Here is a 71906-nt window from a genome sequence, read left to right on the forward strand (position 1 = left end):
AAGTTGCATTATGGTGTACTCAACATCGTGTTAAGATTGATAAGCGAATGTTTGCACACCACATGTACTGACTGAGAGAGGCGTTGGGGAAAGAACAGTTTCCAGCAGTGTTTGTAAAAGGAAGGTTTATAGGTGGAGCTGCTGAACTAATGAAGTTGGAAGAAGAGGGTAAACTAGAAATTTTCGTCGATGGGATTCAAAAGTTACATAATTGAAGAACTCAACATTTCCAGTGTAAAGCTAGTTGAACATCTCTTTAGTACTGGAGTCGAAGGTTTGTGTCTCACAACTAGTATTTATCCCATATGTTATGTATGGACGATGCTGATATGAAATATGAAATCTGAGTGACCGAGTGAATCTGATACTTTATTTTGAAAAAGATAAGGAATGAGGTAATGCACTCAGCACTATCAATAACTTGGACTAAAATAAATTTGAACCTATAAAATGCATACAGGGGAGTGCCCATAGCCCATAGCACAAGCGAGCTTGGTCATTGAATTGCCAAGTAAGTTAACAAGGCAACCGACCCTAACAACATGCATTGAGATGATAGGATGGAGCGTTATATATAGTAGTTAATAAGGGCAGTTTGGAATTCTTGTCAAACTTAAGTTTTAAGCATTCTCAAGAGTTTAAGCATTCAAGTGGTACTTTTAGCATTCATGAAACAAGAAAGTCCCTTCTGATGGACTTTTATGGCTTCAAAATAAAAATTTGATGTTGGGCCACGGGTTTTTTTTTTTTTTTTGGGTGAATGATATCCATGTTAAAAATAGAATTAATCATATATTCTGCAAAATATGAAAATAAACCGTTAAAAATTTCATAAATTTATTTATCATTTATTTTTTTCGATAATCCATCTCTTCTCCTCAAATATAATATATATTTTGTTTAACAAGAAATCACATGAGAAAATTGTCGTGATTTATATTCAAATTTGAGAAAAGAAAACAAACATGTTTTTAGAATTCAACAATCAACATTTAGCATTCAGAGAATGAATGATTCCAAGATTCCTTCAAAGATTCATAGGCTAAAAACAAACGACTGAGTCTCTTCACTACCCAAAACTTGAAGACACAAAAATGAATTATATATTATAAAGAAACCAAAAATGAAAATGCCCCATAGCTTTTTGGTACACATACTGCTGTTAACATTTCTTTATTTTTTGTAATCTAATGTATTTACTACAAACATTTCAACCACTTTATACTTTATCCGTTACATACTTGATAAATTTAAATAATAGTCGAGCGCTGTCGGCTACTTAATACTCATATTGCTTTGTGCCTTTGTGTTGCTTCTATGAACTATCTTGTCCAGGCTACTTCAATTTTGGTTTCAAAAAAGTCCCTCTCTGAACTGTTGACCTGTTGTTGACGAGTGAATTGCATATTTGTTCAGCGCTTCAGCTAGGAAGAAGGCTTCTTATACCTATTATCAACCAGTTACTTAAGCCAATGCATGGTTTTGCTTGGTCCACATATTGAATTCCATCTGAATTGCAAATTTCACATACTAGACATTGAAATTTGGATAGAGCAGCCATTTTCTGATACATCAAACTCGGCTTCCAAACTGAAACATTGTACTTATTCCTTGTAGGTATAAGCACCATCTTTTCAAATTCTAAGAAGCTATTGGTGTTTGTAATACCAGAAAAATTAAGCCATGAAACTTAGAAGCTATTATTCTAGAAATCATGCAAATCATTGAAACAAAGCTCCATGTAGATAGAGCACAGGATACAGAACAAATATTTTTTCCAGCTTTACCAAAAAACACTTACAATCACTAGACTAATCACACTAGACTAATCCCTACCTCCAACTCCAAAAAATTTACAAGATGTTAACTGAATTGACCCCACAATCTACAGCTGACAAAAATTTGCACATCCATACAAAGGACTACAGTTAGAAGATGACTAGGGATGATGCCCCTGTCCGGCTGCAGCACCTCCAGTCCTTGTTTAAGCCTGCTGTGAAGATCCATGGGAATTAATGTTCTTGGAAATTAGTATTTGGAGTTGCTGAGAAACACTAAAAGGCGGCGCTATATGTGGTGGTGGTTAGGGCAGGGGAATCGGGTCGGGTTTGACCCAAATCCGATCCGACCCGAATAGTTCGAGTTTGAGTCGATTTTTATATCCGTTTATTTATTCGGGTCGGGTCTGTTGGATTCGGATTCGAATATATTTTTTGGGCTTTTTTTGAATTTTTAGTGTTATCCAATCGGGTTAGTCGGATATAATCGGGTTCGGGTCGGATTCGGATATTAAATTTCGGATATAATAGGGTTCGGGTTCGAATATAGCCATATGCGACCCGAACCCGACCCGATCTATAACGCCCCGTGTTTTATTTCGTTTATTTTCCTAATAGTAATAATAATAGATAATAGATAAAATGGATAGATGATAACTATCAGTTAAGGATAAAAGCCTGTAAGTAAATGGACAAGTGTTGTCCTTGTTTTTCGGGGAGTTTTCTCACGTAGAGTTTTTGGGAAAAAAACACAGCGAGGGTTTTAGAAAAAAAAATGGGAGTTTTACTGAAGGAAGGAAAGGAAGGTTTTTCCTGGTAGCTGGTTGATAATCGGAGAGCGCTACAGGTGAGTAGAGTTTATCTCTCACCACTACTAAAACTATGATTTTCATCCGCTTAATATTTACGATTTTACCGCCGAAAGTGTTTCCGACCGGTTTTTTATAATTTTTTAGTTAAATCGATATGTTTAGATTTTGGTTGAATCTAGCCGAAGCTCGAAAGAGCCGCTAATGGCGGCGAAAGCCACAACAATCGCTTGTTCAAGATAATGGTTGGAACCGTTTGTAGTTTTTAACACCGCTGATATATTAAAACCGGTTTGGGGTTGTTGGTTGATGTCGAAATCGCCGGGCTTCGGAGGCACTAATGGCGTTGCCGAATGAACAAAATCCTTTTGGATTGTTTGAATTTTCTTTCTTGTGGGCGAGGTTGGTAGGTTGATGGGTAGCTAGTGTATGGGTGGTTGAACTGCTGAATGAGTATCGCCGGCTCGAGAGAAACGTTAATGGTGTTAATTGTCATACCGTGGGTTGAACTGCTATGGTTTTGTTGTGATGAACCGCTTTGTTGGTGTCGGGGTTGGTTGTTTGAGGAATGGGGGTAGTGAGGAGGCTTGAGTGAGATGGAAAAGCTTGGAAACAAGTCATTAATGGTGGCGAAATTTGTAGATCTAGTTTTGAGGATGGGTTATCGAAGTTAGTGAATGGGGGTTTTGCTTTTGTTAATGTTGTTTGGTTGGTGATGAGGAGGAAACCGTGGCATCAAAATGGGTGGTCGAGTGGAGATGGTGGCGGTCGTTTTGGGTGGTGGAGGAAGGCGGAGGAAGGAGATGACCGAATTGGGCTTGGGCTTCGGCCAAAGCCTTTGGCTTTTTTTTGGGCGGTCTAATTTGTTTTGTGTTGGGCCCGGTTTTGTTTTAGTGGTCAAAATTTTAATGTTTGGTTGGGCCGGGATTGTTTTTAGTTTGGGCGGTTTAAATTAAACTTTGGGCCTTTAGACCGGCTTTGGGTTAAAAAAGTTTGGGACCGGTTGATCAGATTTGACTTGGTTTAGGTTGACAAATTTGTTGACCCTTGGTAGGTTGACTTTGACTATTGACCAGAGTTGACTTTGACAAGAGTTGACTTTGAACAGGGTTGACTTTTGACCAGTTGACCTAATTTGACATTTTAACTCGGATTATGATTTTGGGCTATTCGGATAGGTCTAGGGCTATTAGCATGCTTGGCTTTAGGCTAAGACCTTTCTATATATACGTGTGTATTAACTACTATGTGTTTTTGCAGTATTTTATGATATGTAACGTTATGACACTTAGACATCCATGAAATTAATAACGCATAAACCAAATACATGAATCAAGATACTCCTTCGTTCTCTAAAATAATATATGAAATAAATTTCAATAATGCGTAAACAATTTACCGCACTCTTTTAGAACTCTCCACGCCTCAAGTTTTGGAATTTGAGTTTTATGACTGTTGATGTCATATGTTAGGTGGGCATTTATTGAATGTGCCATAAATGGCCCGTTAGCATTATATATGGGTATTCATTGAATGTGCCATGAATGACCAGATTCTTTGGACTGCCCTAGAGAGGAACTAAGGTATTCGCCTTGCGGGTTAGTTGTATTCTTTGATTATGCGAGTGTTTGGGTTACTTTTGAATACCTAATATAATATCTACCTATGTTATATAGAAGTTCTAACTTTCTTTTGCAGGAGGGTAGGACTTAATAACATTTTGTGCAAGGACGCGGTCCTACCCTTATACAGCAGTGGATATCGGTAAGTTTTAATTCAATGATTTAGATATTAAAACGAGGGGGTATTTAGCTTTTGGGCCACATTATAAATGGGTAATATGCAGTTGGTCACCAATTGTTCGTTTATTAGCTATTGGGCCAAAATTAACGGTGATCCATCCATATTTTCTAAAATGGCACATTTACCCTTCCACGGTATTGCACTTGATTGAAATAAACGGCTAAGATCAAAGTTATTTTCAAATCAACGTACCACCATAACGTTTATCCTAACCGCTTATTTGTGACACGCCGCCCTAATCTCTCACTATTAGCTGGAAAAACACTAATTAACCGCCCAAAAACACTCACTTCTTTCAGACAAACACTCACTTCTTTCACTTACATCATTCTTTCGCATAACCCGTTTGTGTGCGCGTAGGTAGCAAACCTATTTCGCATAACCTGCTTTCAAACACTAAAACCAACTTAACACATTTTCAAACGCTTAGGAATAAATGTGGTAGCTTTGGAGAAGATAGACTGGACTTGTAGATCTTATCCGGTGCATTCAAGCTTGAGGAAGTTAGTTTGTAAGTAAAAACCCCTAAAAACTAAACCTTTTTCAGTTTAGTTACGCTTTGTTCAATTGTTTATACTATTTTGCATGGTTTGAATGTTTGTTTGTTTAAAGAAGTATCGGGGTGTTTTTTTTGACCAAACCCTAATTATCAATTAAAAATTGACCTAAACCCTAATTGTTTATTATGTTGTGGTCCCAAGCCCTAATTCTTAAATACAAGATGGAAAACCCAAACCCTAATTTTTAATACAAAAATTAGGGCTTTTAAGTAACTGAATACTATAGTTATATTTTTTAATATATTTTATATTGATAAATTAGAGGTATATAGTAGTTTGTTGCCACATTATTTTACTTTTAAAAAATGTAGCACCTTTTGGGCAATGTTTAAAAAATGTAACACAATGTTCACTTGTTGATTGTTGTCTAAATGCACCTATCAAATGGGAAAAAGTAAGGGCAAGGGTATAAAGGGCAAGGGCAAGGCAAGTCCAAAACAAAGGAGAGGGCGAGGAGTATCCGCACCATTTAATGTCCGTTTGTAGATTTGGGTATAACAATTGGGCAGAGGATGAGGTTAGGGCTGCTAGAGCTTATGTTGATGAGCATGGTGATGATGTAACTCGTGAAGAAGTCCATGATCACATATTTGAATATAGGGACAAGAAAGAAGCATACAGGGTTGTTGTAGGACTACCTCCATTTGATTCTGATGATGATCAGGATCTATCTGAGCATGACTTGGAGTATTTGGATTGGCTTGATGCAATAAGTAATCCAAATGCTGCCGGGGAGGCCGAGGGTGAGGATGAGGCTCGTGCTAAGGTTAAGGGTGAGGGAAGTTCAAGTCAAGCACAAACCGGCCGAGGGGAAGTCGCACAACCTAGAGTGGTCAGGCAGGGGTTTGATGTGTCCCCGAGTATAAAAGCTATGCAGACGCGACCGAAGAATAAAGAATAAGAGGAAGTAATGTTATTCTTGTTTCAATGTGATGGTGTTATGTTTGGTATAATGGCTGTCATGCTTTTGCTTATTATGTTTAGTCTCTTTATGGTCATTTGCTTTTGCTTGTTATGTTTAGGGTCTTTATGTTTGTGTTTTAGCCCTATGTTTTATTATGGATTGTAATGTAGTTTATTATGGATTATAAATGTTATGAAGTTTATAAATGTTATGAAGTTTATTCCATTGTTGATTTATATAGTTTATTTTCATTTTATGTTCCAATAGTGTGGTTGTATCCGCATGGGAACTCGAGAGGTGATAGGTATTTGTGTTGCACTATGATGGTTTTGGATGCCTTTTGCACCTGGAAGGTTAATTACTCTATGTATAGAGGTGTGGAGAGGTGTGACTATGAGGTAAATGGTGAAGAGATGTGTTATCTTGATTTGCTCAAGGAGATACATAAGCAGTTTGGGGATGACAAACCAAAGGTCATGTGTCAAATTCATTGCTAGGGGACATCCGACTTTACTTCAATAATGATAAGGATATGTTGAAAATGTGGGATTTGATTAAACCTGAAAAGGATAAGAGGTATCATTTGTTTGTAACCCCATCAAGTTTTGAAGATAGCCTACAACCAAGTCAAGCCCAAACCAAAGGTCAATAAGCCCTTGAAGCCCTTTGAAGCCCCCAACATCCAACAAAAACAACCCAAAATCCTATCAACACCAAAAGCAACAAACCAAATCAACCATGAAGTGAGAAAATCACCTAGGCTTAACCTTAACCCAACAGTCCCAACAGTCCCAACAACACCAAAACAAAAAAAACAAGGGTGGTTGGTCAAGTCGAAAATCACCTAGGCTTAACCATGTTCCTTCCACAACTCCAACAACACCAAAAAGCTCCAAATCAGACCATTACTCAGCTAAGAAAGTCACCAAGACTTCATCCTACACCTACAAAGACCAATGAAAGCCAAAAACTCTATTTTGAAGTCAAGGTAGGGTGGAACCTCAACTCACCTAAGATGTTCTAAAGGACTGGACAACCGTGGATTGATAGTGGTGTGGCATTTGAGGACTTGGTTGATAATGAAGTGGAAGATTGTGAGGGTGGAGTCAGTGAGGATGATGAGGTTGATATGTTTATACAAGTGGGAGATGAGTATGGTCCTAGTATTAAGCTAAGCAATCGCTTATGTTAGTGAAGCTTCTTCCGATGAGGAAGATGTTGATTTTGTGCCTAACCCTATGAGATGGATGCTGAAGGTGAAGAACCTGATTTGGTGGATGAGCAACCCGATTTGGATGGGGATAATAATGATGAGGATGATGACATCAATGCTTTTGTGAAGTTACCAAAGAATTTGTATGCAGATGAAGAAATCAATAGAAGGAAATGGAACCACGTATGAGATTGCAACCTGCTTCCTAAAATGGAATGGAGAACATTTAAAGAGTGTAGAGAGTTTATGAAGAACCTTGCAATATATCAGAAGTTTAGTTATGTTCAAGTTAGAAATAACAAGACCAATCCACTTGAAGTGTAAGGACCCGCATCGTGGATGGAGGGTGTATTATGAGTGACAAACACACTTTCAAGTTGAGGAACTATGTGGAGACTCACAGTTGGAGGTCGATGGAAAAAATAAGAATGCACAAGCAACATGTGGATGGGTAGCTGATAAGTTGGAAGGGTTTCTAAGATCTCATCCACGATGAAACCCAAAAAGACCTAATTTTGGAAGTGTTGGATCAGGTTTGGGGTTGGCATTTCTTATTATAACGCTTGGAAGGCTAAAGTTAGAGTACTTGAGAGGATCAATGGTAACTATGAAGCTAGTTACCACAAGATAGCGTAACTGAAAACACAAATACTTAAGAGGAATGAAGGATCATTGGTAAAGTGGTATAGGGATCAAGATGGTGAGTTTATTGGTTTTTTCCTGGCCTATAAGGCATCACTTGATGGATTTGTTCAGGGATGTAGACCAGTAATTGGTCTAGATGGATGCTTTCTGAAAGGTAAGTATGAGGGTTGTGTATTGAGTGCCATTGGATTAGATGCTATGAATGGGCTGTTTCCTCTTGGTATATATATATGCAGAGGTGAAGATAAGTGTACATGGAATGATTTCTTGAAGAATTTGAAACCTCATTTGAACAAACACCCGAGAAACTTACATTCATATCAGATAGGCAGAAAGGGCTTATAGATGCTGTTGATTTCAACTTTCCTTTTGCAAATCACAGGTACAACCAAACTTACATTCATATTATAGTTGTTATCCTATTACAAATTGCATGTATAAGAATAGGTTGTTTCCTTTATTGTTCACAGATTTTGTTTTAGACATATGTATAAGAATTTCAAGTCAATTCAAGGGTGATTACTTGCAAAGTCTAAGTTGTTAAAAAAGAAAGGCATACAAAGTACCCGAGCATGTAACATTTATGGATCACCGAGGAGGAGGAGCCGATGCAAAGAAGTGGTTAGAAAGAGAATCCTTAAACTGTTGGGCTAGATCACACTTTGATTTGACATCAAAATGTGATGCTATAACAAATAATTTCAAATGAGTCATTTAACAAATGGATCCTAAAAATTAGGGACGCACCCTTTACTTCATTTGTGGACAAATACAGCTTGGGCTGTTATGGGCTTGTTGCATCGAGAAGAGAGCTTGCATGTGAGATGGCAGATAATGAGTTGATACCAAATTGTTAGAGATGTGATTGAAAGACTTGAGAAGAAGCACACCGTATAAGGTTTCGTGAGTCTCACAAACCGCATACTGCGCCATCAACATAAAAAGTGAAAAAAAAATTTGTTGTGGATTTGGTTAAACAAGAGTGTGCTTGTATAGTTTGGCAAATGACCGATTCCATGTGTGCATGCTATAGCCGCGGATCGACCATCGCCAAAAAAAAGAAAGTCAAGCAAGGTATATTTTAGTTGCTATTTAGTAAGACCATTCAAATGCTATTTAGTTGCTATTTAGTAAGATATTCAAATGTTAACGTGTATTGCAGTCCATTTTATCATGTGAATGCATTCAGAGCAACTTATGGTGGTTATATATTTCCATTTGACAATGAAGAGGATTGGGGCAAGGTACTTTTGATTTGTCTTATCAATCATATTTCCAATTCTCCATTGATTCTTATGTATTGTTATATGACAAGTTAAACCGTTGTTGTACAACCTCCACCACTCGAGAGACATCCGTGGACCTAAAAACAGAGGATAAGAGGTGATGATGAAGAGAAGGCAACAAGTAAGAGAAAGTGTAAGAAATGTCTTGAACCAGGGCACAATAAGAGGACATGTACACTAGGGAAAGATCAACCATCAAAGAAATCAAGAAAAGCGGATGAAGCCAATGAAGTCAAGGCATTGAACCCGGTTGGGAAATCACGGGAGAACAATGAAAGTGAACGGGCGTAAGAGGTGGTGGCGTAAGGTGGTCATGATAGCCCTACAAGAACTAGAGGTGGTAGAAGAAGAGGTGGTGGTAGAAGAAGAGGTGGGGATAATAATGTGAATGTGCAAATAGTGATTGATGTCCCCGGGCCGGGTTCAGAATCTGCAAAATGATGTCCCTAGAGCAAGGAGAGGTAGAAGAGCCGATAGAGTTTGGTAGAGTCGGTGGTAGGAGAGGTGCAGGCCAACATGTGAATTTGCAGCCAATGATTGATGTCCTTGAATCTGAGCCTGAGCCCGGCCGAAATCTGCAAGTCCCCGGGCAAGGAGAGGTGGAAGAATTGGTAGAGCCGGGTGGTAGGAGAGAGATGCAGCCAACATGTGAATTTGCAGCCCATTGATTGATGTCCCCGGTTTAACCCCGGTTGAGAATCTGCAAGTCCCCTGCAAGGAAGGAGAGGTGGAAGAACCGGTAGAGTCGCCGCAAATGTTAGGAGATATGGAACAAGAAGTGCTAATTTGGGTGGTGGTTGGGTGAAGATTCACAACCACCCTCGACACCGGACAATCTACACCTTGCATTGTGTTAAGTGAGTCTCTTACTCAATCCCAACCTTAGTAGTGCAGCCAACATGTTGGTTAGTTGAAACACTCTATTTGTTTGAGATACTCACCCGGCAATGTTGCTTTCGTGGGTCTGTTTATGGGCATCACATATTTTTGTTATTTTGTATACTTTATGGAAGTTCACTTTTGCGTAATGATCAATTATGAAAGTTATGGAAGTTCACTTTGCGCACTAAATTATGGAAGTTCACCTATGCAGACTAAATTATGGAAGTTCAAATGAACATTATCAATAAGGTTTAACTAGCTTTATTTTTTTGTTAGAAAAGCATGTTTATTCATGTTGCACCGAAAGTACACACTCACTCCCCCTCACTCACTCCCTCACAAGTACTAGTAGGTAAATGACATTGTGGGCACAAGTGACAACTCTTGCAGAGAGGAAATTCTTCTTTGCATAATTGGCAACTTGGAAGCACCTCTTTGTTGGAGTAGATCTCTTGCACAATACTGCAAGCCTCGAATGAGCACTTAAGCAACTTGGTTTCTAGGGTACCAAACCCTCATTATACTTTAAAATCACACGCATAAACCCACAACACCAAGCTTTAGGGGCAAACAACACATATGTAAGTACATGTTGAGGCATAATGCCCTTCTTCCTTGCAAAATTGGCGTAGACTGAAAAACACATATTAGGGATTAGTGCCAACAATAATCTACCACATTAGGGATTAGTCCTAATTAAAATTGTTTATTTTATGCTTGGTCCAACCGAATCGCCATTAAAGAGAAAGGTCGAACAGTCACAAGGTGAGAAACTTACCTTTGAGGAGAGAGAACCACCATTTCACTTCCACCCATTTTTTTAAGTATATGTTTGAAAGGATTTTAAGTGTATTTTTTGAAGTGTATGTTTGAAGGTAGGTAGGCTCCCATGGTCGAAATATATATAGGAGTGGAAGAAGATAAATTTTCTAAGTTCTAACGGCTATATTGATTGGGGCCATTGGATCAACCCCATCTTAATTTTACCGCTTTTTGTTTGATTTCAAATTTCACATCATAGACACGTCTGGAGGGTGTTTTTAGGCATTACAAAAAATCAGTTTTTCAGACTAACAGTTCAGTCACGGTCAACGCAAAGTCAACGCAGTCAACCGTTAATTTTGGCCCAATAGCTAATAAACGAACAATTGGTGACCAACTGCATATTACCCATTTATAATGTGGCCCAAAAGCTAAATACCCCTAAAACGAAGTTATGATAATGAGTTATTAGAATGGAAGTCTTGCTTGGGAAGAAAATATGCCGGTTGAAATGACCGAACTACCACTCGCCTTCCAAGCCGAATGATTAAGTTATGGAAAAATATAACGGATTGTTTGGATAATTAAAGTATGATAAGGTGTATATGTGGTTAGTCTACTCATACCAAAAATTCCATTTTGTCCCATGTTTGCTTTGTTTTGGCAACGTGGGTGTGTTCTTGGGAACATAGGTGGAAGGCGATGGAACTGCGGCGGCGTGATTGGGATTCATGCCCGAGCAAATTCGTTAGTTCTTTATTAGGTCTGATTCTTATTAAAAAGATGTAATAACGTAGTTTACATTTTTAGCATGACATGAGAATAAGATATTTAAGAATGTTATTCAGAGAGTTTATTTGATGTTTTATTGGGACGGAAGATAGCCTTTTTATAAAGTAATAAAGAGAATTTTGGAGATGATTTTTGTTGTTAAGATTCTTTATGATGTGGGTTTTAGGTTTTGACATGTGTTGTACCCACCCCGTCATAGCCTAGGTTTTTAGACAATTGAACCGAGTGATGTTTGAGATATTTATATTTCAAATATTCATTTTTTTTAATTGTTTAGAAATTCAGGCTGTGACACGATCCCTGCCCTAGTAGTGGTGATGCAGCTTGAAACGATTGAGTTGGCTGAACCATATACTTGCTAAGAGCAGCAGAATAAGCCTGACCAGATAGAGCTCCTCTCATTCACCCGGCCGAGGCCTCCAGGTTATGACCGATGGCAATTCGTTCAAGGCATTAGATCTTGCAACATGTGTTGTATTTACCCCCCTATGCCCGTCGACAATCATTAGAAAAGATGATCCAGGTGCTTGGAGTTGAACAGGTACGGTGGGTGGTGATCTTGCAACCTGGGCAGAACAGTTAGCCGCGGCTCTAAGACGATTATGCAAGTTACTTGCACCTCCCACTTCCCGACCACCAAAGACCTAGTGGTCCTCCTTGCTGAACTTGCGGGGGATGATAATGAGAAGATGTATGTATCGCTGCTGGTGGCGGAAGCCTAGAAGAACCTCTGAGGAACTTGGAACTTGACTTGTTGCTGGAAGGCTAACAACCTGTTGCAATAGACTTGGAATGTACGGGCGGCCTTGATGATCCCAATTCTGCCAACAAAACCCAAGTATTCTATAAATTGTAGTAGAACACATCTCAATGCATATATCAAACAGAGAAAATAATTAACATCTTTCGAAAGTAGCGGATAATTTACAACATCCTTCATCAAGAATTGATATAAAACAAGATCAAGTCATTCAAATCTGCTAAATATAAATGTGTATTGATATATGACAAGTCGGGTAACAATGTGACTACCAGTACATGTTTTTTTGACTCATACGTTTGAACTTAGCACTACGAAATGTATTCATTCTATTATTAGGCCAAATGTTATGAAGAGCTTCTATAGATCTCCTCAACACGAGAAGTTGTCACATAAACTGCATTTCGCAGCGAGCTGTGGGTTCTTCCATAAAATAGATAGATAAATATTCCAATAATCATCCAGATGGAAACACTAATCCATGTGTCAGCTTTGAGTTTAGGAGAAATGTTTTAGAAGTTTACATGAGATTAGACCTTACTGAATGGTAGGGTACAACACGGTACTAAATCCAAAACATTCACGGAAAATGAAGGACGCTTGCTACACGTCTACAGGAAGAGAAAAAAATAAATTAAAACAACACACGACCAGAGAATAGAAAGTACTCACCCAAGATTTATCATTAAATACAAGAATGCACGCAATAGGGAGGAGTGGAACAAATGGGCAAAGGAAACCTGCCGAAAATCCAGTCAATTATATGATCAATTCTATATTATAAGCACTTTCATGCCTGAGTTTTTAACATACATTATTCTCTTAGAACTTCAAAGTAATGCAATGCAAGATTGAATATAAAAGATACCTCCAACATGTCCAAAGCTATGTCTTGCATCATCTTGGTCAACCCAGTAGAGTATAAATAGACCGCACAACAGGAGCATACCTCCAACTGCGCACACTGATACGTGTGCAAAGCTTATATAAACAAATACGCATGGCATTCAAAACATTATTAATTCAGAACTAAGGTTCAACTTCTTGATTTTGATACACAAGTTGCCCTAAGTTTGATTCAATTTCTCAAAGAATAATAAATAACATTGATATGATACTTCCAAGTCCCTATAATGGATAAAAACTTTCTTAGTTTCACCTCAATATCTCTTGGTGTTGTTCAACCCTCCTATTAAGTATTAACAAACTTGCCGTCTTCAGTGTCTAGCAACAAGGTCAGTTATGGTGATTCTTAAAGATTATGAGCATCCAACTTAAAATCAAAAGGTTATAAGTGGAGAGGCCCAGGAACATTATACTATACCGCAAGGTTTCACACATCCGTTGGGGGACTATAACAAACATCTCAACAGTGATAATACATTGGGTGAACATAATCTTTTTCCATGGTACAAGTTGTTAAAAAATATGAAGGCAAAGCAGAGAAACCTGCACCTTGTAACCTCCAAAAACTGAATAAAAGAGTAGATCGATGCAAGAGAACCATGAAGGGCTACTTACTTGAAAAATTGAAAAGTGGGGAGAATTGACGCAAACCATAAACCAATAATGTTTAGCAGTGAACCTTACCTAGGAAGGTATGTAGCTGATGACGAAGAGGTGAGGAGAAGCACGCCCATTCATGCAGATGTTATGCCCCAAGCTGCAACTCTTCTCCTCTTTTGCTCATCGGATTCATCTGCAACATTTGATTCTTTAAGATTGATATAGACCATTGGTAGAAATAAGTACGAATAATGTTGCAATTTACACGGATAACCAAGGTACAAGTTACCTCAATCCAAACTAATGAGGACACCACTTTCCCCAGTAAGTGTCCTCATTAATTTATACCATCTAGTACATCACTTGCATATAAGCTTTTATAGGAAAATGTAATTTCAAAAGAATAATGAAAGAAAATAATTGACTCTCTTTTGTCTCTTGCTAATGAAACCCACTGTAAAACTGGAAAGGTAGAAGTTTTGAAAAGAAAGTCATCGACTACTTTATATTTGAAAGAATCTTATTCCTCAGGCTTAAAAGCCTTATTCCCTCCCTTGAATATAAATGGACGTCTTTTCTTTTTTAGTGGTGGCATCTTTTTCATTTGAAACAGTTGATTCATATGCTTTTGTCTCGATACACATACATTGATTTTGATAAAATAAAGCAATGAAAATTCATTTACTTGAATCAAATATATTAAATCTGTGATGCTGAATTAGGAAAACGAATGTGATGAAAGAAAGAGAAAATCAATTTAAAGAATTTCAGTAAGGACAAAACTTGTGTTGTGCTTCTTTTTTTTTGTTTAGGACTTGCTATAAGATGAAAGTCCTAAAGAGATGGGAGAGAGAATAAAAGAGAGAAAGATCGAGGGAGAGATTTTTGGTTATGAAGGACCGTGAATTTTATTTCGCAAAATTTTAATATTTAGTTAAAGTCCATTTAAGTACATCCGCTTAAGATCGGGCCTGATATTGATGGAGCCACAGGCACTATAGCCACATTATAGGCACAACCAAATCCAGCCCTTCCTTCATGTATTCCAATCCAACGGCTCCAGCAATCTTCAGTTTTAAGTGAGGAAATAAGAGAGGGTATTTTCGTAATAAAACTGAAACAAAAAAACATCTGCTCTCCAAAAAATCATTGTATTTGCAAAAGAATTGATGGTTTAAAACCAAAATGAAAGAATGTAAGAAATGGGTGTGTCATCGTAACTTCTAATTTGTCAAAATCGTCACTTGAAGTTGCATCGTTGGCTCGATCGATTTTCAGTTTTTCGAATTCACCCAAAACCCAATAAAAAAGAACAATGAGAATGGATTTGAAGTATTGGGCAAAAAATATGAGTTTCTTTTATCTGATTTGAGCAAGTTTCAAATGAGAAGCAAAAGGGGAAGATGAAGAAGGCAATGAAAGGACAAGACAAGATACCCACTCCTCCTTGCTCGCCCCTGAAGATTAAAAGAGTGCAGCACCTCCAAGTCATCAGCAGTATTATACATGTACCCTGTGGCTATCTTACCCAAGGCTTTGGTACCTTTAGTAACTTCGTTCTTTATGTGGGCATTGTTTAGCCTTGTTTCCTCGAAGTAAATTCTATTCCTCGTTTCCTCGAAGTAAATTCTATTCCTCGTCTTCCAGATTTGGGCCAAAAGGTGGACAGCAGCTGCATTCCAGAGTTCTTGTCTGATAGGACTGAGCATCTTGGGGGCAGCCATGGCACCTTGAAGACTAAAGCTTAGGCGTATCTTGTGCACTCCATGGAGCCATGACCATAGCTATTTCGTGACTTCGCATTCCCAAAGCAAATGGCCAACCGATTCTTCTTCCTTTTTGCAGAGCCTGCATTGGGAAACCATGTGAACTCCTCGTTTCCTTACCCGGTCATCAGTTGGCACCGCATTATGAATAAGCTTCCAGGCCAAACAAGCTGTTCTAGGGTGCACATACTTATTCCAAACCCATCTATGCCAGCCCACCACTTGCCTTTTTTTCCTAATGGAGTCAAAGGCAGTTTTGACCGTGAAATGGCCATCTGTAGCAGTTTTCCAGATTCTAACGTCCTTGGCATCTCCAGTAGGCGGTGGCAACGTGTTAAGATCTATTCCCGCTTGAGCGAAGACTTGGAGTACTTGATTTGGAATGTTCCACTGCCCCTCGGTAATAATGTCAGAGACCTTAGCTTTGAGGGCCCTCCAGTGAACCCCCTGGACTTTATCCGCTAAAACAACGCCATCCCAGTCATCTTGCCACAGTCTAAGCTCTTTGCCTTGGCCCACTAACCAGCCCAGGTTAGGAGCCAACTCTTCCAGAGCCCATCTGATGGCTGGCCAGATAGAGGATTTTTTGTAGTAGGTAATCAGTTCACCTGAGGCCGTGGTGAACTTTGCTCGCATATACAAGCTCCATTCAGTAGATCTTGCAAGGAAAGGCCAAGCAAGCTTCATGAGTAGGGCCAAGTTCATCTCTCTGAAGAAGCCCCCCTTCCTCCAGAGGCTTACACACCTTATCCCATTTAAGGGTAATACCCTTCCACACCGTAGGATTCCCTGACCACACAAAGTTTCTTATGGCAGCTTCACAGTCCTTGATACACTTTGACGGCCACTTGTACACAGACATATTATACACTGGCAAACTGTTAAGAATTGATTGGGCAATGACCACCCTTTCTTGAAAAGAGAGCATTTTACCTGTCCAGCCACTCGCTCTTCTCTTCACTTTATCCACCAAAAGTTGAATACTTGCTCGTGTAACTCTTCCTTTAAAAAGCAGGGTGCCCAGGTATTTCTCAGGGAGAGACCCTTCAGAGATACCAAAAAGATCTATCACTTTGGCTTTCTTATCACTATCCATTGCACCAAGGAACAACTTGCTTTTAGACGAGTTGAATATCTGACCCGCAGACTGCTCGAAGACTTGTAGCAGAAGTTTAAGTAGCCTAAGACCCCGTATACCTCCATTTGCAAAGATGAAGACATCATCCGCAAACAAATTGTGAGTGGGGCTAGGGCACTTTCCCATTGCCGTCATATGCTTTATCTTGCCCGAGAGAAATAGCCAATTCAGTCCTCTGCTAAGGACATCTTTCGCTATGTCGAACAGAATGGGGGATAGAGGATCGCCCTACCTGAACCCTCTGCCAGCCCCGAACAATCCACATGGACCACCATTGATCATAACAGAGATGCTTGCACTTTTGAGAATAGTAGAAATCCAGGAGCACCATTGGTTGCAGAAGCCAAATCGTCTAAGCACTTCAAGCAAAAACTCCCAACTAATGGTATCAAAAGCTTGAGTGATGTCAAGTTTGATGCCCACATTCCCACCTCTAGTCTTCTTATCTAATTCATTTACCATTTCTGATGCCAGAGCAATGCCCACTGTGCTTGATCTGCCTTGAATAAAAGCCAGCTGCTCTCCGCTAATGATCTTGCTCACAATTGCTTTAATTCTCAAAGAAAGAATCTTGGTGATAATCTTGAACAAGAAATTACTAAGGCATATCGGTCTAAAATGGTTCACCTCTACCGCATTTGTATTTTTTGGCACAAGGACGAGAAAACTAGAGTTCATGCCTCTGGGAAGGACATTATCCCTAAAGAAGGATATAACCGCCGAGCTAAGATCCTATCCAATAATACTCCAAAGGTGTTATAGAAAATGCCTTGGAAGCCGTCGAGCCCCGGGGCACTATTTGCATCCATAGAGAACACCGCCTCTCTGACCTCATCTCTGGTTGGCATAGCTGATAGCCTAGCATTATCCTCCATAGTAACCAGGTTCGGGATCAGATTCATCATAGTTGCATCCATCTCCACTGGCTGCTTCTTGTATTTCTCCTGATATTCCTCAACAATAAAACCCTTTATTTGATCCTGTTGCTTGAGCAAGACACCTTCTCTGTTCTTTATCTCAATGATTTGTGCTCTTAACTGCCACATTCTGATAGTAGCATGGAAGTAGGCGGAGTTTCTTTCACCATGTAGAGCATCTGATACTCTGGACTTTTCCTTGGCCATGGTAGTCATTACATTTGTGACCTCGTCGATCTCAGCTGCCTTATCAAATTCCATTTGTTGTAAGGTGGAATCTGACGGGTCAGCCTCTTGGTCCAGTAGAATCTGATCCATCTCTTCTTCCAGGCGCTTGAGATAATGTGCTTGATTGCCAAAAACTTCAAAACTCCAACTTTTCAGCTTTTGCTTGAGCCTTTTAAGTTTTTTGACTACTTTCCTGATAGGGACATCAAAAAATGGCTCCTCCCAACTTGTAGCCACTACCTCCCTAAGAGTGTCGTTAGAAATCCAGGCCTTTCTGAATTGGAAAGGGATGTTATGGGGCTTGGGTATGTGTGTGTTCCAGCCCACTATTGGGCTATGGTCCTAGGACTTATGTTTAAGAATTTTGCTCCTCCATCCCGCATTACCTTGCATCCAAGCCTGGTTAACCAACATTCTATCTATCTTTTGAAGCATCCGTTTGCTACCCCATCTCTTATTACACTAAGAGAATCTAAACCCCGAGGTGGTGGAATCAATGAGAGCATTCGAGTGGATAAAAAAGTTGAAGTCATCCATTGTCGAGATACACGGAGTGCCACCCCCTTTCCTTTCCGCAAAAGATGTCACTATATTGAAGTCCCCTATAACTGCCCAAGCTTGTCCACTTTGACCCAACATGGTTAGTTCTTGCCATAACTGACGAAGAACACCATAAGAACAACTTGCATGCACAAAACTCATCAGATAGTTCTCTACTTGAACTGTAATCTGCTGCTCCGATAAACTAACAAGGGTGGGGGACATGTCCTCCCTCCAAAATAACCAAATGTTGCCAACCCTGTTCGGGGTGTTATTATGTAGAAAAATCGCACTGAAGCCATGTTTACTCAACACTGGCGGGAGCACGTTCGGCGGCTTGATAAGAGGTTCCGCTATACAAAGAATCCAGGGTTATGAGTTAGGACAAGCTCCTCAACATGAATCCAAGGTTCCTGTCGCTTGACTCCCCTCGTATTCCAGAATAGTGTATTCATTTATGATTGGCGGTAGAGGCCTTCACCCTGGTACTCGGTGCAGGCAGGTTCTGCACCTTCGACCTAGGCTTATATCCCTTCTTGGAACTGGCTTGGGCCTCATCTTGCTCCACCTGATCTACCCAATTGCCTTGTAGCAATGTCCCAGCCTCCTCAAGGACCCTGACCCTATTTGGAGAGGCCGAAGCATAAGCTTCTTTACCTGGAGTCAATCTGTCATGTGAAGCCAGAGCAGTAGTCGCCTTGGCCTTTGCTCGTTCTAGGTTTGCCAACACCAAAGGAGCTGACCCACCCACTGTCTCTGCCCATGTTTCTCCAACCAAGAGAGGCTCATCTCGAGCCTGTGATTGAAGCTCTTTCGTCCCTTTCCCTATCTTCATTTCCTTCTTGTGCCGGTCTGTACCTTCACTGGCCATGAAGGAGGTCTGAGCATCATGCATGTCGTTCCACCACAACCTCGGCGGGCTCTATCACCGGTTCCACAACAGCCTCAACGAGGCTCTACCACATCACAGCCCACAACAACCACAGGAAGCGCACTTGCAACCACTCCCGCCTAGATAACATGTTGCGCATCTTGTCTTCCTTGGTACCCATGGTTCTCTTTGCTCCCTGAGTTCAGCTTAGACATTGGGTCTATGACTGCCGGTACCTCAGTACCATTCGTTTCTATTGACTGCTCTCGGTTAGTGCTTGTGTATCCCTCAGTTTCCACACTGAGAGTTGTAGTTGGTTGCTCTAGCGATGGACTCACCATGTGGGTATCGTCCACCTCCAACCCTTCAAACCTGTTCTGAACCGACACAGTTTTTTCTTATTCTGTGTTCTTCTTCTGCCAGATATTCGCTCCTTGCAAACTGGTCTAGCCAGCTTGTTTTTTCCTCCCCCGCCTTCGAGCAGTTTTCGCACCCATAGCTTCAGAGGGGGTTGTGGTATCCATTACAACTTCCTTATCCTTGTTACCTTGCCCAGAGTTATGTTGCATATCGCTACGGAGCTTTCGACATTCCGTAACCAAGTGTCCTACAATTTTACAGTGGTTACACATTTTAGCTAGCTTCCCTACCTCCACCGTCTGCCAGAATTGAACATGCTTAGTCCTTACATATATTTGATCAAGGATTGGTTCCGAAAGGTCTACATCCACCAAAATCTTTGCGTAATAGCCATATTCCATGTTCAAAGTCTTCTCATCGATCTCCATAGGGTAGCCCACTCCTCGAGCAATGGACCGAAGAGATTCTAGTTCCCAATACTCCTGCCCCAGGCCGGGCAATCTAATCCATACTAGCGCGTGTGACTGGCGCTGGCTATCCGGATTGAAGTTTGGCGACCACTGAGTGATTCTCATAGGAATTTTATCAAACTCCCATGCTCCTTTCGCCCAGACCCTATTCAAGTCCTCAGATGTCCCAAATCGCAGGAATAGATAGCCCTTCCCTATCGGGGTAATAAGACATTCACTGGTTGTCTGCCATAGTTGCTTGGCAAGTATGCGCACCCGGTCCAGAGACACCTTTTGCAGGTCAATCCTTCCTACCAGGCAATGCTTGCAATACAGGAGCCCTTTCTCATAGACAGATTCAGATATAGTAATGGCTCGGTACTCACCCATTCTCTCTGGAGTGGGGAGTTCCGGCATCTCCAATTGTTGTCTCACATGTTGTGAAACTACCTAAGCATATGAGAGCCTGGTAGGTTCCCGCAAAGGAACCACTGGATTTCGCTCAGGTAAAGAAACTTGTGGCGCTATCTGGGCATTTCCAACAGCCACTTGCAAAGGCCTACTGTGCTTTTCGAGCTCATACAGGTTACTCTTTCACGAACACTCACTCTCAAGAGTGAGGGATTTTACTGTTCAGGGGGACAAGGAACTTAGCTACCTTATGCGAACTCACTCTGTTGGGCAGAGGAGGATTTTACCAGCAAAGGACGCTAACAAGGTGGGAACTTTCCCGAACTCTCACGCTGATGCAGTGGAGGATTTCACGAGGTTAAGTTCAAGAGAAGCACAAACTAAGAAAGAATTACTTGGAATCCTTGGCAATCTCAGGCAGCTCGCAATGGAATATTGCCAGAAAAGGAAGGAAACCAAGTTGTCTTAGGATAAGAGCAGTTTACCTACTAAAAGTTTCTAAAGGCGGTAAACATTTGGAGCACAGGATCCCCAAATTAGATTAAGTTATCTCACTCCCATTTCCCCCTAAATTGGTCCCCATTGTTAAGTTAAAAATTCTTCTAGTTCTTATGAATCTGTTGAATCTGTTATCTGTTGAATTTTTTTGGTTATCTGTTAAGAATCTGTTATGAATCTGTTGAATTTTTTCGGTTATCTATTATGAATCTGTTGAGTGTGTGTTGAATGTGTGTTATGAAACTCGACGTGGATTTGAAGTGTCTTAGAGAGAAAGTTTGTAGTAGACTTGAGAATCTCGCATCGTCGTCGTCAACGTTTTCATCCGAGGTTGGCTTGAAAAGTGTTGTTGATCTTGTTGCTGAAAAAAGTAGTACTATGAAAGAGGGAACAGAAGAAGAAGCATGTAGGTCTTTGATTATCCTGGTTCTATTTCCTATTTCGTTTATTATTTTCTGAAGTTTTTTATTTGATTTTTCAAAACGGGCTGCCTGCAAAATGTAAGATTCCTATCCAACTTTCTTACTGAAGCTGGAATTATCATCAAAAGGAGCCAGGTGAATGTCATGTTTTTGGTGTACATATATCAAGTATTTTTTTGTTTCAAATATTGGCATCAGTAAAAGCTTCAAACGTTGTAAAACATGAACGCATATTCACTTAAACAGTTAAACCTCTTTACATATATTGTATAATCTCTGGAATAGTATGGCAAGGGTAAGTTAGCTTATCAATTATCATGCACATCGACAATTAGTTGCCATTAGAGATTGAAAAATTCCTTTGAAGAGCCAAGTTTTGGGGTATACAATTATTAGATGGTGGTGGGTGGTGAAGGTTTTTAAAATAATTCCAATGGAAATATCTAGTTTTTCTTTCATGAGTTATCTTCTCCTAAACTGCTTCTTATTCTCTGTTGTGCGGACTCGTATCTCTGCGAAATCCCAGAGAAAGGTTGCGAGGGAGATCAAGACTGCCCGAGCTTTTGGCCTGATGCCTTTCACCACAATAGGAGAATACCCATTTCGTTTTGATCATTCTAGGGGGCACACTGATTCTGATGGGGAGCATGATGTGGTGATTATATCGGTGTGATGTTCTTTTTGTTCTTTTATTTTAGGCCCAATAAAGTGTGACAATGACTTGGGTTTAATTAAGATTTAGGGTTAAGTTAGGAGTTTCTAGCTGGGTGGTTCTTGAATAGCAAGATAGCCAGCTCTATAAAGAGTCATTTGTAATAAAGAAACCAGTTTAGTTGATTTTATGTTGGTAAGTGACTTGGTTAGACCTTCTTCCATCATTATACTTTTATCGTAGCCAAACATTTATGCATCTACTTCTTAAGGCTGATGGAGTCAAGCCATTTTCTATTCCCGCGCTCTCATTCATTAAAATATGCAAGCTCAACCAGAAAAGAGCAAAGAAAAGAAACAAGGTTAGAGCCTCAAAGGCCTTCGAAGTTCGAACTCGACCATACTTCAATTAAAGACCCTGTGAGGAGTCGCAGACTCCATGTGTCTGTAACTTGCTGTACAAAGTACTGATGTCTGTCCATCCATAAAAAAAGATGAAAAGATTTGCAGACTGAAACTCTGGGAAACGTCCATATTTTCGACTTCTGACATTTTGTCGCTTGTTTCTCTGCTTGAATGTCATTTTGCAAACACTTTAAAGATGAAAAATGACTGACAGATTAGAATCTGGTATGCCATATAGCTGCATCACCCTCCCCACAGCGCTGGTGAACCTCCTCCATTCTCTCCACTAACTTGCAAATGCCACTGCAACTCCAATCAAATGATGCAGCACAGGGGTTCCCTGCCTGAGCCTTCAGCTCACAATCTGTCAGAAACAACAACATACGCAAAATGGGTGACAGTTCTCTGAAGAAACTTTGATACTGATAAGACTCAAAGACCATCCATTTAGACGTACTGAAGGAATTAGTTATTTTTACTTCAATTCATGAATAAGTGACTCCCAAAAAATTTCTTCTTCCAATATATCCATCCTAAAATTTGTTACTATGCATTTTCAATATCCATTCAAAATGGTTGGTTCATAACTCACAAGTTACGTTTTAACCCATGGAAGGTGTTTGGTTGCACGCTTCTATAGTCCACACCTAAAACATTGTCTCTAACTAACTTCAGTCACACTATGGAAAATACAACACATGGCATTCACATTTGAGGGAACATCATTATGTCTAGTTAGATCTCCTGCAAGCCAACAGAACGTACCTTTTTTGCTTCAACTTCCATAGTTATGAAGATTTAAAGCCACTATAGACCTTACACTGCAAACATTGTCAGATCACTTAAAGACAAATTAATACAGTGAAGTATCAAAATTCAAAATTGCATATTAAAAACAGCATAGTTCACCACGCCCGGAATTTAAATAACCATCAAGGAAAATAAAAAATGCATAAACAAAATATGTCCAAAAAATATCCCGTTATGGATATTTATACAACAAAATGGAAAAAAACATGCCATACTTCTAAGATTACATCAAGAAAGTCATACAATAGTGGAAAGTATTGACAATACAAAAAATACTTACATTTCACAGATTACTTGTTATTTTTCTCTGGACAATTTCTCGAGTCATGCTTAACAATCTTTTCACAGGATTTACACATTCTTCCTGGATTGTTTAGGGCTATCTCCCTGGGAGATTGAAATCTCTCCTCGTTCTTCTTCCCCCTCTCTTTTGTTTGAGAAATGTTGGGATTCAAAATCAATATCTAAAATAAAGATTTGAAAATCAAAATAAAAAAAAACTATTTATATCAAATTAAACATTAAAATCAAATAACCTGTGAGGTATTAACCGAAGGAATTGAAGGCTTTGCAACTGGAGGAATTGAAGGCTCTAAACTGGAGGCTCTTCATTATATGCATCTCCTTCGCAATAAGTTTCATTAAACTTTGAAACTCCAATAGTCATTTCTCCAATATTTTCTATAAAATATGAATAACCCTCAACAGTATGCGATGCAATGTAAGCCAGTTTAGAAGCAACCTTGATACAATGAGCCACTCTCAAAGGTTCATGGTTTTCATGGCCGGCCACTAATCCAGTATCAAACTCTGCTCTATACGTGTTTGCCTTTTGCATCCACCGCTTCAAAAGAAAATGGCTTGGAATCTCTTCAATCTCGTAACGCATAAAAACCTTTGACATATGACCACAAAGCAACCCCATAAACTAAAAGTACTTGCATTCGCAGTCTCCCTATAAGGTTCCTCTATCGAAACTCACTCTCCAAACAGACTTCTTCTTGGTGGTCCGTCCATTTCACCATGTAGCTTCGGTTCCATACATCAACTGTTCCCCATCAATTTTGTACTCCATCTTTGCCTTACGGTATTGCTCCTTAAATTTATTGAATACTCTAATCGATAGACCTTTCGCGGCGTGCATAAGGAGGAAAGCATCTTCACCACAATTAAGTGAACTATGCTCGGTCGCGGTAATCGAAATCTCTTTCATTCCTAGCAATCGAAGCGAGACTTCTCATTACCATGTACAAACTGCATCGGTGTAGTTCTCGAATTGACAAATTGGTCATAATGAGAATTCATCGATTCACTTCTCCCAGTCGTATGCATACCAAAGAAAAAAGGTGTCACTTTGTGATAACAAGGAACCCATTTCTCCGCGTATTATATATTTACGTCAACCAACGATTTTCGGACAACTCGTTCTTCTCTATGATTGTACACCATCTTCTTTCAAAATCAACAATCATATCGAAAGAAATAGTGTTCTTCGTCGATTACTAATGTTTCAATTTTAGTAAAGGGCGACTTCTCTTGGAATTTTGCATAACATGCCAAAGACGATGAACGATGACGAAGTATCGGGAAACACTTTAGCAATGGCTGCGATCATCGCTCTATCTTGGTCGATTGATAATTGCGGTTGGCGCCGACGACCACCCATGGTTGCAAGCCAAGCCTTTAAACACCATATGAATGTATGTTACGTCTCATCAAGCAACGGTAGCAAGAACCAAAGCTGAACCGACTGCAAATGATGGTTGACTCCAGTAAAGGGGGCAAAAGGCATAGAGTATGTATTGGTACGATATGGTATCAAAAGAGACAACATCCCCAAAGTATTCATACTAGACTCGAGACCTCCCATCAACCCAGAAAAAGTTTAGTGCAGTCCCATTTTGATCTAGATCAATGGCATAGTAGAATTGGGGATCCTCCGCACTCCTCTGCACAAAATAGTTTAGCACGACTGTTGAATCACCTTCTTTAGGCATCTTTCTAGACAAACCATAATGATGGTTCCAACAATCCTTCTTTGTAAACCCAACTTCCTCCCCATGAAAAACAGATGCCACTTTCCCAACAGGTAAACTATTATCACTAAAAATCTCAGTCAAACTCTTTGCTGCTTCAGGCATAGTTTTGTTAATTTTCATGCAAATTCTCTTCGCTGGAGTCACACAACTGTGGCTATGTTCATTATGAGCAATGCTGACATCGTATATCTCTTCATGTAGTCTTTTCTTAACACGTATTTTAGCTTCGCAACCGCACCGGATAGTCAATGTATTTCTTAATCTCACTGAATCTCTCTTGTTAGGGGCACCTTCACGTGTGCAAACAAATAAACAATTAGTAACCACATTCAGATCAATTCCCTTCTTCTCCGTCGTCCGAACACGAGTCTCAAATCCCTCTTGTTGACCATACTCTCTTTAGTAAGTCTTTGCCTTGTCAACACTTCTAAAAGTCATACCTACATACGGAGCAACTAATATCGGCGTGCTTTGAACAAGAGATTTAGTAAACGAAGAACCAACTACATCTTCTTCGATTTCTATCAGATTCATATCGGCGTCGCAATGAACACCGGCCATTATATCAAGACTATATAATACATGCATGGCAAATTCAAAACCAGACTAGCATGACAAGGGAGACTACACAGATTGACTAAAAGTAATAAAATTTATTTCGATAAATTTGCCAAGACAAATTTGCTTCCAGAATCAATATGCCTTAAAATTTCATAAATATATAGCATTTGGAGTTAAATAATTTGGTACATAAGCGCGCAATATAATAACTTCACTTAAAGTTTTATTTCATGATTAGCGTGAAAATTGATCAAATATTATTCTAGCAAGCATTTAGAAAACTCAATCATCAAAATTTTTACCCGATTGAAAGCTGCTTCATATTTCCACTACACATAACCAATATAAATGGTGGAATATATTTTCCGTTGAAAATAAACAATTTGCTCGAGCATATTCTTTTTATCAAGACTATACATCTCCTCACATACAACACAAACACTACAATTTCCCTAAACATCCCAGTAAAACAGTAAGGCAGACATAGCTGATTGTACCAAAACAAGGGAAGTAACTAACCTGTCCTTCAAGCTTGCGATGAAGTGGGATGCCGGAGTGGGTTTTTCAATTTGGAGTTTGGAGTTTGGTTTCGGACACTGTTTGACAAAGGTTTTGTTAACAAATTTCTGTTTTGTGTTTTGTTGAGTTCGTGGGCTGGGCTTTAAGGACGCTAACAGTAGTATGTCGCCGTAGGATGTCACGATAAGAATGTCACCCTAGCCAAACCGATATATATATATATATATATATATATATATATATATATATATATATATATATATATATATATATATATATATATATATATATATATATATATATAGCCCCGCTCTTAGACGGACTCCGTTTACCGACTTTACTTAAAAACCGAAATTTCAAATATAATATCGCGAACGGTTTTCTCAAAACTCTCTCACTCGCTCCCTTTCTCCTATTCTCTCTCCAAAGATAGAGTGACATGTCTCCCCATTGTACTCTCTCCCTTTCACGGGGTTCCTCTTTTCTCTATTTCTCATCCTAAAATTCCGATTAAAATCAAGGTTGCAAATTCGTGTGTGAAGAATGGTGGATATTTAAGATAAATTTAGAGTAAAGCATATTTAAGATAAATGAGGTACAACCACCGCTCGATATTAGAGAAGCGTTTGCCAAGTTTACAGATGGAGGAACATTGATGACAGCTGAACAACTTTTGGATTTCTTGATTCATTTTCAAGGTGAAACTTCTTCTAAAGCTTCTGATGTTGTTGAGATTATGTCCCGGCGACATCATATTGCGTTTACTAGACATGCTTTGACACCGGAAGATTTTCAGTCTTATCTCTTTTCTGATGATCTTAACTCGGCTATTCGAAACCAGGTTTACCATGATATGACGGCTCCACTGTCCAATTATTTCATCTATACAGGTCACAATTCATATCTAACTGGGAACCAACTAAGTAGTGAATGCAGTGAAGTCCCAATTGAAAAGGCGCTGAAAAGAGGTGTCAGAGTAATTGAACTAGATATATGGCCTAATTCTTCCAAAGATGATGTGCATGTTCTTCGTGGACGGACCCTGACTAGTCCTGTGGACAAGGATTTGTTTGAGGAAGATTCATGGGGCAAGGAGTTACCCGACACTAAACTTGAACTTCCAGTTGATTATAAAAGTGATAGTGAACTGAGTGATCAGATTCAGGATGAAGAGGATATAATTGACAGCGGTCGTAAATCATTTTAGTTAGGAGCACCACAGTACAAGCGTTTAATTGTCATCCATGCTAAAAATAGTAAGGGTGGCTTGAAGGAGTCATTGAAAGTGGATGATGTTAGCGTTAGAAGCCTCAGTCTGAGTGAACAAAAGCTTGAAAAGGCTAGAGCACATCATGGAACTGCTCTTGTCAGGTTCACCCAGAGGAATCTTCTGAGAGTGTACCCGAAAGGTACTCGTTTCAACTCCTCTAATTACAACCCACTAATTGGATGGATGCATGGAGATGAAATGGTTGCTTTCAATATGCAGGGATATGGAAGAGCACTCTGGTTGATGCAGGGAATGTTCATATCAAATGGTGATTGTGTAGTTTTGGTAATTTTTATATTTGGGTTTTCTTTTTTGTTATTGTTGTTGTAGGTGCATGGACTGGATGCTCAAAGGACAAAATGTTTCTATTCCAAACAAGGATTTACGGGAGATGATGCAAGCAAAAGGGAATTCGAGTACGAACACCACCTTTCTGCAGCATTATCAAGAGAACAACTGAATTAGAATCCCAGCCTCAAAGCGATCCGTGTTGCTTGTTTCTCAACCCTGAATTAGAATCTTATAGTCCTAATGAGAGACAAATGCCGAGACAGTTCATAGATGCTCGGTCAACTGCAAGAGATAACCCAACAAGGACCAACAAATCCTGATGATAGTGGCAAACTCTCACCATCAACTCTTTCGTTGTCAATGTCATGTGACAATGGAGTTGGGGAGGACACTGATCAGATTCAAATGTATATATATATATATCGGTTTGTCTTGCTTGTTTCTCAACCCTGAATTAGAATCTTATAGTCCTAATGAGAGACAAATGCCGAGACAGTTCATAGATGCTCGGTCAACTGCAAGAGATAACCCAACAAGGACCAACAAATCCTGATGATAGTGGCAAACTCTCACCATCAACTCTTTCGTTGTCAATGTCATGTGACAATGGAGTTGGGGAGGACACTGATCAGATTCAAATGTATATATATATATATATATATATATATATATATATATATATATATATATATATATATATATATATATATATATCGGTTTGTCTAGAGTGCCACTCTAATATTGCCACTCTAATCTCACACTTCTCTTCAGCCGTCCGATCCACCTCAAGATCTCATGATCTAACACTCCAAATTCTAACCAATCAAGTGGGGGTAAGAACGCCTTTTCGTTCTCATCTTCTCAAAAAAAGAAAAAAAAACAGATCTACAAAAAAAAATAGAGGGGTCGACTAATCTGAGGGAACCTTCTTTTTCCAATTTTAATGAGCATGAGAAAGATCAGTTTCTGTTCTTAGATGCAAGTTCAACTAATCAGAACGAAAAGACAATATTGAATCACGAGTTCGGCAATTCAGACCTTTACATGCAAACCAAAGTCCAAATGGGATAGTTCCAACAAAACAACCAACCTTGCTTTGCTTTTGGAGTGTCGTTACATCTCAATTACACCAGCAGCAAGCCAGAGAAGGGACAGGTATCATTTGGCAATTCAACTACCAGTTGCATTAATTCAAATTTAAACTTCTTTTTTTGCCTTTGTGGATAGAATTGATAGATATGTAATTACTATAGTGCACTTTTGGTTATGGTGCTTGCCTATTGGAACGTTTTAATTGACACTTGGATTGTCATTATACCATAAAAACTTGAATTTTGATTTAATTTAGGTTGCTATGATTATAGTTATGATTGATACCCTCGTTTAAAGACGACAACAATTTCGGTGAACTCTGTCAGAGTTTTGAACTCTGTCAGAGTTCGGTGAACTAGCATATTCGGTGAACTCTATCAGAGTTTTGAACTCTTTCAGAGTTTTGAACTATGTCAGAGTTTGGTGAAGTAGCATATTCAGTGAACTCTGTCAGAGTTCGGTGAAGTAGCATATTAGGTGAACTCTGTCAAAGTTCGGTGAACTCTATCAAAGTTTTGAACTCTTTCAGAGTTTTGAACTCTGTCAGAGTTCGGTGACAAACACATATTCGGTGAACTCTGTCAGAGTTCGGTGAACTCTATCAAAGTTTTGAACTCTGTCAGAGTTCGGTGAACTAGCATATTCGGTGAACTCTGTCAGAGTTCGGTGAACTCTATCAGAGTTTTGAACTCTTTCAGAGTTTTGTGAAGTAGCATATTCGGTGAACTCTGTCAAAGTTCGGTGAACTCTATTAGAGTTCGGTGACAAACACATATTCGGTGAACTCTGTCAGAGTTCGGTGAACTCTATCAGAGTTTTGAACTCTGTCAGAGTTTTGATGTTTAAGTTATTTACACTGTTTATGTACATTGGGATTGCCACTCTAATATTGCCACTCTAATCTCACACTTCTCTTCAACCGTCCGATCCACCTCAAGATCTTATGATCTAACACTCCAAATTTCAACCAACAAAGTGGGGGTAAAAATGTCTTTTCCTTCTCATCTTCTCAAAAACAAAAGAAAAAAAACCAGATCTACAAATATAAATCAGTTCCTTAAGCTTTCCACCCCGGAATTGTTATTAAGGTTTGGTCGTTGATTTGTTTAGTACCGGTTATTAATCTTTGGTGTTGTGGTGGTATTCAAGCAAGAATACATATCTTGCTTTGTCAGATTTGATTTCCATCTCGTGCGACTCTTCTTTTGCTGCATGCCTTCACCGGGTATGTGAACTTACTGGTCTAATTCACCACATCTAATTTAAGAAATGTTTTCCATTTATGTTGTTAGGTTCTAAAAAGGTTATTTTTTGTTGCAAATGTATATTTGGTGGCTCGATGCGCTTGCTATGAAATCAAAAAGGATGGAAGCGATACTTGATACTTCCTTTTCTCGATAACATTTCATATATCTTTAACTTATATTAAACCTGAACCTTATTAAGTAATAAAATTAAACCAATAATATTCTTTTTGTTTTAAGAATGAAAATTTGCTTATGAAGTGGATGTGATTCTTTTTTTTAGCCCTTTCTCTTTCTTTGCTTACTGTATTATTTGGAAGATCCAAATGCAATATGACTAGAAGCAACAACTAACCTATCCAATATCCTTGAATACTCGACACCACCCCTATTTGTATTAGCTTTAGAGTCGTTTTAAGTGCTTTAACTGTGCAGCTACTCTTATGCTTAGCAGTTCAAGGAGCTAAATGTGTTTAATTAGGTGTTGGTGCAAGTCCAGTTCAAGGAGCTAAATGTGTTTAATTAGGTGTTAGCATATTCGGTGAACTCTGTCAGAGTTTTGAACTCTGTCAGAGTTCGGTGAAGTAGCATATTCAGTGAACTCTGTCAGAGTTTTGAACTCTGTCAGAGTTCGGTGAAGTAGCATATTCGGTGAACTCTATCAGAGTTTTGAACTCTTTCAGAGTTTTGAACTCTGTCAGAGTTCGGTGAAGTAGCATATTCGGTGAACTCTGTCAGAGTTCGGTGAAGTAGCATATTCGGTAAACTCTGTCAAAGTTCGGTGAACTCTATCAGAGTTTTGAACTCTTTCAGAGTTCGGTGACAAACACATATTCGGTGAACTCTGTCGAGTTTTGAACTCTGTCAGAGTTCGGCGAACTTTGTCAGAGTTTTGATGTTTAAGTTATTTACATTGTTTATGTACATTGGGATTTTTTACTGTTTAAGTTATTTATATTTTTATTTTTTTCGATTTATAGAAATGGAGACAGAGACATCAATGTTATGTTTATCCAAGTTCAAAATAAATAAATCATTAAATCAAGCAATGAAGTTATGAACTTATTGTCTCTCCTGTTGATATCACTAGATTTTTATTTGAGGCCATATCGACCGAGTAATCGCTTTGCTTGATTCAAAATAAATATATAGCTCTGTTTCAGGTAACTGTTCTATCTTTCTATCTTTTTTTTTATATATAATGTTATGTTTGATTCAATTCTTTTGAATTCTAGACACCCATTTTGTACATGCAAATCATAGTAGGAGTGTGACGCTTAACTAAACTAATTAAGGTCCCGACTACCTACCGTCCCTACCCCGGTACTCTAGGTGCATGGTTGTAAGGCTTCTTTCCAGCTAAGAATTTGCCATGAAGATCATGCAAGTACAAAAGATTAAAAGTTTTTGACATTTTAGTTTATGTTGGATGTCCCAAACTAGCAAGAGAGACGCCAAAATTCATTAATGTGTATCGCCGACACTGTACTTGCCTCAAACTCAAGACCACGTGGCTGCATTTAACTTGCATCTATGCCATATGCTCGAATCCAACTTAATAACTGGTAGCAATTTTTCTATAATGCCTCCTGCTATATATATATATGTGCAAAGTAGATGCATTCGACTCTACAGTTTTCTCTGACTTCTTGATCTTGATGTGCTATGTATACAACTATGACTTTAATAGCTTCTACACTCAGTTCATATTCATTAGTTTTTGAGTTAGAGACTTAAGTTCGAGTATCGACAGTTGTTCCCCTTTGATGTTAGTCTTTCTTCGTTCCTCCACTCGTGAGATTATGGCCCTTTCATTTTCCCCATCGAGCTTCAACTCTTATATTGTTTTTCTCTTATGCCGCGTCGACTATTTTTATTTTACAAATGTGCTTCTTTTTTCAATGTTCATTATCTCCATGGCGGCTTTAAAGTTTTACATGAGTCGTTCTCGCAAAGTTTTCCTAGTCGATTTCGCATGCTTGAATTAGATTGGGTTTTTTTTGTTAGTGTATGGAGGGGGGATTTAATAGAGGAGTATAGTTTGCCTAGATAGCATGCACACCTTAGATATAGATTGGCATGCACACCGCCTTATTTCGTTCTTTGTTTTTTCACGTTGGTATTGCAACAATTTGAATTAGTTGAATGTCTTATTTTTAACTCCTATTTATTTTGTAGCAATGCCTCGAACAAAAATGTGAATGTGAAGAATGCAGCAAAAAGTGTTTTCCGCAGTGCTAAGAAGTTGTTAGGTAGGGGGGAGTAGTAGTTCGGTCGCGATGAGGAGCCCTGAAAAAAGAGAGGAAAGAAACAACCACTTCGCATCGGTTAAGTAGAGGGATCGGAAAGCGGATGATCCCAAAGAATGTTGTAAGTGGTGTAGAGTTAGGAAATCAAAAGAGAAGAAAGGGGACAGTTCTGAGTGATGTAGATGTAGATGTAGATGTAGATTTAGATTTAGATTTAGATTTAGATTTAGATGTAGATGACGATGACGTAAATATGGATCGTGGGAAGAGTGTGGTTCTAAGTCATGCTGATAGTGAAGAAGAGGGTGTTGATGATGCAGAAGAGGAGACTGACGAGGAGGAAGAGGACGCGAAGGAGGAGGAGGATGATGAGGATGACGAGGAAGTTCATGTACCTGTACCTCCAGTGAATATTGTGAGAAAGTCTAACAATGACTTGGAGTTCAAGAGAGGTGTTTATGGAGGTGGCCCTTGTGTGTCACATCTGTTGTATGACTATGCAGTGCACGTGGCTCGCGATGTTTGGGAGGGGCAAGTAATATTATCATATAGTGTCTATTAGTATTTAAAATTTGTATTACGAAACTTGTGCTTACATTATTAATACTAAGTTTTTGTTGTTTTAGGCGGAGCGAGGGGTGTTGAAGTGCCATGGGCACCTAAACAAGTTGGTACAATGGGATATCATCGGAGAGTGTTCAGACTGTTCTACTTTTCACGTGGAGCTTCAAAGGACCGGCTTATGTGCTCTGGTCTTAGGTGTATACAGGCATCAGGATCCTTTGTTGGTTTCTGCGTTTGTGGAGAGGTGGCATCCAAAGACCAACACGTTTCATATGCCGTGGGGCGAGATGACAATCACGTTGGACAATGTTTCCCAACTCTTAGGAGTTCGATCGAGGAGGCAAAGCGGTGGATCGGGACACCGATTTGACCTTGGAACAGAACAAAAAGACTCCTCCACAAAGATCTTGGCATACCCATGGATAAGATAGATCTTGGAGATGAAATCCAATAAGTTCACTTCCAAAGTTAGGATGGATTTCTTGATGAAGTAGTTTCTTTGGGAAGGTAATGATGAAGATTTACGTGATGAAAATTGGGTTGTTGTGAAGAAGAAGCAAATCCAAAAAAGAGGTGCGGTTTTGTGAGAGCTTATCTGTTATTTTTCTTTGGATGTACCACCTTCACCGACACGCCCTGAACTGCAGTTCATGTTTGTTATCCGAGACTACTTTTCGAAATTTGCGAGATCGAGACTACTGGCGTGGGGTGCGACCTTCGGCTTACTTGTACAGGGGGTCTTGGGACTGCCACAAGTGCCAAGGTGAAGGGTGTTTCGGGCTATTTCACTCTCCTACGTGTATTAGTTTTTTGTTTTTCTTTTCAATGTCAATTTTATCTATCTATTACAATATTAACCGGGTGTCTATATTAATGTAGGCATGGATTTATGAGTACTTCCCCTGTTGTTCGAGCCATACCTAAATGAGGACTATCATTTGAGCATGTCCCGCGGCTCATAGGTACTCGCCATTACTCGATCTTTTATGCTAGCACAACAAATTGCATTGAAGCATACCCTAGCCACCATTGATAATATGACTTGTACCGATGTAAGCATTTCTGTATGTAAATAGTTTTATTTATTAATTGATATTATTAGTATGTGGTTAATGATTAATTTCCTCGATCATATGCTATTTGACAGGTTGAATGGTATCCCTATGTTGAAGTCCGAGCTACACGGCAGGTGGATGAAATAGCATTTTTCGAGGGATTTATATGCTTTCTTGATAATGTCGAGTAGTACAATGTTTCGAGGGTTGTGCGTCAGTTGGGTCATATGCAGTTTGTACCCTCAGATCCCCCAAGACCAAAGACCTTGACGCGAACTACTTCCGGACGCGGGTATGATGTGAAATTTAATATTAAGTCTTCCCCCTCTTGGAGTAAATGGCAGAATCACTTGATTCAACTTGAACAACGAGGACCCATTCCGTCTTATCCATGGGAGTGTGTTAGTAGATACATGAGTTGGTACGAAAACAATAGTCATATTCGAATGATAAACCCTGATCATCTTAGTCACTACTCCCTACAGAGTCTTCCATATCATAATCTCGTGAGTTAATATCTTACAACGTTAATTTTTGTTTTGTTTTGTTTTGGTATTTTATAAATGTAAATGTATATACTAATGTAGTTTTTCGTTTTAATTTTGACAGCACCCCGTCGTCGATGAAATTTCTTGCTTGCTCAATCAAGGCCTGCGCAATTGGGTGGGATCTGCGATTCAGATGATGCGTAAATGAGTTCATGGAGGCATACAATTTGACCCGTGCAAGTTCATTGGCCGGACGATATCGTCGGAAGGAGCATAGGATTTAGGTATGTTGAGTTTGGTTAGTTTAGGGTTTAGTGGTTAGTTTGGTTAGTTTACCTCCTTTTATCTTGTGTTGGGGGACGAGTGTTGGAAATGGGAATGGTTTGTTTGTCAGTTCTCAATGGTTTATCAATTCTCAATAGTGTTTATCAGTTCTTGTATTATTTTTTTAGAGTTTTAAGTGGGGAAGTGGGAAGTGAGGGTGGTTTTGTTTTTTGTCTGGTAGATAAAAATGCCCATGCATTGTGCCGCACGTCTTCTGAGAGTTATTGTCGACTTGGAAATGAGGGGTATTGATTCCAAGATTCTTTCTTTCTTAACTCTGATTCTTTAGCAGACTGAGAGTTGTAAGTGTACTGTGTGTCTTGGAGCTAAAGAAAGAGTTATGAGATCATTTTAGTTGGAATTTGTGTTTGTTTTTTGGTGGGTTTTGCTTTACTTTTCAGTTTGTGTTAGTTGAGATGATGCGGGGAGTGTTTATTGGCATTTGAGATGATGCGGGTTTTGCTTTACTTTTCAATTTGTGTTAGTTGAGATGATGCGGGGAGTGTTTATTGGCATTTGAGATGATGCGCGTTTTGCTTTACTTTTCAGTTTGTGTTAGTTGAGATGATGCGGGGAGTGTTTATTGGCATTTGAGATGATCGCGGGTTTTGCTTTACTTTTCAGTTTGTGTTAGTTGAGATGATGCGGGGGAGTGCTCTGAGTTGTATACTTCTTGTTTAAGATGATCTTGCGGGAGTGTTTATTGGCATTTGTCTTTCTTTGTTCTTTTGAGAGTTGATCATGACTTAAGTTCAAGAGTTTTCCAATCAATGAGGTTTCTAGATTTGGTGTTGGATTTGACATATGTGGTAGTATTTATACTGATTCATGTGTTTTTATTGGGGGGTAATTAGGCAAATGGTGGTGGCAGAAGATGGTGAACATGAGGAAGCAAGTGGAGAGGTTAGTTTTTCTGTCAGACCTTAATAAAGCAGTTTGATTTAACTTTGCTTGACTGATCTGTTTATTCAATTTTTTTGTTTTGCAGGAAGGAGATAAAGAACAAAGAGTTAGATATACAACTAAAGTCAGAAAGTTAGATTGGTAATCTCTTTGTAGTCAAAAAATGTTATGTTAGGACTCTTTTGTAAGTGCAAGTTGTTGATATGTAGCAACTTAGCTTTATGTTATGTAATTCAGACAATGTATTTCACATGGTGTCACATTGTTGAAATATGAAATGATAGTGATCTTGCTTTGGACTTGTCATTCTTTTGATGTTCACCTAAGATCCTAGGGTTTTTTGGTGCAAGATCTAGTAAAACGGCATGCCAAAGAATGGCCTTTGGTTATGTTTCTGCTATTAGCAGGCATTGATTTTAATAGGACATCTGCTATCAGTGGAGTAAACAGTTATACTATACTTACCAGGGCTGCGCGTCTGTGCTTTGCTTAGATCTCAGTTTATATCCATTCAATGGCTCTTCTTGTGCTCTCCGACAACTTGCGCATTTTAATTTGTCACAGCGAAGTATCTCTATTAATAATCTAATGCAGAACACAAAAATCCCAATGTTATTTGCCAAAACACAAAAATCTAATGCAGTACGCAATGTTTTTGCCAAAACACAAAAGATCTGTTTTTTTGCCTCTTGAACGGTGTGGTCACACCGTTTGGGACTAAGTCCAAACAGACACGTTATTTTTTTGATGCAAGTTCAAATCCAAACGATATGGCCGCACCGTTTGGACTTAATCCCAAACGGCATGGCCACACCGTTTGGGACTAACGATGCTTGACCATATCGTTTGGATTTGAACTTGCATAAAAAATGACGTGTCTGTTTGGACTTAGTCCAAACGGTAGTCCAAAACGGTGTGACCATGCCGTTTGGGACTAAGTCCAAACGGTGTGGCCACACCATTTGGGACAAAGTCCAAACAGACACGCCATTTTTTTATGCAAGTTCAAATCCAAACGATATGGCCGCACCATTTGGACTTAGTCCCAAACGGCATGGCCAACACCGTTTGAGACTAAGTCAAAAATGGCAACCAAGACGTCCATTTTTATCCCAAGTTCAAAAATCCAAACGATATGGCCACACCGTTTGGACTTAGTCCCAAACGGTGTGGCCATGCGATATGGCCACACCGCTAAGTCCAAACGGTGTGGCCATATCGTTTGGATTTGAACTTGGATAAAAAAAATGACGTGTCTGTTTTTTTGCCCCTTGGCCACACCGGTCAAGAGGCAAAAAAACAGAAGTTTCGTGTATTGGCAATTTATCAGTTGAGCTAAATTTTGTTGATGTTGATTGATGATCATACGAGTTGAGGTAAATTTGTTGTTGACAAGCGTTGGCATTATACTGGTGGTATAGTATCTGCATCAATGCATCATATCAACTTACGGAACAAAATTGCAAGTGGGCGCCAGTGTAACAACAAGAACATTTATAATAAGCACATCAAAATGCTTTATGCAATCCCAAATATTATTATTCTCAGATACAACATTTAAGCACATCGGAATGAATTAGCAACAAGTATAGCCTGCTGCACCTAGCTTTGGCTTGTTCAAGCCTTTCACTCCAAGTTTCAGCTCTTCAACTTCTCCACCTTCTTTCAACACTTCTGCTTCTTCTCTCTTTTTCCGACAATTTCTCCCGTTGTAGCTAATAACTCAATTTTGACGACTTTCTTGAATGGTGCATAGTCAAGGTGGCAGTGATACTTGTGGCATCTTGTGGAACTGTGAGCGGTCGAAAACATAACCGCAGAGAATGATGAAAAGATCAAGATCGACCGATGCAAAGTCGAAATGGAAACGAAACGGATGAGTAGGTAGTATTTTTACCTAAAGCAAAGCTTTGCCTCCAGATTCTCCATTTCTCCTTGAGCCATACTTCTCTTTTCTACATCATCAATGAGATTAGAACTCAGTCTAATTAAACTCCCCAAAAGTAACCTAAACCAGCAATATTGAACTTTGAAAATAAAAAGGGAGAAAGAAGTTATCAAAAAAAGCACCGGTCTATCATATGTTGTTTCCTATCTAGAGCCTAGAAGGCAACATTAGATACTATCCAATGGACATAATGATGCAATAGAACACAACCCTCGACACAGTTCAACTTAACAACACTTGATAAAACTCTAACAAGGCTGCCATATCTAAACCACTCTTAACAAGTCCAGACATCAATGAAGTCCATGACACAACATCTGGGACCAATATAGAATCAAATATTCGACGCGCAGATAAAATATCATTAGAACTAGTGAACAAATTAATCAAAGAGTTTTGAATAAAGCTATACTTACAATCGACAGATTACGTATTATTTTTCTCCGGACAATTTCTCGAGTCATGGTTAGCAATCTGTCCACATCTGTGACACTTTCTTCCCCGAATTGTTTAGGGCTATCTCTTTGGGGGATTTCCATCTATCCGCTTTCTTCTTCCCCCTCCCTTTTGTCTGAGAAATGTTGGGATTCAAAATCAATAGCTGAAATAAAGACCGAATTAAAATAAATATTTATATCAAATTAAACACCGAATTAAACACTAAATTTATATCAAATTAAACATTCAAATAAAAAAAACTTGTGATGTATTAACCGAAGGTATCGAAGGCTCTGCAACTTCTGGGTCTCCTTCGTAGGAAGTCTCATTAAACTTTGAAATTTCAATAGCCATTTCACCAATCTTTTCAATAAAATATGAATAACCCTCAAAAGTATGCGACACATCGTAAGCCACTTGAGAAGCAACTTTGATAGAATTAGCCACTCTCAAAGGTTCATTTGAGACATTCCCGACCACAAATCCAGTATCAAACTCCGCTTTATAAGTGTTAGCCTTTTGCATCCATCGTGTCAATCTAAAATGGTTTGGAATCTCTTCAATCTCGTAGTGCATAAAAACCTTTAAGATATGACCACAAAGCAACCCATAAACTGAAAGTACTTGCATTCGCAATCTCCCTCTAAGGTTCCTCTATCGAAACTCACTCTCCAAACAGAATTCTTCAGCGGGTCTCTCCATTTCACCATGTAGCTTCCGGTTCCATACCTGTCAATCTGTTCCCCATCAATTTTGTACTCCATCTTTGCCTTTTCTAGTTGCTCTTTAAATTTATTGAATATTGAGATCATATAGACCTTCAGCATGCATGCATAAGGAGAAAAGCATCGTTAGGCACAATCCGTGAACTATGCTTTCGGTGCGGTAATCGAATCTCTTTTTTCCTAGCAAGCAAAGCCAAAGACTTCTCATTACCATGTACAAAACTGCATAAAGCGTGGTCGTCGAATTGACAAACCGGTCATAATGAGCATTCATCGATTCACTTCGACCCGATCGTGTGCATACCGAAAAAAAGGTGCCATCGAGATAACAAGGAACCCATTTCTCCCGCATTGAATATATCTCTCACAACCAAGGATTTTCAGATAACTCATACTTCTCAATGATTGTACACCATCTTCTCTCAAAATCAACAATCCTATACGAAAAAGAAATAGTGTTCTTCAACTCAGTTACCAATGTCTCAAATTTGGTAAATGACATCTTCTCTTGAAATTTCTGTATAATATGCCAAAGACAGTAACGATGACGAGTACTAGGAAACACTTTGGCAATGGCTGCAGTCATTGCTCTATCCTTGTCAGTGATGATTGCAGTTAGCGCACGACCACCCATGGCTGCAAGCCAGGCCTTAAATAGCCATATGAATGTATCTTCTGTCTCATCAAGCAACAATGCGCAACCAAACTGAATCGACTGAAAATGATGGTTGACTCCAGTAAAAGGGGCAAAAGGCATGGAATATGCATTGGTACGATATGTGGTATCAAAAGACACAACATCCCCGAAATAGTCATACTGGCATCGAGACCTCCCATGAACCCAAAAAAAGTTCACCGCAGTCCCATTTTCATCTAAATCAATAGCGTAGTAGAACCGGGGATCCTCGGCACTCTTCTGCATAAAATATTGCAGCACGGCAGTTGCATCACCTTCTTTAGGCATCTTTCTGGTCAAACCATAATAATGGTTCCAACAATCTTTCTATGTAAACCCAACTTCCTCTCCATGGAAAACGGATGCCACTTTCCCAACGGATAAACCTGTTATCACTAAATATCTCGGTCAAGCACCCACGCCCGGGCATATGTTTGTTACTTTTCATGCAAATTCTCTTCGATGGGGTCACCGGACCGTGACTATGGTCATTATGAGCAACGCCGACCTCATATATCTCTTCATGCATTCTTTTCTTAATCACAATTCTAGCTTCAAACCACACCGGATAGTTGATGTATTTCTTAATCGGACTTCATCTCTCTTGTTAATCCCTTCACGTGAGCAAACCAGTAAACAACCACTAACCAAATCCACCTGATTTTGTTGCTTGGAAGTCGTCCGAACACGAGTCTCAAATCCCTCTTGTTGTACTCTTTGTAATAAGTCTTTGCCTCGTCAACACTTGTAAAAGTCATTCCTATATAAGGAGCAGCTAATGTTTGCGTGCCTTGAACAGGGGCTTTAGTAGACGAAGACCCAACTACGTCTTCTTCGATATTGATTGATGTCTCTGTCTCCATTTCTATAAATCGAAAAAATTAAAAATATAAATAACTTAAACAGTCAAAAATCCCAATGTACATAAACAGTATAAATAACTTAAACATCAAAACTCTGACAGAGTTCACCGAATACGCTAGTTCACCGAACTCTGATAGAGTTCAAAACTCTGACAGAGTTCACCGAATATGCTAGTTCACCGAACTCTGACAGAGTTCAAAACTCTAAAAGAGTTCAAAACTCTGATAAAGTTCACCGAACTCTGACAGAGTTCACCGAATATGCTACTTCACCGAACTCTGACAGAGTTCACTGACAGAGTTCAAAACTCTGAAAGAGTTCAAAACTCTGATAGAGTTCACCGAACTCTGACAGAGTTCAAAACTCTGATAGAGTTCACCGAATATGCTACTTCACCAAACTCTGACAGAGTTCACTGAATATGCTACTTCACCGAACTCTGACAGAGTTCAAAACTCTGAAAGAGTTCAAAACTCTGATAGAGTTATACTAGTTCACCGAACTCTGACATAGTTCAAAACACTGAAAGAGTTCAAAACTCTGATAGAGTTCACCGAACTCTGACAGAGTTCAAAACTCTGAAAGAGTTCAAAACTCTGATAGAGTTCACCAAACTCTGCCAGAGTTCACCGAATATGCTACTTCACCGAACTTCGACAGAGTTCAAAACTCGATAGAGTTCAAAACTCGGCGAGTTCACCAGTTCACTTCACCCGAACTCGGCGAGTTCAAAACTTCGAAAGAGTTCACCAAACTCGATAGAGTTCACCAAACTCGGACGAGTTCAAATATGCTCGAAAAGAGTTCAAAACTCAAAACTTCGATAGAGTTCACCGAACTCTGACAGAGTTCACCGAATATGCTACTTCACCGAACTCTGACAGAGTTCAAAACTCAGAAAGAGTTCAAAACTCTGATAGAGTTCACCGAATATCGCTAGTTCACCCGAACTTCACGAACTCTCGAGTTTCAAAACTTCGAAAAGAGTTCAAAACTCGATAGAGTTCACCTAACTCGGCGAGTTCACCGAAATTGTCGCCGTCTTTAAACGAGGGTATCAATCATAACTATAATCATAGCAACCTAAATTAAATCAAAATTCAAGTTTTTATGGTATAATGACAATCCAAGTATCAATTAAAACGTTCCAATAGGCAAGCACCATAACCAAAAGTGCACTATAGTAATTACATATTTATCAATTCTATCCACAAAGACAGTCAAAAGAAGTTTAAATTTGAATTGATGCAACTGGTAGTTGAATTGCCAAATGATACATGTCCCTTCTCTGGCTTGCTGCTGGTGTAATTGAGATGTAACGACACTCCAAAAGCAAAGCAAGGTTGGTTGTTTTGTTGGAACTATCCCATTTGGACTTTGGTTTGCATGTAAAGGTCTGAATTGCCGAACTCATGATTCAATAGTATCTTTTCGTTCTGATTAGTTAAACTTGCATCTAAGAATAGAAACTGATCTTTCTCATGCTCGTTAAAATTGGAAAAAGAAGGTTCCCTCTGATTAGTCGATCCCTTTTTTTTTTTTTTGTAGATCTGTTTTTTTTTTCTTTTTTTGAGAAGATGAGAACGAAAAAACGTTTTTACCCCCACTTGATTGGTTAGAATTTGGAGTGTTAGATCATGAGATCTTGAGGTGGATCGGACGGCTGAAGAGAAGTGTGAGATTAGAGTGGCACTCTAGACAAACCGATATATATATATATATATATATATATATATATATATATATATATATATATATATATATATATATCTAGAATTGTCCACGTTCAAGAGTAATTCAAGACTAAAAAAAAAAAATAAGAGATAAAATAGGAAACAAATATTTATCTTTATCTTTAGAAATCTATATCTTAATATTAAATCTCCCATAAGGAGTATTTTTCGAGCTCTATTAAAATTCCACGTCATCTCTTATTATAACTGGAATTTCTCTCCTATTATAACTGAAATTCCTCTCCTATTAAAACAAATTCTATCACTTCTAATTAAAGCGGGAATCATTCTCCTATTAAAATGAGAATTCATCTCCTATTGAAAAGAGAAAATATAACATATCTAATTAAAACGAGAATTATTCTCCTATTAAAACATGAACTCTTTCCCAATTGAAAAAAAAAACTGGTTTTTAAAACTTAATTAAAACAATTTGTTAGAAAATTAAAACGGGTTAGCGACTAAAACGGTAGTCCTAATTTTCTAAAAAAATCTAAATATTTTCAAAAGAGTCGGTGCATATGCACGGCCCTACAAGCTAGTATATTATAATTATACCCTCACAAATATTCCAATTTTTTTTAAACTCTATTACTAAATATAAAAAAGTAGGATATAAATAAAGAAACAATCCATCTAGAGTTTCACATACTCTCTAATTTTTTTCTAAACACTATAGCTAATTATGAAAAAACAATCACATCTAGAGTTTCACAAAATCTCCAACTTTTCCTAAATAATATAGCTAATTACGAAAAAAAAATAGTGGACAAAAAACTAAATTGCTAAAAACAATAATTTCCACCGAAAACGATTTTTCTAAAACCCTTTCGATTTGATGCATCATCCATTGTGTGATTTAGACATTTATTCATAGTTAAGAATTCAAAAAATCACAATTACGACCACAATAATTACGACATATATATATTATAGTTATACCCTCACCAATCTATTTTTTGGAACACTCGCAGGGACTCCAGTTTTTTTCTAAACTTTATTACTACTTATAAAAAAGTAGGATATAAATAAGAAAACAATCCCATATAAAGTTTCATAGAGTCTCTAACTTTTCCTAAACACTATAACTAATTACGAAAAAACAATTTCATCTAGAGTTTCACAAAAACAATCCCATCTAGAGTTTCATAGAGTCTCCAACTTTTCCAAAAAAATGTAGCTAATTAAAAAAAAAAAATATGAGACAAAAAAACTAAATTGCTAAAAACAATAGTTTTCACCGAAAACGATTTTCCTAAAACCCTTTCGATTTGATGCGTCATCCACAATGGAATTAAACATTTATTCATAGTTAAGGATTTCAAAAATCACAATTCTGGTCACAATAATTACGACAGATTTTAATTAAATTTATGAATTTATAAATTTTCAACACTTTATATATATCACAATTCTGGCCACAATATATATATATATATATATATATATATATATATATATATATATATATATATATATATATATAATTAAAGAGATTCAATTAAAGTGAATGTTGGGCTTAAATAAATTATATACCAAACCAAAACAAATTACATGTGGAAAATTAAATTATACAAAAAATAACATCACAAAATATATAATAGAAAATGAAAAAAAAAAAAAAAATAACGGCAAAACAATAATGACAAATATTTCAAAACATATATAATATTGAATGAAACTAACGTCAAAGAACAATTAATGGGGAACCGAAAACTAGATGCAAATGCATCGAACTAACCTCAAATAATATTTAACGTAAAATCGGAAACTGGATGCAAATGCAAGCATTAAACTAATCTTAAAAAGTAATTAATAAAAAATCGGAATATGGATACAACTGCATTAAACTAATCTCAAAGAATAATTAACGAGAAATCAAAACTTGGATGCAAATACATCAAACTAATATAAAAATAATAATTGTCAGGAAATCGGGAACTGGATGTAAATGCATTGAACTAACCTCAAAGAAAAATTAATTATAAATTGGAAACATGATGCAAATGCGTGGAACTAATCTTAAAGAATAATTAATAAAAAATCAGAAACTGGATGCAACTGCACTGAACTAATCTTAAAAAATAAACTAGATGCAAATGCATTGAACTAACCTCAAGAAATAATTAACAGGAAATTGGAAATTGGATGCAAATTCATTGAACTAACCTCAAACAATAATTAACGGGAAATCGAAAACTAGATGCAAATGCAACCTTATCAAATAATAAATCAGAAATCAGAAACTGTATACAAATGCATTAAACTAATCTCACAGAATAATTAACGAAAAATCAGAAACTGGATGCAAATGCATTGAGCTGACCTCAAAAAACAATTAATAGGGAATTGGAAATTGGATGCAAATGTATTGAACTAACTGCAAAGAATAATTAACGAGAAATCGGAAACTAGATGAAACTGCATTGAACTAACCTAAAAAAAAAACGGGAATCAAAAATTGGATTCAACTACCTTGAACTAACCTCAAAATATAAATAACGGAAAATCAGAAAATGGATGCAAATGCATTGAACTAACCTCAAAACATAGTTGGATTATATGTTGTGAGAATGTCTTGATAAGTATAGTTTTGCATTTAAAATGGTGTTTATCTTATCTCTTTCCGTATGACTGGTAACTCCTTACTATTCAAGTAGCTTCAATATATATGAACTTCGCGTTATTAGCCAACCTCACAAAACTTCAATCAAATTTATATTATTAAACAACAAAATGAAGTTGAAGGGTTTTATCAAAGGTGAGTTTTTTTTTTAATGGAGAGTAATGTTTTTACGTTATAAGAAATTTGGATGAGTGATCAATATAATATTAATATATAATAGTTATGCATATTTGCAAATATTTTTTAGAATAATTAATATAATAACACCCGTTCGTAGATAATCTTTGCAGATTCCACATAGTGAGTCATGCATAATTTAAAGAATAATTAATGGAAAATCGGGAACTGGATAATCTTTGATGATCCCACATAGTAAATCAAATATAATTTATTTTTTATGTCATGTTTGCAAGGACACTACAGATGGATCAGTAGAAGTTGGTATTACACACCACATTTGATAATTAAAAGGAAATCGAAAATTGGATTCAAATACATAACTGAACTCAAAGAGTAATTAACGGGAAATCGAAAATTTTATGCAAATACAATAAACTAAACTCAAAAAATAATTAACTAGAAATCGGAAACTGGATGCAATTGCATTAAACTAACTGTTGCAACCCATTTCACAATTTTTTTTTTTTTTTTTAAATTCTCGACTACTTGGTTAGATGCTGAAGGTGAACAATACACCTAATCTGACTTCATCAGCTGAACCCATTTGGGTTGCCTACGTACCCCCTTATCGAGGGATCAAGCTGCACCGTAGTTCTCTCCTCTCTCCACTCTTTTCTATCTCACTCTTGGATTCTCCTCCTCTCTAGATGTCATCTCCTCTAGTTGTCTCCCTATTCTCCTCTCGTTGTCTCCTCATTCTGGCTCCTCTTATCTAGGTTTCTCCTCCTCTTTCTCCTCCTCCCTGGATGTCGTCACCCTACTCTTCTTCTCAAGATCTCTCCTCCTATTCCTCCTCCTCTCTAGCTGTCGTCTCCTTTGGCCGGCGTCTCCTCTAACCGTCGTCTCCTTTGGCCGTCGTTCCTATGGCCATCGTCTCCCTCTCTCTTCTAGATATCTCCTCCTCTCTCCTCCTCATCTCGGGACATCATCTCCCTACTCCTCCTCTCTGGCCGTCGTATCCTCTGGCCGTCGTCTTCTCCCTTCTCTGCTATAGATATCTCCTCTTCTTTTCCTCCTCATCATGGGACATCATCTCACTACTCCTCCTCCACTCTGGCCGTCTTATCCTCTGGCCGTCATCTCTTCTGACCTTCGTCTTTTTCCTTCTCTGCTATAGATATCTCCTCCTCTCTTCTTTCTCATCTCGGGACATCATCTCCCTACTCCTCCTCCCCTCTCTGGCTGTCGTCTCCCTTCTCCTCTTCTCTAGATCTCCCCTCCTATTCCTCATCCTCTCTGGCTGTCGTCTCATCTAGCTGTCATCTCCTTTGGCCGGCGTCTCCTCTGACCGTCGTCTCCTTTGGCCGCCATTCCTATGGCCGTCGTCTCCTCCCTTCTCTGCTCTAGATACCTCCTCCCTCCTTCTCTCTTCCTCCTTATCTCAAGACATCATCTCTACTCCTCCTCCTCCCTGGCCGTCGTATCCTCCTGGCCGTCGTCTTCTCCCTTCTCTGCTATAGATATCCCCTCCTCTCTTCCTCCTTATCTCGAGACATCATCTCCCTACTCCTCCTCTCTGGCTGTCGTATCCTCGGGCCGTCGTCTCCTCTGGCTGTCGTCTTCTCCCTTCTCTGCTATAGATATCTCCTCCTCTCTTCTTCCTTATCTCGAGACATCATCTCCCTACTCCTCTTCTCTGGCCATCGTATCCTCGGGCCGTCGTCTCCTTTGGCCGTCGTCTTCTCCCTTCTCTGCTATAGATATTTTCTCCTCTCTTCCTCCTTATCTCGAGACATCATCTCCCTACTCCTCCTCTCTGACCGTAGTATCCTCGGGCCGTCGTCTCCTTTGGCCGTCGTCTTCTCCCTTCTCTGCTAGAGATATCTCTTCCTCTCTTTCTCCTTATCTCGAGACATCATCTCCCTACTCCTCCTCTCTGGCCGTCGTCTCCATACTCCCCTTCTCTAGATTTCCCCTCCTCTTCCGCCTCCTCTCTGGTCGTCGTCTCCACCTACTCTGGTTGTCTCCTCCCTCCTCCTCCCCTCCTCCTCCCCTCAACCTTTCTCTTTTTCTCTCTCTGGTGCCTCTTTCCTCCATTTCTGCTTTTCTCCTTCCCTTCACTTTTTCCCCCCTTCTCAAGTCCTCCTCTCCTCACTTTTATATCTCCTCTTTAGGTTTACCTCATGGGGCCTAGTAGGGTCTTGGGCCTATTCTCTGGGCCCAATACCTACAAAGGCCCATCTTATGAAAATGGCTATTACTAACATCAAAGAATAACTAACGGAAAATTAGAAATTGGATGCAAATCCTTAAAAAATATTTAACGGGAAATTGTAAACGGTATGCAAATACATCAAACAAACCTCAAATAATAATTAATGGGAAACCAAAAACTGTATGTAAATGCATTGAACTAAACTCAAAAAATAAATAACAGAAAATCAAAAATCGAATGCAACTGCATTGAACTAACCTCATAGAATAATTGGTGGGACATCAGAAACTAAATGCAAATATGCATTAAAATAACCTCAAAGAATAGTTAACGGGAAATCAGAAACCGGATGTAATTGCATCGAACTAACCTCAAATCATAAATAATCAGAAACTAGATGCAGATGTATTGAACTAACCTTAAAGAATTATTAACGGAAAATTGGAAACTAGATGCAATTGCAATGAACTAATCTCAAAGACTAATTAACAAAACATTGAAAAAGGGATGAAACTACACTGAACTAACTTAAATGAATAATTAACAGAAAATTATAAATTTGATCTAAATGCATTGAACTAACCTCAAAAAATAATTAACAGGAAATCAGAAACTTGATGCAAATGCATTGAATTAACCTCAAAAAACAATTAACATAAAATCGGAAATTAGATACAACTGCATTGAACTAACCTCAAAGAATAATTAATGGAAAATCATAAACTGAATGCAACTCCATTAAACTAAAATTAGAGATTAATTAACGGGAAATCCGAAATTGGATGCAAATACATTGAAATAACCTCAAAGAATAGTGAACTGGAAATCGAAAGCCGGATGTAACTGTATCGCACTGACCTCAAATCATAAATAACTAGAAATTGTAAACTATCGAACTAACCTAGAAAAACAATTAATGGGAAATCAGAAACTGGATGCAGATGTATTGAACAAATCACAAAGAGTAATTAACGAAACATCAAAAACTGGATGCAACTGTACTGAATTAACCTTAATGAATAATTAACGGGAAATTATAAAGTGGATGCAATTGCACTGAACTAACCTCAAATAATAATTAACGGAAAATCGAAACTTGATACAACTGCATTGAACTAACCTCAAAGAACAAAGAATAATTAATGAGAAATTGGAAACTGAATGCAATGTACTACATTGAACTAACCTCAAAGAATAATTAATGGAAAATCAGAAACTTGATGAAAATGCATTGAACTAATAACCTTAAAATATGTTTGTATTATATGTAGGGGGAATAAATGTCTAGTTTCTTAATACTGTTTTAGTCTATGATTGGTTCTTTTGTTTAGATACTAGTGTTGGATTACAATTCATACAACTAGATTTTGCAAATAAATGGGGTTTGTAATGATTAGGATACTTAGAGGTGAAGTAGTAATTGGATTATTTTTTTTTTTTATAATTTTAGTGGCGGCACAAGTAGAAGCAGCTAATACAGTAGAGAATAATCAGCCAATTGAAGATCCACCATCATTGAGATTTACTTGGACGATAGAGAATTTTAATAGAATCAATACTAAGAAGCATTATTTTGACATTTTCGTCGTTGGCAGGTTTAAATGGTAAGTAGTGGAGATTTTTGTTAAAATTTTGATTATGATTTTTGTTATTTGATTGTATTGTTTTTTTTTTGATTTGTATTGTTTTTTTAATAGGCGGGTATTGTTTTTCCAAAAGGGAACAATGTGGATCAGTTGTCAATTACTTAGACTTTTATCAATACTAAAGATCAATGTTTTGAAAACCGAACCGTAATTTTTTGTTAAAATGGTTTAACCAAACCATGGTTCGATTCGGGTCGGACCATTGATTTTATATAGCAAATTTTTAATAATTACAATAATAAAATAAATAAATACATGTTTTAATTCAATATTAATTGGTATTATATATCAAAATAAATTTCTTATACAAAAAATACATAGTAGTATGTTGGTTTGGAGTTTGGATTTTCTTATTTAGGTGTTAGGTTCAACTCTCTACATTATCAATTTTACAAAAAAAAAAAAAAAAAAAAAAATTATATGAGGGTGATCCGGTTTAAAACTGAACCGGTTCGCCAGTTCAACTACGGTTTAAGCTTAAACCGAGGGTCTAACCATAAACTCAAATTTTAACTGAACCGAACCGAAAATTTACCGGTTCTGGTCGGACCCCGGTTCAATCACCGGTCCGGTCCGGTTTTCTAAACACTGCTAAAGATAGGTGGAGTTTCCGAAACCAAAAAATCATCAATACTAAAGATAGGTGGAGTTTCTCAAACCGAAAAATCGTCAAACCCATCAACAAAGGGAACACCAGAATCCATAAAAAGCTCATCACTACCCACATCAATTACAAAAGACTTCTTCTTTCCCAAATCTTCAAACCCAAAAATAGTACACAGCTCATTCACAGAAGGACAACCAGTAAAGCCTTCAAGTGGTCTTCTATCATGAGACTTGTTATTACTATTACCATGTGGCTCCCAGTCACAGTTTTGACATAAAACTAAGTTATCAGTTGAACAAAAGATAGAAGCAGGGTTTGAGTTACAAACATCACAGGGCTGTGAACGTGTGTGTTTACAAAACAGTTGGTTACTTGAGTGTACTTGTTTGTCACACTTGAAACATAGCTTTGCTGAGTCTGCTTTGCAGTATAGTAAAGCTTTTGTTTCTCCACAGAAGTCACAGAGACGTTGTTGTTGGGCTGTCTTGTTTATTGTTTTGAAAAGCAACCATTTTTTATTTTTTTTTCCTTGCAAGAAGATAAGAAATGAAAGGGTTTGAGGTGGTGTATATGTTCACGTTCAAAGAAAAGGGTAGAGATATACTAATGGATGGCCGTGGTGAAGACTAGAAAAGTTTGGTGTGTAAATTAACAGTGATGATGGTATGGTTGATGGACAAGTAATACAAAGTACAAACTGCCGCGAAAATTTGAGATTTTGTGTTATTTGAGATTGGCATCAATATTTCGTAGGTCGATTTTTACATGTTGTGGAAACTGGAAAATTCGTAAGGGACCTTTGAAATAATCAGTTTGTCTGTTGTTAATCAAGTGTATGGCAAGTACACCGTCAGGAAAGGTATATCTCTTTTTTATTTCCATTCAGTATCTTTGCAATGTAGTTGCACTTATATATGCATTCTCTTCCATCTGGTTCTACAAGTTGTAATCAACCGAAAGATTTGTTCAAAAGACGCTTTATAACCACGACTTTATGTATGCTTTACATATGAGCCTGGGATCTTTTAAAAAATGATGAAAATTGTTTATCAACTTGAAGATAGTTAAAATCTCTGTAGTGTAATAGTAGACATTTCCATTATTCCGCCCTAGTTGTATTTTTTCTAGCATACTGTGCTTGGTGTCGTTGGTATATTTTGGTGTGAGAAGTTGAGATGCTTACCGATAAAAAAATAAAGAAGTTTAGATGATTGAGATTCTGTGATTAGGTTATGCTTGGAGAGTGATCTCTTTTGTTGTGTACCTTTGAACGATACAAAGATTGCCGGTCTCTTTTCTATTCACAAATTAGTGGTGAGGGATGGCCTTCCATTCTGTGGATAAAGCGTTGAAGAATATATATATTGGATCAAATTAATACTATATATGATTAAAATTCTTTGATTCTAGAGTTCACCAAAGTTGTTGTCCTTGTCACATCCCAGTGTTTAGTTGTCCTTTCTACACAGCTACTAGTATACTATGTGTTAACTAAGTTCTAGTTTTAGAGGGGTTCTGGATGAGATTTATTTTTTCCTGGGCTAAAGCTTTACCTAAAGATCCCTAGTTTAACAGCTAGCTAAATTGATATGCATTTTAGGATATGTCCGATTGGTTAATTCTATGTTTGTTCTGTAAAAGATTAGTAATTTTCTTCTCTTGTTGCCTGATATTCCATTGCAGGCGTAATATTTGTTCATGACCTCTCTCAAAGAAGGCCAAAAGCAAGCTTGCAAAAGTGGGCAGCAGAGGTTACTGCAACTGGTACATTTTCTACCCCTCTAGGATCTGGTGGTCCTGGTGGTCTTCCTGTACCATATATTGTGATTGGTAATAAAGCAGATATTGCTGCAAAGGACTGACATCCTATGTTTAAAAAACTACATTTCTATTAAAGTGGTGATCTTACCATGCCTCTCCTGAAGGCTTGCTGGTAATGCAAGTTTACAAGTGCTTAAATAAATAGTTAAGTACTAAACCTGATTTCTTCTCTCTCTATTTCACGCAGATGGACATGAGGTATCCTTCACATATAGTTATCAGGTCAGTAGTTACAGACTTACAGCTGACGTTGAAAGCTTGGCATGGGACCCAAATGATCAGAACTCATTTGTGGTAATTTACTCGTTCTGAAATGCTGTTTGAAATTTATTTTCGACATCAACATGTAATCTAGTGTTGGGACGGGAATAGTCCTTCAAGATGGCAGAGCACATGTCGTTGAGTCTTTGTGCTAGAGCTTAGGAACTAGATTTTATAGCTGTCTTTTGGATCTTTTTGACCAAAACATCTATATATCATCCTGTAATTTCATTTCATACTCAGTCAAGATGACGTAATGGATTCTTTTTAAACACCCATATATCAACCTGTAATTTCATACTCTGTCAAAATTACGTAACATATTCTTTATTAGTTGAGTTTCATAGAAAAAGCAACCTACAAGTACAATAGCGAAAAAAAAAATCCAAGTCTAAATAGAGTATACTATGTGACACCATATCACCTTGCTGTTGACAGGTTTAATATTATCTTGTTTATGGGCGAGACGTACTTGGTGATGATCGTGGACTTCATACTCTTTGTTTTTCCCGATCCCTACCATTGTATAGAAGATTTCCTTGCATGCATATCCCCCTAAACAAACAAACAAAAAGTTAGAAATTATGTGGTGAAGAAAGCATGGTATATTCGTTCCCCCAACAAAGAGGATGATCTTTAGGTCTAAATAAGCCACTCCCTCCCCCCCCCCCCTCACCCAAAGATGGTACTGTGCAAGGTTTTGACGTCCGGGGTGCTGCATCAAACCCAGATTCTGGTTGCAAGCCATGCTTCACTCTCCATGCTCATGACGAGGCTGTTACTACAGTTTCATTTAATACTTCTGCACCTAAGGCATGTGTTTCTCACCCAAAATCTCCAAATTTTCTAATTGAATTGCTGCTTTAATCGATTGTATGGTTTGTTTGCAGCTGCTTGCAACGGGGTCCATTGATAAAATGGTATGTACTCTTTTGTGTCTTTTATTAAAGAACTCTAGGCTAACTCTTACTTCATCATACATTGATTTTAACTAAATTCATCAGTAATTTGCTTTTCTGGCTGTAAGTGAAACCTCTCCTCTTATAAAGGCTTCGGCATCGGATTTTCAATTGCCTTTTTTCCTTTAATACCAAATGTGATCTTTGGAATAATTTACATGCTAAATAAAAAGTTGGGCAAATACGTAAATTCACATGATCGTCTAGTAGATTATTTTTCCCTTATATACTCTTAAAAGTCTCATCTTAAGATAGATAGTTTCGTCACTACATTATTTTCTTCCAAAAAGGTAGAGGCAGGAGTAATGACCCCACTTCACTTACGCATTGCGTAACTGTGTGAAATAACTCAAATAAGATTACAATCAGTGAGATACACTTTTAGTTTTTTCTTACACATAAATTGCTTTAATCTACAGATTGCCCTATGGTATTTGAGTTTTTTTTATCTTACTTTTTTAGGTAAACACTAAGGTATTTCTTGGGGATCCCTTTTTAAGAGTTAAAATCCATGTCAGAGTTCTAAGAGGACATCTGTCGGAGGGGAATTTTTTTTTTTTTTTATCCGTAAAAGTTAAATTTCATTCCCAATAATAATAAGAGTGTTACAAACAAGATAGCTAACCCTTAGCTGTCGGAGGGGATTAAACACTAAGGTGTTTTTTTTTTCGGTATTATATAAGTCATGTATTCATGTGAATCCCTTTTTAAGATTTAAAATCCATGTGAAAGCTCTAAGAGGACATCTCCCTGTTATATTCTTATATATAGGCTGAAACCAGCTAAGGCCGTATCCTCTACTGATTGGCTAGTTTGTATAATGGTTCTAGGTATATTAGTGATAAGCAAAAGGTATGTCCTGTCGATAAAATAGTGACGTACACATTAGTATCTGACAAATAACTTTCAGCTACTTAAACTCTAGCTGTATTTGTATGTATTTGTATTTGTAATTGAACAATTTTGAATAGCTTAATGGATACTGTGTCCCAAGTACTTCCCCTTCCGGTATTTTCTAGTAATGAGTCACCTCCTATTGTTTTGGTTCATGGAATTTTTGGATTTGGTAAAGGGTGCCTTGTAATCTTTATATTTTTGTTTGAGATTTTCACTGTTTTCGTTTTTATTATTGATTGGAGTTTTGGGATTTACCTTATTTGTAGAGATTGGGAGACTTGTCGTTATTTCGTTGGGCAGAGGAGAAAAGATGAAAGGGTATTAGTTCATGACTTGGGCTCTTTAACAGGCATACATAATAGGTAGGCTACTTTAGTTTGTGTGATTTTTAGTTCTGTATTAGTTGGATTACTTATGTCGTTATGGCATTTGTCAGGGCTCATGAATTGTTTTATTATTTGAAATGTGGACAAGTAGATTATGGAGAAGAACATAGCAAAATATTTGGTCATTCGCAGTTTAGGAGGATATATGAAGAAGGATAGAAGATTGTTATTGGCGAGATTGTTACATTTTTTTTGTGGAAGTTGTATATCTGTTGAATTTCATATTCTGTGTTGGTGTATTTGATCTCAATGCAGGGCACTACTCATTCATTTTGTTGGACATTCGCAGAGCCTGTGGTTAGAGTGTTTCAAATCTTTGTCCGACATGGTTAGTTTATTTTTTTAAGCTGCAAATGTAAGGTTTATTAGTGAACTTGTGATGATGAGTCTAGATAGCTAATAAGGTTGGAAATAGCGAAGCACTTTGCCGGATGATTTATCTTTTATATACCTGTATATTTGTTTTCAAGATCTTGGTTAATTCAATCCTTGGCTTTGTCAGCTTTTTTATATATATCTTTCTGGATAATTAATGAGGTGTATGATGGTTATTTGGAGGTGTAAGACCTTTGCTAGGTGATTGGTGGTTATTTGTGGATTGCAGGTGAAAAGATTAAGAATTGAAATATCAATAATTTTTTTTTAAAAAAAAATAGCTCTCCCACGGTCTATAGCCGTAGCTAAAAATCAGATCCCACGGATCAAAACCGTAGGCAAAATGCCCTTTTCCCATGGTACAACACTGTAGGTAAAAGTGACCTTTTGCCACGACCCAAAACCGTCGGTACAAGTTACCTTTTGTCCATAGCCGACAACCGTCAGTAAAAGTGACCTTTTGCCACGGATTTTCCAACGGTTTCTGCCGTGGCCATACCGACGGCAAAAGCTGACGCAAAGACCATCGCTATTAGTAGGCTTTACCCACGGTCATGACTGTGGGTAGACTATTTTCGACGCACAAAAAGCCCACGGTCCTGCGACGGTCCAAAACCGTGGGAAATAACTCAAATAAGATTACAATCAGTGAGATACACTTTTAGTTTTTTCTTACACATAAATTGCTTTAATCTACAGATTGCCCTATGGTATTTGAGTTTTTTTTATCTTACTTTTTTAGGTAAACACTAAGGTATTTATTGGGGATCCCTTTTTAATAGTTAAAATCCATGTCAGAGTTCTAAGAGGACATCCGGCTCGGAGGGATTTTTTTTTTATCCGTAAAAAGTTAAATTTCATTCCCAATAATAATAAGAGTGTTACAAACAAGATAGCTAACCCTTAGTCAGTTTGAGGGGATTAAACACTAAGGTGTTTTTTTTTTTCGTTATATAAGTCATGTATTCATGTGAATCCCTTTTAAGATTTAAAATCCATGTGAAAGTTCTAAGAGGACATCTCCCCTGTTATATTCTTATATATAGGCTGAAACCAAACTAAGGCCGTATCCTCTCTTGACCGGCTAGTTTGTATAATGGTTCTAGGTATATTAGTGATAAGCAAAAGGTATGTCCTGTCGATAAAATAGTGACGTACATATTAGTATCTGACAAATAACTTTCAGCTACTTAAACTCTAGTTGTATTTGTATGTATTTGTATTTGTAATTGAACAATTTTGAATAGCTTAATGGATACTGTGTCATGCTATTTAAGTAGTTTCAATATTATATTCGTCACATTGGGCATTCTCACAAAACTTCAATTAAACTTCTATTATTAAACCTAACAACAAAAAGAAGTCGATGAGTTTTATCAAAGTTTGGTGCTTCCTTTTTAAAGAGAGCTTCTTTTTGTTAGGCTAGAGTGTCACCCTTATTGTGCCACTCTTATCTCATACTCCTCCTGGTCCTCAGATATGTTCATGAGATCATTACATCTAGTTCAAAATAAAAATTGTGAAATTTCAAAATTTCAAACTATTTCAAAAAGTAAAAAACGAAAAACACGAAATTCTCAATAAAACCCAATTCCATCGTTCCAGAGAAAGTTCTCTTGACGCCATTAACAACCACCTGAGCTCTGTTGATAGCACTCAACCAACGACCAAACCCCACCTAAACCGCTCGGTTTTAATCCCCAAAAAAAACCCAACATTATGGTATAGCCAAAACTCGATTTCCCCACTCCTCACAAATCACAATTTGACTCCATTACTGCCTTTCACTCTCTCTCTCGAGTTCCAATTAAGGTATGCTTTGTGATTATAAGTGTTTGTATTTTTCTCAGAGCAAAATTAAGCAAGTGGGGTTCTCGAATTTCAACTCATTGACGTTTGAGGAGCTACGTAAATTTTATCCCTTGACCATTTATTAGGTTTTTTTTAGTATACATTCACTTAATACTGTTTGTTTGGTGTCCCCAATATTGATATACATAGATGAGCTTCAGAACCTTGCTTTTATTATTTTAACTTGCTTTAATTGTTTTCCATATTGATGTAGATGCCTATTTGAAAGATGCAAAAGAGCAACTGAATGCGGTTGAGGCTGAAAACGCAAAGATTTCTGATGATATAAAGGTTCTTAGACGTACTTATGTTGAAGGTAGTTGGTTGTTCTGGTGTTAGTGAGTTCGTGCACATGCTAGTAGTCTAGGTCTACAGGGGCTTAATTAATTTTTTTGTTTATGCAGATACTATTCAATTGGAGAGATTATGAAGGTTTAAGCTGTACACTGAAGCTTCTCGAATCACAAGTTAAGATCTTATTTGCTAAATATCATCCTTCAGTTTATTTTGCAGTGAAATCCACAGCAGTAAAAATATATGATAGACACATTTGATGCATGCATTGATCTCAATAATATGTGTTAATAATGTTATATCAATAGACAATTTTAGACTCCTTAGAAAAATAAGCTTGTGAGAATTGATACTATTATTTAAGAAGAAGAAGAAGAAGCATCTATATACAGCCAGCAGTCCGTTTATGACTTTATATTTCTAGTGTTCTTACCTTCCATTTTTCTAGGAGCCATAACTAAAACATTTCTTGAAGCTTTAAGCTGACATATTCGTGCTGTGGTGTTGTACTTTGCTGTCTTTGTCATGTTTTAGTTCCACTAAGATTTCGTTTTATTGCAATTATCTTGCACTTATCCTTTAGTGACTTTATAAAGATTGAAATTCAGTTACTGTAAATCTTTCAGCTTTTGGAGCTTGATCATCAAATTGAAAAGAAAAGAAACACTATGAGTTTTTTGGAGGACCGCAGTTGTATTCTTAAAAGGTAGTTTCTCGTTGTGGCCTTGCAGGTCAAGTATCCATGTTTGTGTTTAACTGTCTTTTTATGATTTTCGATGCATTATAGGATTGAAGCTGTGGGTCAGATTGAGGATATGTTCACGGGTATAAAGGTTGTTGATTTTGACGGGAGTGAAATTAGGCTCTCCCTGGAGACATTCATTCCAACTTTGGATGACTTCTTTTCTCAACAGAAGATGGTATTCACCAGTAATCCTCCTACAGTAAATCATGAGTTGTTTATAAAAGTTTATGGGACTCTGGAGCTTAAGAATGTGGAGGTAACTTTCTCAACAAAAATAAAATATCACGTATACTTAAAGAATATATTAGGATCTTTTCTCATTCTGACTGAACTATATGTTTTTTCCTAATTCCCAAACTTTCACTCAACAAAAAAGTTTGAAAATATCACGTATACTGTATAAGGCTCGTCAGTTTACTATATTATTCTAGCAATGTACCATCTTTTTACTCATTCTGACTGAACTATATGTTTTTCTTATAATTTATAATGACATTTTATACCCAAATAATTTACTTTGTGATTCACTAATCTTTCACTTAGGATTCTATTGGGAGATACTACTGCCAAAGTTTGAAGTGTGCTAATGAGACCATTGGCACCACCACTGATGAACTAGTGCTGAAGGCAGCACAGGGTACTATGAGTACTTGATGCCATCCTAAAAGGTAACAAACTTGTTTTCTGTGTCTGTACTCGAGCATTTTGGAGTAATTTAACTGTTAAGGGTATCTACAGGTCATACGCTGCATCTTCCAGCTCGTCAAGCAGAGAGATAATAGGTTTTCAATCATGCAGAGTTATATAATTTTTGGAATGAATTTTTAGTCTCTGAAGCATCAAGAAGCTATCGCATGTGTATAACCTTGGAATGAGACCTTGTGGCAGAAATGATTTGTATTGGTGTTACATGCACTACAAATGTTATTGAACGTATTGCTAGAAAGCCGAAATAAAAGATGTTAAAATTGACTGTTTTATTTTCTTTCAAACAGAAAGCAATGCAAGTAAGCAACATTGTCACTGAGAACGAATTGATTAAGTAAACCATAGTTTATTTCTCATCATCAGTCCAAACAGAGATGAAGTTACATTGAACTCTTTAAGAAAGGAGTGAACCTCGGAAACATCCTTTTAGACTTTCAGTGATAATGAATTACATTGAATTCTTTACGAAAGAACCTCCCAAAACTCCTTTTCGTGTACTCCTTTGAAATCCGTCTTTCTTCTCAAAACAGTACACAGGGGCTTGCCACTTTTCATCTTCGAGCACCGCTCCCACCTCAAATGTCATCACATCTACAGGTCTCCTTGCAGAGATTAAAATGTAGGATCAGGTGTAATAAACTTGGACAAATTCATTACATGCAACTCTATATAGAATATAATAAAATACTTGTATAGAAGAGCCAGTGAACATGCCTCTTACTAACAACGTCTTCATAATACCAAATGAAGTCAACCTTCTCCCAGACATTGCAGTGGAAGTCATTAACATATTTCTGTCCAAGATAGTTTGCACCGTCGAGCCAGTTGGGACGAAGGATGCCTACCTCTAGTTGGGCAGACCTGCATTCCTTGGAGTCGTCCTCTGAAAAGTGATATGAAAATAATATATATGAAAAGCTTACCCAAGTAACAACGCCCATTTTCTCTAACTTTTGGACTGCATCATCCACATCAAAGTCACAGTTTCCACCAAATTCTTCATTGATCAGCCATACGTGCTCCCAACCCAATATACGTGTTTTTCTACCTAGATTAATTGATAAGATAGCAAGATCACGTACATTTCCTGTGTTTGATTGGGTACTGTGAAGCTTTGAAAGGCAGTAATGGAGTAAAATCGTGATTTGTGAGGAGTGGGGAAATCGAGTTTTGGCTATACCATAATGTTGGGTTTTTTTTTTGGAATTAAAACCGAGTAGTTTCGGTGGGGTTTGGTCGTTGAGAGCTCAGGTGGTCGTTAATGGCTTCAAGAGAGCTCTCTCTGGAGCGATGGAATTGGGTTTTAGTGAGAATTTTGTGTTTTTCGTGTTTTAGTTTTTGAAATAGTTTGAAATTTTGAAATTTCGCAATTTTTATTTCGAATTAGATCTAATGATCTCATGAACAGATCTGACGGACCAGGAAGAGTGTGAGATAAATTCCAAAAATATTTACAATGTTCAGCAGCTTCTCGATGGCTTCTCTTTCGTTGCTTGGTATGAGTGGCTTTGTTGCAGAATTGGTAGTTTTTTTTGGACTCATTACGAGCCAAAAATACTAATTACTTTTGTAACGGCAATTGGAATGATATTAACTCCTATTTATTCATTATCTATGTTACGTCAGATGTTCTATGGATACAAGCAATTTTATGATCCAAATTTAAATTTTTTGGATTCTGGACCACGAGAGAACTGTTTGTTTCAATCTGTATCTTTATACCCATAATAGGTCTTGGCATTTATCCGGATTTCATTCTATCACTATCAATTGACAAGGTAGAGGCTATTATATCTAATTACTTTTATAGATAGTTTTCATCACTAAGACATATAAAAAGAGAAAAATATATAATTTTTTTTAGCTCGTTGTACAATGAAACCTAAACTTAATAAGTATTCTTTTTCCTTCTTTACTTCTTAAAATTGAAAAAAAAAAAATGATTAATGAATTGTAATTTGATACTTTTGTAGTTTTTGAGAACCATTTGAATCAAGTAGTGGTTCAAATGGTTCTCAAAAACTCATACAAACTTTTGTTAGATATGCTATTACTATGTAAAAATGTAATATTTAATGTATTCGTAAGGTCTTTTATTCAATTAGATGTTAATGCAAATGAACCATAACTATGTAGCCCTATTCCTAATAGATTTACTCCAAAATAGCATATCCAAATTATAAAAAATCCCATAGAGGACACAATTGCAGAATTAGAGCCTTGCAAATTTTGTTATGAAATCTGTGGGCTTATGTGGATGCCTACCATTGATATGTGTTTATCCTGATAATCTTATATCTTGGTGTTTATCATGATAATCCTCTATCTTGGTACTTATCATGATAATCCTCTATCTTGGTGTTTATCCTGGTAATCATTTATCTTGGAAAGGAGGTTACCTAGTTGTATATAAAGATAACCTCCTCCCATTAAGACTCACCTCAATGAATAAAAATTCTCTCTATCTCATTCTCTCAATGATTCAATACATGTTAAGTTAGTGTTAAGTTAGTGTGGTGTTCTCTCCAAATCGGTTTAATTCTAACATGTTATCAGCACGATAGTCTCTAGCTTTGGATTAAAGTTGGGCATGTTTCAAAGTTGAATACGAAGAAAGGTTAAGGTTTGTTTATTGGTTTTCGTTTGTGGGTTAAGCGATTAAGAGGTACGTTATTGCATTATGTGTATCGGTATATGTCTGTTCCATCTATTTCATAACAGGTTCAATATTGTTTGTTATTTTACTGTAAGATATCTCATCCATCTTGCATAGCACCTCTTTACATCTATCTTGATGGTTATTTTGTGATTCATTAAAGTTTTTTTTTTCTATAGAATAGGGTGCTTTGCTCGTGTCCTGCTTATATTAAGTTGTAGCAAATTGGGGATGCATCTATCTTTACTTGTGTTGCCATTATTTTTTTATTTTGTTATATATATGATCATTTTTAAACTAGGTTGTGAAATAGCAACATACGGTGTTTTTCTGTACCTACTTAACATGGAATATAATTGTGTATTTGTATGTTGATCTATGGTGTAAGTTTTATTCAATTGGATTGAAATGAATTTCTTGTTGTTGTACTAATTTTGTTTGTATGTTGATCATTTCTCGAGTGAGGTTTCTTTAGATTCACATCAGTTTGCCATTATGATCTTGTCACACTAGATATGATGTAGATGCTTAGTTCCGTTTTCAAGTATGTTGTCATTGTGTGTTATGTCAATAATTTTCTGGAATTCTTGTGCCCCTCTTCTTTGGTGTTACTTTGTTGCTATACTTTTTGTGTTTTGCCTATGAAGTTATGTTATAGCGGTTTGACCTGGTTCCTTCCTAATTGCATTTGCGAGTCTCAGGTTAGAATCTGTCTCTTTTATTTGATGATATGATTATTTATTTTGTAACTCTCTAAATTGGTTTCACTTGCATGTGAACAACGTTTGAGCTCGAGGTTCACAGATTACCGGAACAGATAAACAGTTCGAAATTCGGAGTAGAAAGACACTTCTAACGAAAACAGTTGTAACATTCTACTCGGTGATCGGTTTTGCAATCCGCTTATTACATTAGAAAGCTAACTCAAAGATGTTTCCAACGGTGTATGGCTTGGAGCCTTATTCGTTCAGAGCTGATTCAATTTTACAGTTTTTTATGGGCTAATTTCTTTTTTTTTTTTTTTGCTAAAAGATAATTTATTAAATGAATAAAATGAAAAGTTACAAAGAAAAAGAATAAGAAGAGTAAAAGTTGTCTAGTGTGAGTAACATCATGTGTGTACCCACCTATTACAGCCCAAAATTACTTAGTGAAACGAAAGTAGGTAGTAATATGGTTCTCCAGGTTTCTCATGAAAAGAGAGGCCTTGTGTCCCACCATTTACTTTCACCCTTTTGTAGTGCTGCTCCATGTCTCGAACAACTGTCCGCTCCTAAGTTAGTTTCTCGCCATGTTGCGGTTACATTTATCCATATGGCTTTCTCCTTCAGCTGCCTCCATTTTGCTCTAACTTTCTAGTGTACTGTGTCCTCTTGAAAGGCTTTAACCACTGAGGAAGAGTCTGATTCAACCCATATATATTTCCAAAATAAGATCCAATGCTCTCTCGAATTCAGCCGATATAACGATAACGATTTTCGCCATATAGTTAGTTGCAATGCCTAAACCCCCTGCTGCTGCCCCTAAGAATTCTCCTGTGTAGTTCCTTAGAACTATTCCCCATCCTGCCATACCTGGATTTCCCCTTGAGCTTCCATATGCATTAACTTTTATGATCCCCGGGATTGGGGGAAGCCAGTAGCATTCGATAATTTGATGGGCTCTTCTAGGTTTATGTGGAAGATTGAAGGTGTGTAGAGCTTTCATGTCAGTCATGCAATTGTTCATAGTACCTGATGAATAATGATAAGCTCTGATGATTGCTCTCCTGGTGAGGAAGCAAATATTCAAAAAATTGGATTTCTTCTGTTCATATATCACCTTGTTCCGATTTTTCCACAAACTGACCATGCTTGTCAGCGAACAAGCTTTCCATAAATCCAGGATCAATGAGCTATGGTGCTTGCTTTGTTGCATAATATCGTTGAAGGATTCGATAGATGATTGAATGCTGAAAATTTGCCTCGCATGATTCCAAACTCTTTTTGCCAGAGGACACTGATACAAAATGTGGTCAAGGGTTTCTTCTTCCTGCCTGCATATACAGCATCGAGAGGCAAGGTGCATCTTCCTCTTTTGTAACTGATCATCTGTTCTCAAAGCCCCCCTTATTAATTTCCATGCAATGCCTTGCGTTTTGGGAAGTATCTTGGCGCTCCAAATGAACCTGCAACCCATATGTTTCACCGCTTTTTTCCTGATGTCCTCATGTGCTGCTGCTACTGAAAATCTACCTTTGCCATCAGATAGCCATATTCTTTCATCCACCTTAGATTCATCAGGTTGTTGGAGAGAGAGGGGGTTAATACCGATTGCCTGAAGCACTTGTGAAATGTTACCTGAGAATTCCCAATGCCAACCTTAAATGAATTCCTATAGTAGTCCTTGAAACTTCTTGATATTTTTACTTTCTGTTGGGAATAAATTGTAAATGGGTTTCTGATGTAACCAGTTCTCTCTCCAGATATTTATTGAAAAGCCATTACCCACTACCCATCCATGAAGTTCGGTCATTTCCTTTAGGGCCCATCTGATGCCCCCCCAAACTGTCGATGTCTTGTAATCAGTCCATGTGCCTGATCGATTTGTGTATTTTCCTCTCATAAACTTCGACCAGTCACTCTCCTCAGTGAGAAGACCCCACGCTTGTTTCATGAGCATGGAGAGGTTGATATCTTTCAGTTTCCGAATGCCTAATCCACCTTCCTCTAAAGGTTTGCATGTTTTTTCCTAAGACACCTTAAAAGATTTCCGCTCCGCAGGATTACCACTCCAAATGAAATTCCTGATGATGCTCTCACATTCTTTGATCACTAATTGTGGCCATCTGTAGATCGCCATATTGTGGATTGGAATACTATTTAGAACATGTCTCGCTAATACTACCCTTCCTTGAAATGATAGCATTTTCCCCACCCAACCTGCAGCTCTTTTTCTAATCTTGTCCACTAGCGGTGCCAATGCCGCTTTTGTTACCCTACCCATGATCAATGGCACTCCAAGATATTTCTCCGGTAAACTCCCTTCTTTGACTCCCATAGTTTCCTGAATAAAAATTTTCCTTCTGTTTTGCATTGGGCTTAGAAAAATCTTGCATTTCTCCTTATTTATGAGATGGCCAGAGGTGTCTTGATACCTATTAAGAACCTTCACAACTTGCTTGATACATCTCTTATTAGCATTGCAGAAAAGAAAGATATCATCTGCAAACATCAGGTGTGAGGGACTACAATACTTGGAATTTACCACCATATCTTTGAATCTTTTTCTCGAAACCGGTCCATCGATGCTTCTGCTTAGGCAATCTTCCGCAATAGCAAAGAGCAATGGAGAGAGAGGGTCTCCCTGTTTTAGACCTCTTCCCGCAAAAAAATTTCCTTGAGGGACTCCATTTATCATGATAGACATTATGTTGCTTTGGAATAGTGCCTATATCCACCTGATCCATCTTTCATTGAACCCCACATGTCTACAAACTGCCCACAGAAAATCCAAGTCCATCGTGTTAAAGGCTTAGGAGATATCCAGCTTAATTCCAATGCTTCCACCATGTCTAAGAATCTGCAATTCGTTGACCAGCTCCGATGCTAGACCAATGGCTTGTTGAGAATTTCTATTAGGGATGAAGCCATATTGTTCCTTGATGATGATTCTTTCTGCTACTGGACACAGCCTTGTGGCAAGAATCTTTGCGATAACCTTGAATATGAAGTTAGAGAGACATATAGGTCGAAATTTGCTTAATTGGCATTTTTTCCTTTGGGATAAGAACAATGAAGTTGGTATTAATACCAAAGGGTAGTCTAGACTTTATGAAGAAGTAACAGATGGCTCTTATAAGATCATACCCTACTATATCCCAATAGTGATGGAAAAAATAACCGGAGAAGCCATCAGGGCCTGGGGAGCTGTCTAGGTTCAAATGAAAGACGACCGCTTTCACTACTTCTGGTGTTGGAATGGAGGTGAGTAAATCATTATCCTCAGATTGCAGGTCCTGAGGCATATTATGAATAAGTTCCCAGTCCATGATATGGTCCACCCTCCTGAATTTGTCAGAGTAGTGTTTGACAATGTGTCTGTCAATCTCCTCCTGTGTGTGAAGAGTGATGCCCTCCTCATTCTTCATTTCTGTAATCAGGGACTTGCTTTTATTTCTATTGGCCATCGCGTGAAAGAATTTTGTATTTCTATCGTTGTCTTTATCCCATTTTGTTCTTGATTTATGTTTCCAAAACTCTTGTTCCTACTGTAGCAGCAGCTCCACTTGATTTTCTTGATCCACCATGTTCAACGTGAAATCCTCCGTAACATTCCCACTCTCAAATTGCTCATGCATCTACTATAACTTCTTGGTTTCTTCCTCTACTTTGATCCTGATATTTCCAAAAGTGTCTTTATTCCACTTCTTCAGAACTCCCTTCAGTCTCTTCAGCTTCTGAGTGAGAATGTAAATTGAGTGTCCCAATATTGGCTCCTGCCATCTGTCCATCACAACTTCTCTGAATTTCGGATGGGAGCACCACATATTGAAGAACTTGAAAGGCATGTTATTGGGTCAAGGGATACTTATACTGCCACCCATTATAGGTGAGTGGTCAAAGCAAATTCTGCTCACCACACCTTATATTTCCATCCTGGGAATGTGGAACCCCAGTTCACATTACATAGCATCCTGTCGAGCTTGCCCAGAATTTTGAATTCTCCAACTTGCTTATTCCACCAAGTAAGATGAAACCCACTATTGGAAACTTCCATCAGTTGATTGTTGTTCATGAAATCTCTGAAATCATTCATGGATGCTGCCGTGGGATTGTTCCCCCCTCTCTTTTCCGATACACTTAAGTATGCATTGAAGTCCCCGAGAATCAGCCATGGTAAATTTAGTGAGTTTATGGTGGATAGTTTTAACCAGAGATGTCTTCTTTGCACATATAGACAATGAGCGTGCACTACGGTAATTATAACATTGTCAACCATCACTGTAATATGCTAATTCGAAAAATGGATCATAGTGGGAGTTGAAATTGAATCTTTCCAAATGAGCCAAAGATTAGAAACTCTGTTAGGATCTGAACTGGGATTGGAGTAAAGAGCACTACTCATTTCCAAGGATTGAAGAAAACCCATGGGGAGATCATTGGGATAAATCGTTGGTTCTGCTATACCCACAATATATGGTTCCCATTTATTGATAAGCTTGGACAGACGGTTTTGAGTCTTGTCATTTGCTATACCTCTAATATTCCAATATATGCACCTCATTGAGAATATTGGATATTTATTTGGGTTGATGATGAAAGTCATCTTATTCTTCCCTACCCCTAGTCCTAGATCTTGATCTGGACCTGGTGGCAGGAAGAGTGTGAGATTGTAGTTGCCATTGTGGTTTGTATCTTTCTTTGCTGATTTGAAGTTGATCATCCACTTCCTCTTCAATCATATCACTCCAATTCGATGATTGCAGAGAGTTCGGATCAGGTGGTTTTGATTCAAGTTCCCCACTTGTTGCTTTTGCACCAGTAAGTGCAGAACTTTCTCCACTTCAGTGTCTACTATGGTGATTCCCACTGGAGTCATATGAATACGAGATATCGGGCTCTCTCCATTGCGCGAGATGATCATATTCTCCTATCTCGTATGAGGTGATGGTTTTGCTGCTGCTACAATCTCCGTTTGAGTGATCACTTCCTCCTCTCGAGTCTACCTAAAGTCCAAGACCTCAACTCCCGATTCCATAATTGCTTTCTCCATAACTTTCTCTGTGGGGGAGTTCTCTTGTTCTTTTTCAGTGTGCTGCTCATTTCCAGAAACTACTTGCTCAATCTGAGTACCTCTAAGATCAGATCCGGTACATCTAGGAATACTTGCTGCTTGGTCTGAGACAATATGTTCTTGGTCCTCTATAACGTGAACCTCCTTCACTTCTCCTAGCCCTTCAAACCTGTTCTGGCCATCAACCCTTCTATTTTTCTCCGAGTCTTTTGGTCTCTAAATAGGCTCTCCTTGCTTGCTTCTCTCCCCTGAGTTTCTTTTCCTCCCTTTTCTTCTGTAAAAGTTATCTCCACCAGTTTCCGGTGGGGGGGGATCCACAACCACCTCTTTATCCTTGTTTGCATTATCCTTATCCTTGTTGTGTTGCATATCCCTTCTAAGCTTCCTGCACTCCGTGACCAAATGGCCAACAATTTTGCAATGCGTGCACATTTTTGGTAATTTCCCAACCTCCACTGTTTGCCAGAAGTTGAAATTCTTAGCTTTCATGTAGATTTGATCCGGAATAGGCTCCAACAGATCCACATCCACCAAAATGTTTGCATAGTATCCATAATCTCAATTGAGTGTTTTCTCGTCTATTTGCATTAGATAACCCACTCCACGTGCAATCGACATAAGGGATTCAGGCTCCCAGTATTCCTGTCCAAGTCCCGGTAAACGAATCCAGACCAATCCATGAGATTGTCTTTGACTGTCAAGGTTGAAATTTGGAGTCCATTGGCTAATTCTCATAGGATTCTTATCAAAGTCCCAAGATCCTTTTGCCCAAACTCTATTCAGGTCATCTGCATTCAAGATTCTTAGAAATAGAAACCCTTACCAATAGGTGTAATGAGCCACTCACCTGTTGGTTGCCATATTTATTTTGCTAAAATTCTAACTCTATCAAGTGAGACTTTTTGGAGATCTATGCGTCCCACCAGACAATGTTTGCAGTAAAGCAACCCTTTCTCATAAGCCTTTTCCGGTATGGTGACAGCAGGGTATTCCCCTATTTTTTCTGGAGTAGGCAACTCTTGAAATTCCACTGATGCCCTAATATGTTGCTTTGCCGCGTCAGCATAAGATATCCTTTATGTTTCCTTGTGTGCTAAATCCTCAGTGCAAACCTCATTGTTGCTGGGTTGAGATGGTGGTTGCTGTTTCGCATTGGACGTCTTTGATGGATTCTCAAACTCATAGATATCCATGATTGGAACTTCCTCTCCAGAACTTTTACTGTCTGCAGCAAAGGATTTTACCCGAAAAAATAAGTAATCATGAGCTATTAGAGGAGAAGACTGATTCCTGAATCTTTCCAGAACACCCACTGTACCTCAGTGGTGGATTTTACCCAAAAGCAAGGAATATAAGAAAGATGCTAAATTGTATGAGAATTCCGGAACACACACTGTTGGTCAGTGAGGGATTTTACCCGAAAATAGATAGAAATGAGAATTGAGAAGATGTATCTAATTCCTTACACTAACCAGAACATTCACTGTTAACCAGTGATGGATTTTACCTGATTAGGAAGGTAATTTAGAATTGGAAAGATAAGATAGCTTCTTCTGACCAGTTTTAACTAAAAGCGGCAAAAAATTTGAGCACGGGATCATAAAAGTTACTTAGGTTATCTTGCACTAACTCGCCCAACACTTGGTCCCCATGACTAGTGTAAGAACTGTATGGGCCAATTTCTCGTCGAATAGCGAAACGTGGTAATCTGATTTTTCAATCGGATAGGTATCGTATTCCTTACCAAATCTATGCAATTATTTGTTTTATATTATGAGATGGATTAAAACATAGAATTACATGCTAGGGTTTTTAATTTAAGGATTTTTTTTTTTTTTTTTTTTGATGATGTATACTATTGAAAATTGATGTAGACCCTAAAGTTCTATGATATATTTGGAACCCGAAGTTCCAAGATCGATTTTTTTAGGAACCTGAAGTTCCAAGAATTAAATTGTTAGGAACCCGAAGTTCCAAAATCTATTTTTTTAAGGAACTTGAAGTTCTAAGATCTATTATTTGTAGGAACCTGATGTTTCAAGATCTAATTTTTAGGAACCAGAAGTTCTAAGGTCGAATTTTTAGGAACCTGAAGTTCCAAGATCTATTTTTTTTTAAGAACCTGAAGTTCCAAAGATTCAATTTTTAGGAACCTGAAGTTCCATGATCGTCTGGTTGACTATATCGACTTGGTCAGGTCCAACCCATAAGGTCTGGTCCGGTCCGGTTTTGGCCCATTACAGTGGTCATTTATGTAGGCCCAATTCGTTTTTATAGCTATTTTATTTTCAAGAACTTGAAGTTCTAACATAAATAAGGACTTGAAGTTCTAAAATCATGTATGTTTAACTCCATGTATATTTAATTTGTTACAGTTACTTGAAAGATGTCAAACCTTACTAAACTCAATTTTCAAGCTTTTTCAATTAGAGGCGACAATTATTTATCATGGCAGTTGGATGCCAAGATCCATTTACAATCTAAAAAACTTGGTGATGTTATTAAAGAAGAAAACAAAATGAGCCCAGAGGAAAAGGCCACAACTCTCATATTCCTACGTCATCATATTCATGATGGCTTAAAGAATGAATACCTAATAGAGGTAGACACAGCAGGTCTTTGGAAATTCCTAAATGATAGGTATGATCACCAGAAGATGGTCATACTACCAAATGCAATGGGAAAGTTTGATGAGCAAACTTTCATCCTTGGAATGATTTATTTAGTTAATTATATTTTTATTACCAATTCATGGAACGTTTACCGTTAATATTATGTTTTCTTCATGGAAAGTCTAGGCTAGGATTGTCGTTAATATTTACAATTTCCTTATTATGAATCTCAAGTTTTATTTTTCTTAATATACTTGTGTTAAACTAGTATCAATCTTTACAAATTTATTTTGCTTTATGTTAAAATGTATGGATATATAAATGGAGAACAATATTATGGATATATGTCCGGTAGACTATACCCATAAATGAGAAAGACATTGCGTATTATATCTAACGTTGGGAGCAAGAAGCTCACTTAGACAGTGTATTACATAATTGTCAATTTAATGAGACAGTTTTATTGTCGTTATGGGGAGAAAAGCAATGGTTGCTCTAAGGAACGACATGAAGCAACTTGGATCACGTCCTATGTCTCATTAAGGATCCAAACAATGAATGTGACTATATGAGATAAAGAGAATGATACACTTGCAAGCGGTTGCAGAGAAAATGCCTAAGCATTTAATGATATAGTAAAAGTAACCATAAATGTGCCAACCAGAATTGATGTTCCATTTGGACGAGGTCCAAACATGGCGACAAATGAATCTACTATACGCTAAAAGCGTGGTAGACCTATAGGATCCAAAGAGAGTGCTCCTAGGAGAGGAGAACTGAGGAACCATCTTGTCCAAATAATAGCCAGGTAATGGCTAGAGCTCCATAAACAAATAATGAAAATGTGTAAATATCCAAAATTCACTGAAATGCCTATGGTTGCCCATGGAGGCCGCAGTGCACGAAAATGAAGAGATCGATCTCAATATTCCATGCATGTTCAGGTGAATTGTGGGATAGGAAAGCATTTGTCATAGATGACATATTTAGCTATGGTATAGCTATTAGAACATCAAAGGACAATGATGAAAAAGTAAATGAACCACGTGTTTTGTCGATAAAGGAAAGATTGGCCAATCTGGAATTTGCTATTCAAGCATAATTAAACTCTTTGAAAAATGTGGTGTGGACCTATAGTAAAATCCGAGGTTGGATTCAATATAGTAGCAGCAAGTTTGGTTGGTATAAACTTGATTGGGACTCCTAAGGAATTGGAGAAAACTGCTGACTATAGATTTTTGAAATGAAATGGACAAAGCACATGGTTGTGTGGAACTTGGATTTGGATAAGGATCCATAGTACAAAATATCCCGATATATCGCGATATTTGGGGATATCTATCCATATTTCAGAAAAAGATATTTAAATATCACGATATGTTTAGAGATATATACGACTGCAAATATCAGTTATATTTCGATAATATTTGCGATATTTATGATATTTAGGGATATTTTGTGATATTTGGCGATATTTTGTATATATAACAATTTTATTTAATATTTACCATTATATTTCAAATAAATATAAATAATGTATCATGATATATCAAGAAATATCCACAATATCCACGATATTTATCGATATTTTGGATATATCCACGATATTTGCATGTGGAACAATGTCAAATATCCCCAAAGAGGGGGATATATCCACGATACATATCCATAAATTGAATATCGATAAATACCCATATCCTGATATTTTGTACTATGTAAGGATCCATTTCGACTAAAAGACGAACACGAGGAAGTTCTTGGTGTTACAAATACTCTACTTGAGTGATATTGAAGCATTTATGTATCTAGCACAATATGTGCACAATATCATACATTACATTTTCTATTATTTTCTTATCAAGATATAATTGTGCACATACACTTAGACACTGGAATGATGTCAAACACATATTGAGATATTTTTATGGAATAACTGGTATGAAACTATTTTATTCTTATGGTTACACTAATGACTATGATCTAGTTGGCTATGTATTATTTGGTTATCCATCTGACCCTCACAAGGGTCACTCCCAAACAGGTATATATTTCTTAGTGGTAATGCCGCCATTTGTTGCCATTTGTATAGCCCAGATTCAAGAAGGATTTATAAAAGGAGACAGGACAAAACACATTGCGCCAAAATTCTTTTACACTCATCAGCTTCAGAAGAAGAAGTAGATTAAGGTCGAGCAAGTTCGTTCCAGTGATAACCTTGCTGATCTCTTCACTAAATCACTACCGAAGCATACATTTCAAAAGCTTGTATATGGGATCGGCATGTGCAGAGTTCACCACCAAACCATATAAAGACTTGTCTTTATCAGGGGGAGTAATAGAACAGGGGGAGCATCCTAAAGAATGTGTCCCAAGACATATGCACTGTACTATTTTCCCTTATCTAGGTTTTATTCCACTGGGTTTTCCTAGTAAAAGTTTTAATGAGGCAGTATAAAGCAAGTCACAATGATTCTGAGTAATGTTGTACTCTTTTCCCTTCGCTTTGGTTTTTCCCACTGGGTTTTCCTTAGCAAGGTTTTAATGAGGCAACTGTCATTGGATAGTTATAGAACATCCAGAATAATGCTACAAAAGATGTACCCACCATAATTTCCATATGAATGGTGGACATCCAAGGGGAGTGCTATGAAATCCATGGGCTTATATGGATGCCCACCATTGATATGTGTTTATCATGATAATCTTATATCTTGGTGTTTATCATGATAATCCTCTATCTTGGAAAGGAGGTTACATAGTTATAAATGTAACCTCCTCCCATTAAGACTCACCTCAATGAATAAGAATTCTCTCTATCTCATTCTCTCAATGATTCAATACATGTTAAGTTAGTGTGGTGTTCTCTCCAAATTGGTTTAATTCTAACATATATATATATATATATTCAGGTTCCGTTTACCATACTTTTTATACCATAGTTTATACCACACCCCACTACAAGATGAGTTGAGTGCTAATAATTTGTGGTATGATCTATTAACCATTCATTTAGAAATCTCTAACCTAGTTAAATATCGTTCTCAATTTTGATTTTTTTTTTACACGGCTTAGATTTTTTGATTTTGCAATCATTTTTTTTGACATAGTTAAGCATTATCAAATGAGTTGAAATTTAGTAGAGATGATCTTTATGGTTAGTTGAACACATCCACAAAAAATTAGGTTATAATTCACGTTGTGCG

The 71906-nt window shown here is 37.7% G+C and overlaps 5 protein-coding genes and 3 long non-coding RNA genes across 9 annotated transcripts; 4 read left to right on the forward strand and 4 right to left on the reverse strand.

The window, feature by feature from the left end:
- Positions 1 to 12027: 12027 nt before the first annotated feature.
- On the reverse strand, positions 12028 to 14068 carry LOC147482328 (uncharacterized). Its single transcript, XR_015206927.1, has 4 exons — positions 13785 to 14068; positions 13063 to 13158; positions 12867 to 12934; positions 12028 to 12255 (listed from the first exon to the last, which is right to left on the reverse strand). It is a non-coding gene; the product is annotated as an uncharacterized LOC147482328 (long non-coding RNA).
- A 2047-nt stretch (positions 14069 to 16115) lies between these two features.
- On the reverse strand, positions 16116 to 16730 carry LOC147482329 (uncharacterized). The gene has a single exon (XM_086579283.1). It carries the CDS (start codon positions 16728 to 16730, stop codon positions 16116 to 16118), a length of 615 nt encoding a protein of 204 aa, XP_086435409.1.
- A 2876-nt stretch (positions 16731 to 19606) lies between these two features.
- Positions 19607 to 20386, reverse strand: LOC147482330 (uncharacterized). The gene has a single exon (XM_086579284.1). The coding sequence runs from the start codon at positions 20384 to 20386 to the stop codon at positions 19607 to 19609; it is 780 nt and encodes a 259-aa protein (XP_086435410.1).
- Positions 20387 to 21115: 729 nt separating this feature from the next.
- On the forward strand, positions 21116 to 28248 carry LOC147482331 (phosphoinositide phospholipase C 5-like). The gene is made up of 4 exons (XM_086579285.1): positions 21116 to 21304; positions 21827 to 21955; positions 26872 to 27408; positions 27493 to 28248. Exons 1-4 carry the CDS (start codon positions 21116 to 21118, stop codon positions 27883 to 27885), a joined length of 1248 nt encoding a protein of 415 aa, XP_086435411.1. The 3' UTR covers positions 27886 to 28248.
- Positions 28249 to 32534: 4286 nt separating this feature from the next.
- Positions 32535 to 35910, forward strand: LOC147482332 (uncharacterized). The gene is made up of 3 exons (XM_086579286.1): positions 32535 to 32966; positions 33058 to 33303; positions 35851 to 35910. The coding sequence occupies exons 1-3, from the start codon at positions 32535 to 32537 to the stop codon at positions 35908 to 35910; spliced, it is 738 nt and encodes a 245-aa protein (XP_086435412.1).
- Positions 35911 to 50043: 14133 nt separating this feature from the next.
- On the forward strand, positions 50044 to 54015 carry LOC147482333 (uncharacterized). Its single transcript, XR_015205139.1, has 7 exons — positions 50044 to 50222; positions 51047 to 51127; positions 51372 to 51478; positions 51884 to 52258; positions 52336 to 52365; positions 53568 to 53663; positions 53943 to 54015. It is a non-coding gene; the product is annotated as an uncharacterized LOC147482333 (long non-coding RNA).
- A 1629-nt stretch (positions 54016 to 55644) lies between these two features.
- Positions 55645 to 57930, forward strand: LOC147482334 (uncharacterized). Of its 2 annotated transcripts, none has more exons than XM_086578161.1 (7): positions 55645 to 55970; positions 56128 to 56229; positions 56318 to 56380; positions 56834 to 56913; positions 56995 to 57208; positions 57496 to 57620; positions 57691 to 57930. In XM_086578161.1, exons 2-6 carry the CDS (start codon positions 56221 to 56223, stop codon positions 57604 to 57606), a joined length of 477 nt encoding a protein of 158 aa, XP_086434287.1. In that variant the 5' UTR covers positions 55645 to 55970; positions 56128 to 56220; the 3' UTR covers positions 57607 to 57620; positions 57691 to 57930. The 2 variants fall into 2 exon arrangements, with proteins under 2 accessions (XP_086434287.1, XP_086434286.1); XM_086578160.1 differs by having other exon boundaries at positions 55645 to 55874.
- A 56-nt stretch (positions 57931 to 57986) lies between these two features.
- Positions 57987 to 59380, reverse strand: LOC147482335 (uncharacterized). Its single transcript, XR_015205140.1, has 2 exons — positions 58375 to 59380; positions 57987 to 58251 (listed from the first exon to the last, which is right to left on the reverse strand). It is a non-coding gene; the product is annotated as an uncharacterized LOC147482335 (long non-coding RNA).
- Positions 59381 to 71906: the final 12526 nt, after the last annotated feature.

This window comes from Coptis chinensis, chromosome 8 (genome assembly GCF_015680905.1).
Source record: "Coptis chinensis isolate HL-2020 chromosome 8, ASM1568090v1, whole genome shotgun sequence".
Classification (NCBI taxonomy): Eukaryota; Viridiplantae; Streptophyta; class Magnoliopsida; order Ranunculales; family Ranunculaceae; genus Coptis; species Coptis chinensis.

Coding starts and splice junctions, on each gene's coding strand:
- LOC147482329 (XM_086579283.1), bottom strand. CDS start 16,730: ATGGGAAAGTGCCCTAGCCCCACTCACAATTTGTTTGCGGATGATGTC.
- LOC147482334 (XM_086578161.1), top strand. Junction 56,381..56,833: donor TGAAGCTTCTCGAATCACAA/GTTAAGATCTTA, acceptor TAAATCTTTCAG/CTTTTGGAGCTTGATCATCA. Junction 56,914..56,994: donor CGCAGTTGTATTCTTAAAAG/GTAGTTTCTCGT, acceptor GATGCATTATAG/GATTGAAGCTGTGGGTCAGA.
- LOC147482332 (XM_086579286.1), top strand. CDS start 32,535: ATGATCCCAAAGAATGTTGTAAGTGGTGTAGAGTTAGGAAATCAAAAG. Junction 32,967..33,057: donor GCGATGTTTGGGAGGGGCAA/GTAATATTATCA, acceptor TTGTTGTTTTAG/GCGGAGCGAGGGGTGTTGAA. Junction 33,304..35,850: donor TGACAATCACGTTGGACAAT/GTTTCCCAACTC, acceptor TTTGTTTTGCAG/GAAGGAGATAAAGAACAAAG.
- LOC147482330 (XM_086579284.1), bottom strand. CDS start 20,386: ATGCCGGAACTCCCCACTCCAGAGAGAATGGGTGAGTACCGAGCCATT.
- LOC147482331 (XM_086579285.1), top strand. CDS start 21,116: ATGAAACTCGACGTGGATTTGAAGTGTCTTAGAGAGAAAGTTTGTAGT. Junction 21,956..26,871: donor CTGATGGGGAGCATGATGTG/GTGATTATATCG, acceptor AGCATATTTAAG/ATAAATGAGGTACAACCACC. Junction 27,409..27,492: donor ACACTAAACTTGAACTTCCA/GTTGATTATAAA, acceptor AAATCATTTTAG/TTAGGAGCACCACAGTACAA.